Source organism: Hordeum vulgare, chromosome 5H (genome assembly GCF_904849725.1).
Source record: "Hordeum vulgare subsp. vulgare chromosome 5H, MorexV3_pseudomolecules_assembly, whole genome shotgun sequence".
NCBI lineage: Eukaryota > Viridiplantae > Streptophyta > Magnoliopsida > Poales > Poaceae > Hordeum > Hordeum vulgare.
The window spans coordinates 242,344,335-242,416,173 of NC_058522.1; the positions used below are offsets into that span (position 1 = coordinate 242,344,335).

A 71,839-nucleotide genomic window follows, 5' to 3' on the forward strand; every position below is an offset into this window, starting at 1 on the left:
GCTTTGATTTTTACCACAACAGAACTGCCACTAGTTTAAAACCCTTGCTGTGTTTATTTAAATTAGATCAAACCCCTCTCAGCCCCCTCCTCTATTTGACGCTAGTGGAGAGCAACCAGCGCGGCCCAGCCCACTCCTTCCTAGCTCACGCGCGCGGGCATCGTCCTCCTCCCTTTCCAGCGAGGCAGGCGGCCCCACATGTCGGCCTCTCACTCGCTCCTCTCTGCTTTCCATCGAAGCTCCACGCACGCACATGGCCGCGCCGCGTTCCTCACCTCTCCTTCCCTCTATTTAATCCCTCCTTGGCGTCCGTGCCAAGGCTAGGGTTCCTCTTCCCCGCTGCCACTTCCTCCCATCTCCCTCTCTTCTCTGTCGGCAGCCTCACGTAAGAGGAGAGCGAGTCCGCCATGGCTGGATCGTGAAGGTGCTCGTCGCTGTTGCTGCTGCGCCAATTCTTCCTCTACAAGGCGACGGCGCGCTCGCGGCAACTCGTGGGGATCCATTCCCGCAGCTAGATCGCGGCGTCCACCTCTTCTTCCCCTACTTCATCGACGTCTCCTTCCGCTCCAGCAAGCTCCTCCGATGCGGCTCCTTCCTTGACGTCCTCTACTTCCTCTCTGGTCCGCTCGCGTCCTTCGGCTGTGGGGTGAGCAGATCATCCTTCCCCCTTTCCTGTCTTCGATCTGGCCTAGGGATCACGTAGTTGGACGCCGAGATACTCTCTGTCGCCAGCGCCGCCGCTCGCCGTCGCTGCGTCGTAGTAGGGCCCCTCGGGTGCAGCTAGCACATGAAATGGACCCGTGCGTGTGTGGGCTTACTCCCCCCACGAGCCGTTGCTCGATTTGCACCACGTTGCCGGCGAGGGCCTTCCCCTCTTTCGGTCGACCGCCGGCAGTAGTTCAGCAAAGGTAGATCCTTCACTTGTTTGTTGCGTGTGCTAGATCAGACACCGTAGCGTAGCCCAGTGGTTTGTTTCCTGTTGTGCCTGATGCAGGTGATGGGTTCGATCCCCCCGCGGCACCTTTTTCTTTCTTTGTTTCTCGGCACAGTAACTGCAGGGGATGCCTTACCTAGCCCGAACTCTTTGTCCTGTCGACTAGTTGACAATAGCAGAGTGGTAAGGGGCAGAATTGTTGCACCAGTAGATCTGGGTTCGAACCCCAGGGCACCTCCTTTTTGTTTTTCACTGTGCTGCAATTTTATGTCACCTTTGCTAGTGTTGTTCCTGTTTCAATCATAGCTGGCCATGGCAGCTTGTTCCTACTTTATTTTTCTTGCTGTTATATCTATGTTAGGTGATGTAGTGTGTGTGGATGGCTTGTGAGAATTGCATGTATGTGTGAGGCCATATATATATGGAGTAGCTTTACATGTTGTGCGTGCATGGTGGTGTTTCCTAGTAGTTTATCCTAGGTGAAGCTAGCAAATGAAGAGTTGGCTTGTGTAGCTTCTTCCTTGTTGTAGGTACTATCATTTGTTGATGCACTAGGTTGTGTGTTTATATATGGAGTTCACCTTGTTCTAGTTGGTGGCTAAGAAATTATGTGCAAGTGTGTGGTGTTGACCTTGAGTATGTTGAGCTTGTGGGTGATGTGGACTAGGAGTGTGTGTGATAAGCCTCCCACCTTGACAAGCAAGCCTTGCACCTCCACATCCCATATGTGAGAGGGCATGGCATGATAATTATATGAGAAGCTTAGTAGTAAGATTTGTGAAGTTGATGTGCATGACACAAACATGAGGTTCAAACCCCCATGTCACTTTGTCATTGTGCACATGAGCTCAAACTTTGTAGTTGATGTTTTAGTGGGACCTACATGAAATGATGCCCATTCCCTAGGCATGATTTGGAGTAGTTCCCTCTCCCTTAAATTGTGGCCATTTGATCCAAGTATATGCCCACATTTTATATATGTTTTAGGATAGAAACTCCCAAGGAATCCAGTGGTGAAGTTAGTTTTGCCATTGGGATACTTTATGGAGTGGACATATTCAGATATGTTGCAAGTTTGATCTTGGTTTCCATGTAATAGCGGAGCCCAAGGGCATGTGTTTTTGTGTGATAGAAGTAGGGGTTTTGCTCTACACCATAGTGGTGTCACTTATCACTTGGTGCTATTTGCATGCAAACTATGCCTAGACAAAGTGGGCATGTGGCTGAAAAAGTCCAGCTTAGTGAAATCTGGAATTTCACCAAGTCTGGGAATTCTGGAAACATTTTCTTCTCCTATAGATGAGGATGTGCTGGTCATTGTATTGAGAACTAGCCTTAGCTCAGTGCTAGGATTTTGGACCTGATATGTTTGCGAAGATCCCTGTAAAACTTAATATCATTTGCAGTCCAGTAGTTTGTGTTCTGATTGCTGTCAAAAAGCTTCAGAATAAAGACAGAAATTCAGGTGCAGGAGTTTTCATCAAGTCCGTGAGATCTGTTGGTTTTGTGAAAGTTTGAGGCCTTGTATCTTCTAGAGTTTAATTCCTTTTGCTGTGATTCTTGCTGGTGCTTGTAGTGTTCTTGGTTGGCTACAGCCACATATATTATTTGTCATAATTGGAGGGCTGTAGCTATGTTGCATGTAGCTCCCAAAGAGCTAAGTTGCAGATTATGGCAGATTAGGTAGTATAGCCATTTTGTTCATTTTGTGAGCTTAGTTGATGTTGGGGTGTTCTTCCTTGCTCCAATCCATTCATGTTTGGTTGTTTTATGTCTTGGCAACCTGGGAATACCAGATTTGTGCCAATTGTGAGTGTGGTGTTGAATCTTCCACGTAGAGCTTCATATTTTGTTTCGTTGATTCCCGTTGATCCCTAGCTCCGTTTGCAATGTTATTTATACGGTTTTGCCTCGTTTTCACGAGACGCACCTGTTCATGCCATCCTCATGCATGTAAAAATAGCTTAGTGTACAGTTCTGTCCAGAAACTTGCAGTAGTTTATTTTGATTGTGCTAGTGATAGAAATAGCGATGCATGCTCATTTTTCCTCTCATGCATCATGTGATTGTTGCATATTGTGGTGCTGTTGTTCATTAGTTGTTATTCTTATGTTGGGTAGCACCGGGATCGGAGAACGAATACGTGGAGCCAGGAGAGTACGTGCAGGACGAACCAGAACCATTCCAAGCTGAGGATATCACAGGCAAGATGATATGACCTTGATTCCATCTCTAGACTTGTTATGCTAGTTTCGTTTCCATGTCATATCGCCCGATGCCTACCACTGAAATTAAATTGCCTCTTCATATGCCATGAGCCCAAACACTGATCCCTTCCCAGCATAACCTGTATGGCTAAGTTGGCTTTGCTCAGCCACTAATATTAGCGTTGCTAGATGCAGGTGCTTTGACTTATGTGATAACATGAGTTTGATATCATTATTTTAAATTCGTTTATTTAATTAATGCACCTATATACTTGGTAAATGACGGGAGGCCTAGCCTTTTGCCGGGTGCTTTGTTCCGTTATTGCTGCCTTAGTTACCGGTTACCGGTGTTTGATTCCATAATGATCGCTCCTAACACATTCGGGGTTGTTATGGGGACCCCCTTGATAGATCGCTTAGTGCTAAGGCTTGTCCGGCAGGACCCAACATTGGTGTTAATTTGCTAATCACTTAATAATAATCTGCATAGGGAATGATCACCCCGAGGATCTTTAATCAACAACCCGGGCCAGTGCTCCTCATGAGTGTTGGTCCAACATGGACAGACTGCGGGGGCCACCACGGGGAAACTTGGGGTTTGGCTCCTGTAGGCTTTTCCATCCGTCGTGTCCTGAGACTGAGATACGCGGCTCTTATCGGGGTCGTCGACACGACGGGAGGTCCTGCTAGCCTTGTCTTACCTTAGCGGTATATCTTGCGTATAGGAATTCTAGTGAAGCTTTGGTTTCCCCAGAGTTCAGGTTTTCCTCTAAGGAATCCGACGAGATCACGAGATTCGTGATAGAGGATGCCTTTGCGGCTTGTGTACGTTTGTGATGGACTAGTTGGAGCACCCCTGCAGGGTTTAATCTTTCCGAAAGCCGTGCCCGCGGTTATGTGACAACTTGGAATATTTTGCTAACATCCGGTATTAGATAACTCAAACAAAAGCTAATAAAAATTGCCAACTGTGTGCGTAACCGTGACTGTCCCCCTCGAAGATCTCTCTTCGATCGGGGACACGGTGGGGTTATGAATGCCGTAGGTAGGTGTTCAGGATCACTTAGTGATCACGTAAACCCGAGCGCTATTGTAGACCACATTCACAATTACTTTGCGTAAGTTAGCCTCTAAACAAGCTTAGGATGTTGCAGCCCCATACACTTCACCCTAACCCTGCCTAATAACATGACTAGTTCTGGTACCAAGGTCTTAGATTGATGAGTCCCCGTGGCTCACGGATTCCTCCGAAACTCCCAACAGGTACAGGTACCCCAGAGGCAGATGATCCCGACGGCACCCAGCTGGCGTGGCAGTACGACGAGGAGACAAACCGCCTCTACGTGAACTATCCAGAGGACTGAGGCGTGGTCGTGATCGTGGGCCTGCAGGCCGGGTAGCATAGCATTTCCATGTTTTGTAGTCCGTAGCGGAACTACCTTGATTGTATCTGTGATGTACTCTGAGTTATAAATGAGAAGACAGTTGAATCCCGAATTGTCTACTTGTATTATTATTTGTGCTATGTTACTCGCTTGCGAAACGCTTAGATGCGTTTCTTTCCTATTCGGGGGCCTCGACCCCCAGATCGGAAAGGACCGCATCTTGGTCGTTACATACTTCCACGACGACCACGACGACAACTACTTCCACGACGTCGAGCGAACGACTACCGTCGACGAGACCGTGTATGACTACTTCCATGACTTCCACGACGTCCGCTACGAACCGAACCCCTCCATTTGCACGCGACGAAGGTATACCGATGGAACGTGGTCGTGAACCGTGTACATGTGTTGTATGAGATTTATGTATGTTTGCACCGTATGTTTTCCCGTTGCACGTTGTCTTCTTTCGTCGTGCCCCTGACACATGGGAACCCGGTAGCGGGATCACCCCATTCTTTATTTAGCGTTCCCGCACACGCTTCCAGATAGTGGCACCGATATCTCGTTGAGTATCGGGATAGGAACGTTGCCGTGGCATCGTTTCTGTTTTGCCGCCATGATTTCCTCTCGCTCGCCGTGGCGACACATGCTTATTTTCCCTCCTTGTCGTGATGTGATGAACTCGCATGCATGACGCATTCATGGCATATACATCTTGTGTTGCATGTTCTTGTGCCGTAGCTCCGTTCTATGTTCCGTGAGTTAAACCGTCTAGGATGCCATGTAGGATCACCGCTTCACCCCTTGCCTTGATAACAACAATTTAATATTGCGTGTTAAATAATCGTGAGTGAATTAAATAATTAAACGTGGAGTTTCGTCGATATGCAACCCGTTGCATATCGAGCTTCACTTAATGTGTAGAGTTTGCGTGAGGTGAATTGCCATGCCATGCCTTGCATCTTTGAACTGATCATGCATCATAGTAGGTTATGCATCATGTTGTGCATCGTGTGGTGAATATTTGTGTTGATGTTTGTTTCCGGTTTGCCCGTCTCGATAGAGTTCCGCAAGCGTGTCGGAATGTGAGGACCCGTTCGACTACGTTGGTTTGCCGACTCCACCGAGTTGGTCTTCTTCTAAGCCGGATCTCAGGCAAGATGACCATTTCCCCAGATATCATTACTATCATTGCCATGCTAGTTTTATCGCTTCTATCGTTTATGTCTCGATGCCTACCACATGTTAAATATCAGCCTCTCAACGATGCCATGATTACCTTCAACCTGTTCGACCTAGCAAACCACTGATTGGCTATGTTACCGCTTGCTTATCCATGTTGTTAGCGTTGCTAGTTGCAGGTGTAGTTGCTACCATGTGATAACATGGGTTCCTTGTCTTATCACCATATTTAATGCTATTTAATTTAATGCACCTATATACTTGGTAAAAGGTGGAAGGCTCGGCCTTTCTAGCCTGGTGTTTTGTTCCACCTTTGCCCCCTTAGTTTTCAGCTACCGGTGTTATGTTCCACAAATGAGCGCTCCTAACACGATCGGAGTTGTTATGGGGACCCCCTTGATAATTCGTTTTAGATTAAAGCTGGTCTCGCAAGGCCCAACTTTGGTACTACATTTGCCTAATCACCTAATAAAATTGCATAGGAACTTTTCGGACCCCGAGGATAATTTAATCAACCCCCCGGGCCAGTGCTCCGCATGAGTGTTGGTCCACCCACCTAGCAGTTGGCGGTGCCACCTCGGGGCAACTCAAGGTTTGGCTACCGTCCACTATGCATAGACGGTGTGTCCTGAGAACGAGATACGCGGCTCCTATCGGGTTCGTCGACACACCGGGTGGCCTTGCTGGAGTAGTTTTATCTTTGACGAGATATCTTGTGCATCGGGATTCCGATGATGCTTTGGGTAATCTCAGAGTTGAGGTTTTCCACTAGGGAATCCGACGAGATCGCGAGCTTCGTGATTGAGGATTCCTATGTGGCTTGTGGTAATTTGTGATGGACTAGTTGGAGCACCCCTGCAAGGTTAAATATTTTTGGAAAGCCGTGCCCGCGGTTATGTGGCAACGTGGAAACTTTGTTTAACACTGGTTCTAGATAACTTGAAGTTAACTTAATTAAAATATGCCAACTGTGTGCGTAACCGTGACTGTCTTTTTCGTGAGTTCCTTCTCCGATCGAGGACACGGTGGGGTTATGTCTGACGTAGGTAGGTGTTCAGGATCATTCATTTGATCATTCGTAGTTCACGTCCGCTATGCGTAGATCTTCCCCCTCTTATTTCTTGTACTCGTAAGTTTAGCCACCAAATATATGCTTAGCCGCTGCTGCAACCTCACCACTTAACCATGCCTCACCCATTAAGCTTTGCTAGTCTTGATACCTTTGGAAATGAGATCGCTGAGTCCCCTGTGGCTCACAGATTACTACAACACCAGTTGCAGGTACAGGTAAAGGTTACTTGACGCAAGCGCGTTGATTGTTCATTTGGAGTTGCTTCTCCTTCTTCTTCTTCATTGATCTAGGATGGGTTCCAGGCCGGCAGCCTGGGATAGCAAGGATGGACGTCGTTCTTATTTTTCTCGTTTGTTTTCGTCCGTAGTCGGACCCTGCTCTTACTCTTGATGATAATGTAATGTACTGTTGTGACTCTGATGTAGCTTGTGGCGAGTGTAAGCCAATTCTATTATATACCTCATCTTTTCAGTACATGTACTTGTAACGATATCCATTCTTGCGACACGACGAGATGCGCTTCTATCCCTGACGAGGCCTTCGTGCCAAATTGAGGATAGGGTCGCATCTTGGGCGTGATAAAACCTTGACACACCCCTACCTGGCGCGCCAGCTGTCGGATTTCGGGCTCCGCAAAACCCTAAAGATTTGAACTCAGGGGCGTGTACGAAGATCTCTCGCGGGCTCGCTTCACCTAACTCGCTACTCGTCGGGGATGGCAAAGAACTCACTCGATGTTGAGGAAGACACAGAACACGATAGTTTACCCAGGTTCAGGCCGCTAGTAAGCGTAATACCCTACTCATAGTTTGGTGGATTGCCTCTCGTGGAGGTTGGTGGATGAACTAATACAATGTTCGAGGGCCTCTGGAGGCTGGATGACCTTTGTGTGTTACCGGTGGGCGAATGAATCAATCCCCTTCTCTACGAAGTAACCTACCCTCTATATATAGTGGCGGCACGGGTCCTCTTCCCTTATTGTTTCGGCGGGAAGGGATCCCACAACGGCCAAGTTTGAAGGGGAACAACGAAACATGCTCCCCTGCCCAAAGGTGGTCTTCGCTTGCAAAGAGGCTGCCAACGCTGCAGGGACGGATCCAGGGATGACGTATGTCCTGCTGGTGGGCGGCGACGGCCTTCCTGCACCAAAAAGGAAACCTTTGAAAGATGCCTTGGGAACCCCGATACGTCCTTGCCCCCTTTGCACTAAAGGGGAAACTGCTTCGCCCTGCTGTCTGCTGCTCCCCTATCGTTCCCCTGCGTCATCCTTGACTTCCGAGGTCGGGCCTTGCCTCAGAATATCCGCCGCTCCGGAGGGGTCCTGCTGAGGCCCCCTGCGGGTCTTGATGTTGTTCCTCCTCGCGAGGCTTGGCCCCTCGCGAGGACCTTGCCTTGAGTGGTGTCGCGTCCGGTAATGCTTGCTTGATAGAGTGAGTCAGCCATGGGCTACAGGCAGACAGGTCTGAGTATCACCATTTCCAAAACGCCGATAGGAGTGGAATGCACGGAGAAAAAAGGTTACATGCCGTAAAACACGCGATGTGACGATCGTGCGTGCATGCAGACGGAGGGTAGTTTCACCACACGGCGAAACTGCCAATCGCGTGTTGCGGGTCGTGCAAGTCCGTTCGGGGCGAGTGCTCTAACCCCACACAACACACTATGTCTAGGTGGCATGGAAACTCCGACAATTCCATGCAAGATTTGCACACTCCAGAATCAACAACGATTAGAGCGTCTCGACCAAGTGCTAAAATGTCACATGCATGGACGTTAAGTAATTATATATATACTAGTAAAAGGGCCCGTGCGGTGCAACGGGAGAAAAAAATACCACACACTTTTAATCTTTTTATAATCATTTTGATTTATTAAAATAATAAGCTAACTAACTAATGTAGCCAGTCCTATCCTATTTTGTTGAGAAATCAACCCGTCCATTGTTAATTCCATCGTGATGAGAAATTGAGCGGGACAAGCAAAGCAAAACAAAGAGGCTACGTGAATTGATCAATGGACTGTTATCTTATTTCACTCATGGGGTAGAGAATGTGGGATCAGATGACAAACTGAAGGTGGTGTTCCATTCTCTGTCTCTACAACAATACAATCTTACATTCAATACATTCATTCATCAGCAAACAAATCCCCACAAAACAAAATTTCTTGCCGGTGCTTGGCACACGGTTGGAGGCATGGGGAGGGCATCTCACCAGATGATGAGTTCCTGCCGGAGGAGGGGATACGATGAGGGGAGCAAGGGTTAGGCGCCTCTATCTGGCCATAAGGAGTCGTTGTTGCCGCGCCATAACCTCGGAGTTCCCCGTGTGAGCCATGGAGGCCCGCCTCCACCTGCAAGTACTTCGCGCTGTCGCGCTGCCGTCGTTCTGCATCGAGCAGACGCATCATCCCCAGTCACTGTAGTTGTCGCGTTGATTTGATCCAGAAGCTGTGCTTGAGCGCCGAAACGGGGGCAGCAAGCGGGCAGAGGTACGACCGCGGAGGCGGGTGGGTTGAGGTCGGCCGCGGCGTCGAGTGGTGTGGCAGCGGCCTGGGCACAGGCCAGGGTGGACCAGGGTCGACGCGATGCGCTCGAGCACCGCAACGGGGGCAGTGAGCGGGGAGAGGTACGGCCGCGGAGGCGGGTGGGTTGAGATCGGCAGCGGTGGCGATTGAGGTCGGCCGCGGCGGCGAGTGGTGTGGCGGCGGCCTGGGCACAGGCCAGGGTGGACCAGGGTCGACGGGAGGAGGCGATGCGTACGGGTATAATTTTTGCAGCGAATCGTTTTTTTCTTTTGCGTTGCAGATAAATGATGGAGCGTGGGTTGAATAACAAAAATTACATGGGCTTTTTTATAAAAATGCCACGGTGGGTTTTCCGACGGAAGCAATAGCCGCTTTATTATTACTAGCAAAAGGGCCCGTGCGTTGCAACGGGAGAAAAAAATACCACACGCTTTTAATCTTTTTATAATCATTTTGATTTATTAAAATAATAAGCTAAATAACTAATGTAGTCAGTCCTATCATATTTTGTTGAGAAATCAACCCGTCCATTGTTAATTCCACCATGATGAGAAAATTGAGCGGGACAAGCAAAGCAAAACAAAGAGGCTACGTGAATTGATCAATGGACTGTTATCTTATTTCACTCATGGGGTAGAGAATGTGGGATCAGATGACAAACTGAAGGTGGTGTTCCATTCTCTGTCTCTACAACAATATAATCTTACATTCAATACATTCATTCATCAGCAAACAAATTCCCACAAAACAAAATTTCTTGCCGGTGCTTGGCACACGGTTGGAGGCATGGGGAGGGGATCTCACCAGATGATGAGTTCATGCCGGAGGAGGGGATACGATGAGGGGAGCAAGGGTTAGGCGCCTCTATCTGGCCATAAAGAGTCGCCGTTGCCGCGTCATAACCTCGGAGTTCCCCATGTGAGCCATGGAGGCCCGCCTCCACCTGCAAGTACTTCGCTCTGCCGCGCCTTATCCGCGCGCCACCGCCGTTCTCCATCGAGCAGACGCATCATCCCCAGTCACTGTAGCTGTCACGTTGATTTGGTCCAGAAGCTGTGCTCGAGCGCCGAAACGGGGCATCAAGCGGGCAGAGGTACGGCCGCGGAGGCGGGTGGGTTGAGATCAACAACACTGGTGGTTGAGGTCGGTCGCGGCGGCGAGTGGTGTGGCAGCGGCCTGGGCACAGGCCAGGGTGGACCAGGATCGACGCGATGCGCTCGAGCACCGCAACGGGGGCAGTGAGCGGGGAGAGGTACGGCCGCGGAGGCGGGTGGGTTGAGATCGGCAGCGGTGGCGATTGAGGTCGGCCGCGGTGGCGAGTGGTGTGGCGGTGGCCTGAGCACAGGACAGGGTGGTCCACGGTCGACTGGAGGAGACGATGCGTACGGGTATAATTTTTGGAGCGAATCATTTTTTTCCTTTTGCGTTGCAGATAAATGATGGAGCGCGGGTTGAATAACAAAAATTACAGGGTTTTTTTATAAAAATGTCACGGTGAGTTTTCCGACGTAAGCAATAGCCGCTTTATTATTATTATTATTATATATATATATATTATAATATAATATATATATATATATATATATAGGTAGGTATAGATATAGATTTTGACAGGACCTTAATGATAAAATTCACTAGAATCTTTTTTTTTGAACGAAAATTCACTAGAATCTTCGGAGGACGGATGGTGCCGATCCGGCTATCCCAGATGATCAAACGAACAAAGCGATAATAACAAAACAGAGCGACCAACCGCTTTTTTAAACAAAAAACAAGAAACGCTACACATATATAAGCACGTCTCTCGTCTCTGCAGGCGGCCATCCTACAAAACCACCTCCGGTCCTCCAGCCTCCTCCTTCCCTCCATAGTACCGACCTAACTTGCTTGCTTGCACGTAATTCACCAGGGGTAGCTAGATTACATATATACCATGGTGGAGTCCAAGGCGGCGGCTGTGCAGGAGCTCCGGGCGAGGTTCGCGGCGGGGCGGACGAGGCCGGCGGAGTGGCGGGCGGCGCAGCTGCGAGGGGTTCTGCGGATGGCGACGGAGATGGAGGCGGAGATATGCGATGCCCTCCACGCCGACCTCGGCAAGCCCAAGACCGAAGCACACGTCCACGAAGTACGTCAAGCATCCTCTACGCGTCCTAATTTCTCCTGTACGATTACGATCGATCGTACGTTGGTAGTTTGTTAAGATCTTTGTGGGTTTCCCTCGAAACAAAAACACAAAAAGATCTTCGTGGGTTCTTTTTTTCTGAAAAAAAAAACTGAGATTCCTTCTTCCTGTATCTAAATAATTGTTATTAGAAAGAATTAGATTATTTTTTCCAACTATAATTGTTTAAGAAGGAAGGAAGTATTAATTAGGTCGACTAGATTGGTACACTGTTCTGAAATTTCTGGCTTCTTAAAGTCTCTGTCTGCTCTATTTGCAGGTTCGATTGACAACTCGCTTCATCATACTAACTCATAATTTCACAGCTCTGTTTTTCTTTCTTTAATTCAATCGGATGCTCTCATGTAACTATAGGCTATAGCACCCAGAAAAAAGGAAGAAAAATCAAACATGCACTTTCTTTCTTTAATAGTCTCTGCCATCCAATTATTTATCCAAATGATATGTGCCACAGATCTAATCAAATACTTCGTTTCTTTCCGATCACCTGAAACTGAATACCACACACAAAAAAGGCCATTCTGTATTATCAACTAAAAAAATCATTTATTCCCTCGGATCCATATTTATAGTCGATGATTTAGTACAAAGTAAATCAACATCAATTAATATACATCAGTATTATTTTGTGCTTTTGGTTCATTTATCTTTTTTTGCAATGGGCTTACTCTCGTAGCTAGTCAGAGCTTACTTACAGGTTAAATGTTCCCTCGTCAATTATGATTTTTTTATGAGGCAGATATCTCTGGTCAAGTCGTCATGCTTGTTTGCCTTGAAGAATCTGAAGAAATGGATGAAACCCCAGAAGGTATATCATCGTTGGCCACCACCTTCCATATGTAACACAATTTTGGACTTCGCATGAGATTCTTAATTATTATTTTTACCATACTTGGATCGTTGGCTTAGAATTAACTTGTGATTTTTAGGCCAAGTTTGTGAGACTCTCGATTCTGCCAAAGGATTGAAAGTTGAGATTCACTAATACCTTGGCCTTGATATGATACGAGATGTTGATAGCTTAATCAATAGTTCAGCTACAGCTATGAAGCCTACACTGTACACAAACCTATTGATAGAAAAACAATAATGCTCTTGTACCCACAGCAGCTAATCACTTACAGATATAAGTATATCATTATTTTTTCAAATAACAATATGACCCCGGTCTTTGCATACATCCATTTTATTAATCATACAACCAACATCTAAAGCCGAAGGCCCCAACCAAGATGGGTCGGTCTTGGCAACAAGTCGAGAATGATGTTTTCATCCGCATTCCCTCAACGGACCTCCATCTAGCATCGTGGACACGGATTGCCACCGATCCGAGCCACCGCACAACGAGCAGGCCATATTGGGCTAGATCAGATCTAACCGGGGGCAGACCACTCATGGCGCCGACCCATCCACCAGTCCTTCATGCCGTCGTCGCCGATCCAAGGTCGGATGGCCCGTCGCCTTAAATCTGATCGTTGCTGCTAAACGCGGTCAACACCCTTGTCTAGGACAAGGCTGACCGCCACACCCACAGCCATCGTCGCCCGAGGCAGAGCCGATCGTCGCGCAGCCGCCGGTCAAGGCAGGGATGCCCGTCGTGCCGCCAAGACCAGCTCGGCCTCTCCTCCTCATGTCGTGGGGCTCCGCACCCCATGGCGCAAGAGAGAGTGAGGCCCCTGCCACCGCCGCCGGCCCCTAGACTTTAGTCTGGCGGCGGCGTATGGCGACGACAAAGTGAGGGAGAGAAGGAAGAAAAGCCCTGGACGGCTAGGGTTTCGTCCCCGCCCGAACGGGGGTGACGCGGGGTCAAAGTCCGTTATCATGAGTTTAAATAATAACCAGAACTTAAAATGAGAGCAAGTATTCACATTATATTAAAGTATATTACATAATGGTCATTATACTACTTCCTCCGTTTCTAAATATAAGTTTTTTTAAAGATATCACTATAAAACTATATACGGATGTACATAGACATATTTTAAAGTATAGATTCATTTATTTTGCTCCGTATGCAGTCTACTAATGAAATTTTTAAAAAGACTTATATTTAGAAACAGAAGGAGCACTGATAGCGATGTGCTCTTGATTCAGGTTCCTGCAAAGCTCATGAATTTTCCCTCGACGGCGAGGATTACGCCGGAGCCCCTCGGGGTGGTGCTCGTCATCTCTGCCTGGAACTACCCTATCTGTAAGTTCATTTGAGCACTCCTAACTACATGCATGGAACACTAAGTTGACGAAAGAATGTTTAGCAATAAATTAAAATGTCATTCAACAAGCTTTCACGCGTGCGTTACTAATTTCATTGTGTATATAGGTAGGATACAAATTAAAGTTAAAATGAAACTGGATCATATAGTAATCAAAAGGGAATATAATCAGGGTCAACTAAAAAGTTACCCCAAAAAAATGGGAATAGATGCATGCATGCAACATGTGTGCACGAGGTGAGATGTCTAAGAATGGGAATGACTTGCTCAGCCACACATGCTCATGCGGCTGGCGTGTATTATTTTCTTTATTTTTTGCGGGCAAATGCTTCTGGCGTATACTACTGTGGTTGGTGTGCACGTAATGAAGTGGCACGTAGCCAACCCCCCACTTCACTGTTGTAAAAACGGAGGGTTGCGTGCGTGCATGATTGCCGTCCTGCGGGTTTGGGTCCATCGCTGTCGGCATTTATACATTGGTATCTTTCAGCTCTTCTATAAATCACTTCCATCTTCCTGCGCTGACACAGTAATGCATCTCGCTGAGATAGCTCAGTTTCAGATAGTTAGTTAATTGACAGACGGCCACAATCCCATCATTGAAATGTAGCTTCATTTATTTTCTTCTATGTCATGTATCTTTCGTGCATTAACCCTAGTTGGTACCGTGCGTCTTTCATGCACTACAATTTTTTGATAAGAAAAATGCTTTGATTAACTTAAAATGTAGCATCGTGCGGATACAAATCATTATGAACAGCATATGCTCTTTGCATATGTATAATGTACATAGCCATCAAACAAACTGTCTGACAAGAAATATAAAAATGATAAATTGGCAACAATGAAGTCATATATGAGACCAAAATAATGCTTGTGTTGACGAAGGAGGTGGACCGATCCGGAGATAATGTCATGTAGAGTAAAAACCTTCCAGAACCACTCGCTCCAACCATATACACACCGTCTTAAATAATGATTGATACTTCGTCTGGTGTAGTATAGATCACATATAAAATCAGTATGTATAACGGTAAATAACCTGTGTAGAATAAGAGATTTTGTCATTAAAAATACAATCATTTCTACATAGTCAGAGCGAGCATAGTAAGGTAGACACTCCCCCACCCATATTAGCGTGCCAGACATATTTTGTATTCCGTCAAGACATTGACTATATATATTGGCAACACTTATGGATAGATACAAATTAAATGATATTTGAATGACTGGACACGTAGAACGCGCAAACATGCATTGAAAGAAGAGGTGTTCGATTGTCCTCGCATTAAGTACAAAAGCTACATTTCTTGCTTCATTGCCAATTGTGTCGAGCGAGATTGTTTTTAGTTAACACAACTCCTCTCCGAGGATACCATATGAAAATCTTAATTTTTAGTGGCATCTTTGATTTCCAGGTTTATTTATTATTGCCTACTAAAATCTCTGAGTGCGTGAGTGCATGATATATAAAGTCAACTATTAAAAACTCAAAGGTAGTTAGATTTCTGCGAAACGCGTCCATCCCTTGTGTCAAGTTAATCGAATCAAAACATGGTAGAAACATTTCCACAACACAAGGCAGGGGTCGATCAAATCCCTCCTAAATGATACCTCCGGAGGGGCGGAGTTGAGCACACACGAAGAGTATCATTTTTATCACACACAATGAATACAAGGTTGGATACTATTCTCGTAGGGTGGTGTTTCCTAGCCACTTGTCCTTCCAAAATGTATTTCGGAGTTGTACTTTATCGTGAAAGATCCGAAGCAACAAATATGTTTGTTTATCGCCATCTTACCAGCCCAAAAGTACGAGTCATCGGGCTTTCACTATGACTAGGACACTACTTTTTGACCTTTATACTTGTTGTGCAAGCGAGTTTACCAAACACCATCCTCGGTAAGTAGGTTGAACAGTCATTTACTAAGTAAGATAGCATTCTTGACCTAAAGATCCTGAATGCCTAAACCTCCCTGGTCTTTTGATCGACAAAGCATGCTTCATCTGGTTAGCCCATACTTTTTCTTTTCATTGTCTTCTTGTCAAAAGAACCTGGATCTGAAGTAATTCAGTCCTCGCAAGACCCTTTTTCGAAGTTGGAAAAATAAAAGCATGTAGAAAATCATGTTTGTAAGAACATAATTGATCAAACCTAATCACCCTCCAACAAAGAGCCTAATCACCCTCAGAAGCAACTTCATTGTTGAGCTGTTTCTTTCTACTGTGAATTAGTGAGGTGTCGATAATGAGTCACAATTCCCAAATATTTGATTGGGAATTGCCCTTGTGCACAATTAAGCAATTCAGCAGAACAATTCATTTTTATGGAATTTAATTTTTAAACCTGATTTTACTATTGCTAAGATTCCTAGGAATGGCCCTTGTGCCCATGCTCTAGCTAGTTATGCTAGGAATAGTATGAGTAAGGGTAAGTTCGATTTAGTATTGGCCTGCGTGCTGCGACTGGTCGATGGTGAATGTAATGAATCTTTGTTGATCAATTAATATAATACACCTTTTCAAAACAAAACAAAAATTCCAAATGGTAACGTTCACATGTGTGACATGTTTGCATTTCGTCCACATACGTTGATTCACGTTGATTCTGTTTTGCACGAATCTTAAAAGAATTTGTTAAATTTTCAATGCCACGTAGGCATCATCGTGTTTGTGGGTGTTGGAGAGTTTTCTCACACGACCCGAAGCACGTGATTGCCAGCTCCGCCGTGTGGGCGAACCAGTTTTTGTCCATACAGTCATCACCTAATTCGCGCGTGTGTGGGCGAGCTGCTCTTCGCCCACACGACGCTCGTACGTTACTAGATAACATGGCAACTCTTATTAACCATGCATGGCAACTATGATTTTCCCACAAGTGACAACTAGGTAAATACACATGGCAATAAGTGTTTGACCATATGTGACAAGTAGTTAATTACACATGACAACTATAATTTAATTACACGCGACAACTACCATAAATTAGACATGATAATTATAGTTAAGCAAAACAGAGAGAATTGCCATGCTTTTACAAATACATTTGCTATCCCAGGTAACTAAAATTGTCATCCTTGGAGGTAACTAACGTAGTTGCGTCGGGGCGTGTGGACAGATTTGTTTCATGTCACACGTGCGGGGCGGGGATGATAATATTTGTTGGGCGTGTAATATTCGCCCACACATGATATGTGTGGGCTGCCTCCTGATATCTAATATGCCATACATGTGGAGAATATTGGAACCCGAAAAAATAAACCTGACAGTTGTTCAAAAGTTAAAAGTAAGAGTTTCAAATTTGTAGCCTTATATAGGCCATGTTTGATGAAGAAAATTATATCATCCGTATATTGTAAAACAGAGAGAGTCCCCGTTCACAAGATATGGCACTACTCCTGTAATTTAGGAATGTCTGTTTAATTTTTACAGGACAACTCTTTAACCAATAATATAATCATCATGTACGGTGCCTTTATTTTTACACATCATAAAAGGCCACGAGTCAATTATAGTACAACTAACCACATATCAATTCTTATCTATACCTCACTTTTCAACACCTTTGGACATTTTTTACCCCTTCAAAAGAATATAGCCATATTGTGATGCTATTAGCAGATTTGACATAGCGATCACAAATTGCCGCGCTATAAAGAGACTGCGACTGTTGTGCGCAAACATAGGGTCATCGTAATGCAGCCTTTTTTTCTTTTTTCTTTGTCAGTTTCCTCTATTCACGGGGACAATTTAGGATCACAGTAGACATATCAAACGTATCAGAGAAATAATTTAAACTAAACTATAGTAATTGTCGAAATGTGTTGCTTTACATATCATGAGCGAGTTACATTTCAAATAAGCAATGTCTCTATTTGAGCAGTAGTGCTACCTAGTACTACCTATGCTAGTCGGAGGTCGATGCCATCTAGTTTTTGTCGTCCTTCGACACTGACGACAAGAAATCCTCGAAGTGAACATAGGGCTGAGACTCACAAGCGACAGCCGCTACTACTCCACAGTGATGACTGTAGGAGTTCCAAGCTTCGAGGACGGAGAGACGAATTATGGCGTGGATTGTGTTCCTGGGCTCCGGTTGGGCCTCGACGGGGCGACCTCATTCATCGGGACAAGGGGGCGGTTGGGCCGACGAGGGTGGCGTCCTCCTCCTTCATCCAGATGAGGGGGGTGGATCCCTGGCAACAGCCATACCGCCGTCGACGATCCATCAGTTGTCGCTGCTAGGGCGTCGCAGGGAGAGTTCACGCTTGCATGGCGTTTGGAATGATATGTTCTGCTCCACCGCCAAGTTAAACTAGAATGTTGGGTTCTTGCGGGGCAGCATTGTCCGGGATGATAGTCCCTATTCGGCAATTCCGTAGACACAGCCGTCACAACAGCAGAACTAAGGGGTAAAGTGTGGATTCTTTTTTATGTGGGGAAGTTTTCACTAGGCCACAATTAGTAGGTAAATAATTGATTGTACTCAATTCCTTCCATCACTTTTTTTTCAAGGATAATCTCTTTCATCATTTGAACTTTGAGTTACTAAGCTTTATTAACAATACATGTCGTCTGTTTAGAAGTTATTATTTTATTTTACTTTCTTCATAAATCTAATAGAAGTTATTATTTTATTTTACTTTCTTCCTAAATCCGAGTCACGTTTATACACTTTCGGATTAACATCCAACCGTCTTATGAAAAGAGAAGTGTAGTACCATTTTATTAAAATTACATATTTGTTTTCAATACAAGAAATTTACTACTTCAGGCTCAGTAATACTCCCATGACACTTAGGCCCTGTTTGATAACAAAGTAGTAAAAAAACTAAAGTATTAAAAACTGCAATGATTTTACGTGTAGATAAAAAATACCATGGTTTTAATATAACAACATTTTTTACAGTATTCACAATGTAGAGAAACTGTTTGATTACGCCACATATTACTGCAGTTTAGATCGAGCAAGTACACGGGAAGAAGATAATGACGTCCCACCCCTTCTTTTCGTCTTCTCTGTTTTTTAAAAAGAGGTCTGGGGTTCTTTTTTTATGCAGAGAAAAAACCACAGTTTTTTCAATACTGCAGTTTTAAAATCACAATTCTTAGAGGCAACCAAACACCTCATTGTAAATAAAACTATGATAATCTCCAAAACTGCAGTATTCTAAAAATACTACGAAAATTCTTTGTTATCAAACAGGGACTTAGATGATAATGTGATTTACCAGTTGCAGCTGGACATATAAGAAAATTGACTCGAGATCCAGCTCTAATGATTAATTCTTGTTGGGATGCGGGAAAGCTTAAGTGATACTCCTTCCGTAAACTTTTATAAGACGTTTTAGACCATTACTTCAGTGATCGAAAACGTCTTATAAAAATATACAGATGGAGTAGTGTCTTTTATCTTCTTACTCTTCATAATGAGTCTCATTTCAAATGGAAAAAACCATGAAATTAATGCCGTTCCAAACGACATGTGTACCGATCATCTCAGTGCTGTCCCTGGACCCGATCATCGGTGCGATCGCCGCCGGCAACACCGTTGCCCTGAAGCCGTCTGAGGTTGCACCAGCCACGTCGTCGCTGCTGGCCGAGCTGCTGCCACGGTTCGTCGACGGCACCTGCATCAAGGTCATCGAGGGCGGCGTCGAGGAGACCACCGCGCTCCTAAACCACAAGTGGGACAAAATCTTCTACACGGGTAACTGGCAATCTCCATGACACTTATTTTCTCTTTTTCGTGCGTGGGCTCCATGTCAGTTCTTGACGACCGCCATCAATGAAGCTCTAAACCTTCTTCTCGCCATGTCGCATGGAAAATTGCAGGCAATAGTAGAGTCGGACGCATCGTGATGGCCTTGGCGGCGAAGCATCTGACGCCGGTCGCCTTGGAGCTGGGCGGCAAATGCCCGGTGGTTGTGGATTCAAACGTCGATCTCCACGTAAAACTAATCTGCCCATAATCTCCCCCAGTCTGAATGATCATTGCCAAAATCCTACGGGAGAAAACGGTCACCTTCCGCTGGATGTTCCATTCTTCCTAAATTGTGTTTCTTGACCCTTTTTTTTTCCTACAAAGATTGCTGCTAAGAGGATCGCTGCTGGCAAGTGGGGTTGCAACAATGGCCAGGCCTGCATTGCTCCTGATTTCATCATAACCACGCAGACTTTGGCCCCAAAGCTGGTACACGCATATACTATGTTTATTTACACACCTTCTTCTCCTTTTCTTCTTCTTTCCTTGACAAGGGTGTCGAATCCTAACTTTTCGTTGAACATAACTTGGAAGGTTGAGTCTTTGAAGAAAGTTTTGGACAAGTTCTACGGAAAGGATCCACTTCTATCGGCAGACTTGTCCCGCGTCGTGAATGTCGACCATTTCAACAGGCTCAAGGGCTTGATGGACGAAGAGATGGTCTCCGACAAGATCGTGTTTGGCGGTCAGAGGGATGAACAGCAGCTGTGAGTGGATTCAATCTTCACATTACCAATTCTAGCAAACTACCATCATGCTCATAATGCGTTTGGTTGATCTACCCACATATCGTTTCATCGTACCGCAGGAAGATTGCCCCTACAATATTCCTAGATGTCCCTCTCGATTCTGCCATCATGAAGGAGGAAATATTCGGGCCCTTGCTTCCGATCATCACGGTCAGAGCCAACTCTCTCTCAGATTCGGAGAATTTTACTTCATTTTTTACCCATAAAAAGCCCTTGCTTCCGATCATCACGGTCAGAGCCAACTCTCTCTCAGATTCGGAGAATTTTACTTCATTTTTTATCCATAAAAAGCACAGGGGATTCCCCTCGAAATAATAAGAAGCACAAGAGACTACTGGTGGTACATGATGCGCATCTGAGTCGAATGCTATCTTTTTCTTTCAGGTTGACAAGATCCATGAAAGCTTTGGTCTCATCAACTCAATGGCTAAGCCACTTGCAGCTTACCTCTTTACCAGGAACAATGAGCTCCAGGACCAGTTCGAGGGGGCCATTTCTGCAGGAGGAATGCTCTTCAACGACACCAGCATACATGTAATCAGCACAAGGCCACGTTTGGAACATACAGATTTTACAGGGAACTAAAGTAAGGATGCTGACATTTGGTTTGTGATGTTGCAGCTCACAAACCCATACCTGCCATTTGGAGGAGTTGGAGAGAGCGGCACAGGCGCCTACCATGGGAAGTTCAGCTTTGATGCTTTCAGCCACAGGAAGGCAGTCATGAACCGAGGCTTCATCGGGGAGGCCAGGGCTAGGTACCCGCCCTACTCGGCAACAAAGCTCGAGATCCTCAAAGGCGTGCTTGAAGGCAAGCTGGGAGATATGATTCAGGCTATCCTGGGGTTTCCAAGAGGGAAATGAGCTCACCTCTTCAGGATGGTATATTGTAGACCAAACAAAATATCCCCCAGTGTGTTTGCTATCGCTAAGGGGCAACAGCCTGATAGTATTATTTTATCACCTCTTCAGGATGGTATATTGTAGACCAAACAAAATATCCCAGTGTGTTTGCTATCGCAAAGGGGCAACAGCCTGATAGTATTATTTTATATTTGATCACATTTGAAGTGCCAAACAACATGTGTAAGTATCATAAATGAAACGGTTATTTAGTCCTAGAACCGTCCAATGTTGTTTTTATTTCTGGTAATGGAGCACACAACTCAAAACACGGCTTCGGTGGATCCGATTCGTTACACCTAGAAAATAGTTGCAAGAAACAGAGCCTTGTCATCTTCACTCACCAAAATGCAGTTCATCAGCAGCAAATATCTAGTGATACACCCTGCAACATTTCAATGAGTCAGCATGACCTTACGATATGGTTAATTATGTCCTGGATCTAATAAATACTCCCTCCGTCCAAAAATACTTGTCACACAAATGAATAAAAATGGATGTATCTAGAACTAAAATATGTCTAGGTACATCCATTTCCCCGACAAGTATTTCCGGACGGAGCGAGTAGTTCTCAAAATCCCATCTACCTTAGGAGGGTCAAACTTAGACCCAAGATTGCTCAATTTAGCATGAGCTTCAGCATAGTCTTCAAAAAATGTATCCTGATCCCCAGCATACTTTTCGGCATAAATCTGCAAACGTGATAGTGCACAAAATTATGTTCAAAGAATCAGAGCTACAGATGTTTTGCAATGGGAGAATCATGACTAACCTTGAATGATGGATCCTCAAAGAGCACAGCATCAGTAGGCAGAACTAGAAGGTCCTCGTCTCGTCGTTCTTTGACATCCTAAATTTTATGTGTTCTGTAACTGTAAGATAGTAATGATTGCAGGTATTACTATAGCATATTGCAAAGTAGGAATCTCACCTTGAAATAGCTGTTATCAAACTTGAGCCACTGTGATGTCCAAGATTGCCCCCCAGGTGCACCAGGTCCATTTTTCTGGCAAGTCAAGCATAACAACCAATCAGGCTAACAATATGATATAAGGTTCACAACATTCTTCAGTGAGAACATAATGATGCTGTACATGCTGGCACCAAGAAGAACAGCTTTGTATGAACATATAAGCTCTGTGCTAGAAAAGTTAATGATGGTGATAAGAATATAGCTCACTTTTTGTAGTTCATTCAAAAATCACAATTGAATTGATATGGCTAAATGACACTTTCAGTGTAGAACAATGACTTTCGGTCTTGTTAGCACCCAGCAAAGTAGCGATATGACATTGTCCTTTTGCAGGACGCCCCTATGCAAGGAAGTGTTGGCGATGTTTTATTGAATAATCTATTAAATATTTCTTTTTCTTTTTACTGTTTTGAGATTTCTGAGTTGCCTTGGCTGTTACTATATCTAAATCTATTTCGTAATGGATGGAAATAGTTACCCCCACATGATTGGATTTATATTTGTTACTTCTGTTACTGTGTAGCAGCGCATGGGTCATTCAGCTAGTACCATGAATATGTTTCAATAGAAACAATGAGCTCCGGCCAAGGGCGCACCCAAGATCAAATTTTAGAGGGGGCAAAGATGTAGTAAATGGATTGCTAAGTGGGGGCAAATCACTATTTAGCTTGACATATTAAAAGGACGCCAAAAATTTAGTGGGGGCAGCTGCCCCCATGGCTTATACACTGGATTTGCCACTGGCTCCGGCTGTAATTTACGCACAGTGTATTTCGTTTCAGGTTTACCCCAGCCGCTGCGCTCTGGTCTTGATCGTCCAAGTGTGTGTGCTCCTGACAATGCAACAATTTCCTACAGATCACAAAACAGATAAGACAAGCAACTCCAGAAGTATGTTGTATTGAAGAGTTAAAAGTAACACAGAAGTCTCCTAGTACCTTGTCATTCAGGCCCATTCTGTAGAATACTTCTCGCAAATGTTCAGCAGGTGAAGGAGGACCAGCAGCTGAAAGGGTGGCATAAAATATATGATAGCATCAGCATGCATCAAAAAGGTACAAGTTTAGTTCTTATTTTGGTTCCTAAATGTCAACCTAAAGTACATCACAAAGGAAACATGAATTAGCACTGGTAGAACTGAAAAAACCAAACATGAGAAAATGTGGCGTTACTTGAGAAGGGAACTGGTTGTAAAAAAAGTTGCTTTATTACAAAAAGACAGCACGATCATGATTCGATCTTGCACAGGCGATGCAACTTTTCACTATCATGCTACAGCACAGTCATAATTTGATCTTGCACAGTGTGATGCAACGTTGGAGATAATACAAGGAATTTAACAGTCTCTTGTAGGGATGACAAAGGGATATTGTAAGAAAACAAAATCATGATTGTTGAAAACTTGAAAGGCCCTACCATTAGAAGTTAGTTGGAAAAGCGTTATGTTGTAATCTACTCCCTCCGTCCCAAAATAAGTTACTCAACTTTGTACTAAAGTTAGTACAAAACTAAGTCATTTTTGAGTCACTTATAGGGGGTCAAATTAGCCCAGCCCAGCTGGAGAAGCTATTACTGAAGTTACTATGGTGCATCGAAGTACATTTTGCAGATAAAATAAATATACATTTAAATACAGGTGACATCCTAAGGAGGCATGTCGACCTGAAGCAGATAATGGCCAGAGATAACACTGTCGCATTGCATGTGGTAGCTCATAAATTAATACGTATTCAACAGTGTGGAGAAACAAAATCAAGTGTTCGGTTATTTTTTAATGAATGCATGTCTTAGTTAAACACAGCAGATAACTAAGCATTCAAATACATGTGATATCCTCAGGAGGCATGTTTGCGTGAAGCAGATTACGTCCATGAGACAGTTCTGTCCTTTGCATGTGGTAGCTTAGCTCATAAGTTTATGTCAAACAGGTAAATAAATAGAATCTAAAACTGAGTTGATTTTCAGTACGTGCATGTTTTAGTTAAATATACCTCCCTTTGCAAGAATTATGAAACTGTATATTCTACCGCTCTCATCAAAGTCCAGAATAGACAAGTAGCATGGGCAAACACACATAGGGGCTTCATTTGGTTTGTTGAAGTTTTGATGATTTAATCAGTAAACCGAAATATCTGCAGCAATCAACGGATAACCATTCAAGTTTACCAGATAACTGTTTATTGCTCCCATCACCGAGAAATTGTTGCTACATGATGTAGAGATCTATATCATGCAAAACTAAAGGTGCAGACAGAGACGGTAAGATCAGAAATAAGCTAAATCGGCATACATAGTAAGCTGGGCTATGGATACTAATTACTAACCAGGGAGTCTCCCCTCTGGTGGGCATTGTTCAGGGGCAGAAACATCAACCCTTCCATAGATCATGGGGATTTTGGGGCCACCAGCTTCCTGAAAAATGACAAAATCAAATCAGTCGCATCATTGCTAATCTAAGAGTATTTATAGGAATGATCATCATCGACAGGTTGAAGCGCCACGAAGTACCTCAACGGCTGTAGCACTGGCAAGCTGAAACAGATCCGCATATGTAACACCTGCATATTTGTCCTTGATGGCTTGAATAAGCTTCAAAGCATTCACAAGACCTGCAGCAGAACTAGTTTTAAAAAAAAACAGCCCTAGTTGTATGAAGCAAAAGAGAACCTGTGGAGGAGAAGCGCTACCAGCATTAGCCGCATGCTTTAACTCAATTTCAAACCTCAAGCTACCATTAGCTCCACCACACTTGGGCCACTCGCTAATGTTCTTGTCATAAGTACCAGCGTCATGCCAACCCAAGCGAACCTGAAACCAGAAGCAGTTCAGTAGACAAGTCACAAAGAGACATCTGTAGGCTGCGTCAGTTAATGTTGGACCAAGCAGATGCAAAACCAGGAACTGTGCGGTGTGCAGATACAACAAAGATGAGAAATAATTTTAGAAGTTGCGTGTGTGACAGGTTGCAGACAGGTGCATCTACTGTTAGACAATCTTGTAACGTTACTCCTAGCGTAAGTCTAGGATCTTGGATAGACCACGTCGGCCACTGCAGCCACTTGTATAGGACGTGCAGTTCTCTCCTATAAATACTATTGTACATGTAATCTGAGATTTATCAAGGAAATTCACATTCCAACTTGGTATCAGTTTTCCCAGGACCCCATGGCCGAGCACGACGCCGCCTCCTCCTCCTCTTCCGCTGCCCCGAGCTCCGGTTCCACGCCGGCCCCTGCGTCCTCCATGGCGTCCACCGCCGCCCACACGGCCTCAGCCTCCCCAGCGGCGCCCTCGCCGCCCTTCATCTTTCAGGGTTCTTCCCCCGCTCCCGGATCTCAGTTCGCCCCTCTCTTCACCACCCCTCCGCCGCCGTCGACGCCGGCTCCACCTACACCCCGCCACCCCATCTTCTCTGATCATATCACTAACCACATCAAGTTTCTTCTCAACCCCGCCGATCACAATTACCACAAGTGGAAATCATTCTTTCTCATGGTCCTGATCCGCTACGGTGTACTCTACCTCATCGAACACCCTCCGCCTCCCAACGTTGATGCCGCCTACCTTGAGCTCGACGCCCACGTCGCCCTCTGGCTCTATGCCACTCTTGCGGATCCCATGATCGACCACGTCGTCGGCGCCACCACCACCTACTCCATCTGGAAGAAAATCAAAGATTTCTTCCTCGCCAATGGCGCTGCCCGGTTCATGGTCCTCAACCGGCAGTACCCCAACCTAAAGCAGGGCGATCTCTCTGTCTCAGAGTACGCGCGCCGCATGAAGCTCCTCACCGACGGCCTCGCTGGCATCGACCACGCTGTCAGCGAAACCGACCACTCCATGGCCTTGACAAGCGCCTCGACACCATTCGCGTCGTCCTCGGCGACCGGGAGCTGCCCTTCGACACCGTCCTCTCCAGGGTCGTCCTCGCTGAGGAATCGCAGGCACAACGCGCCGCCGAGGAGAGTGCATCGGCCTTTGCCTTCCCCGGTGGTGACCGCGGCCAAGGCGGCAGCTCCGAGGCCGGTGCCCATGGATCGGGTGACCGCGACCCCAGCACCGGTCCCTTTGATCGCCCCACATCCAACCGCGCCCAGGGCCACCCGCACCCCCAAAAACAGCCCTCCGGACGTGGCCGCGGCGATCGCTCCCCCGATGGTGATCGTGGCCGTGGCCGTGGCCGCGGCCGCAGGCGCAACGACTCCTCCGGGCGCAACCAGTCTTCTAAGTCGGTGTTCTCCCCCTTCACCGGTTACTTCGCTCCATACGGCATGGCCTTGCCATCACCGTGCTCGGGCTGGATCCCTCCCAACGCTGCTGGCGTCTTGGGACCCCGCCCTGGTGCTCACGCCCACGCCTACGCCATGTACCCGCCCACATAGACGCCATCGCCCTACCAGCCCACGAACCCCTCGTGGGAGCATCTTGCCATGCTCAATGCCGCCTTCAGCAACTCCGGCATCAACCCGCCACATGCCCCCGAGTGGTACTTGGACAGTGGAGCCTCTTCGCACGTGATCGGCACCCAAGGTATCCTCACCTCGTCTAGTAATTCATTACAACATGTTCCTTCTAGCATTCTTGTTGGCAATGGACAACATCTCCCCGTCACGGCCACCGGCTCCACCACCCTTCACCCACACAACTTTCGACTCACGGACATACTTGTCTCTCCCACTGTTGTCACTAGCCTTATCTCCGTCCGCAAGTTTACCAAAGATAACTCATGCTCTGTTGAATTTTTTCCATGTGGTTTTCTTGTGAAGGATCTTCGCACTCGTCAAGTTCTCATGATCTCCGCTAGCACCGGCGATCTCTACCCCTTCATTGGCAATAAACCAGCCCCGGCGTCCGCTCTCCTCACCACCACCTCGGATTTATGGCACTGGCGTCTTGGACACCCCGGCCCTACTACCCTTTCTTCAATTTCTCGTGATTTTCTTAGTGCTTGTAATAAGGATCCTCATTCACCATGTAGTGCTTGCCAACTAGGGCGCCAGCCACGGCTACCATTTTCTTCTTCTCATAGCAAAACGTTTGCTCCATTTGATTTAATTCATTGTGATTTGTGGACATCACCCGTTGTAAGTTTCTCCGGTTATCAATACTATCTTGTTATCCTGGATGACTATACCCACTACTCATGGACGTTTCCTTTGCGCCAAAACTCCGAGACCTCTACCGTGCTCCATTGCGCCAAAACTCCGAGACCTCTACCGTGCTCCAACGCTTCTTCACCTTTGTTCACACACAATTTAATGTCATCATCAAAAGTATGCAATGTGATAATGGCGGTGAATTCATCAACACGTCTCTTCGTTCCTTCTTCTCGAACAATGGTATTGACTATCGTTTCTCTTGTCCTCACACATCCCCCCAAAACGGCAAAGCGGAACGCCTTATTCACACCACTAACGACATTGTCCGTACCCTCCTACTCCAAGCCACTTTAACCCCTCCATTTTGGGTGGAAGCTTTACACACCGCCACATACCTACTTAATCGACGCTAGCGCCATTACACCATACACACCTTACTATCTCCTACATGGCGTACAACCCGACTACTCCCACCTTCGCGTCTTCGGGTGCTTATGTTTCCCCAACTTATATGCCACAATGGACCACAAACTATCCCCCCGATCCTCCCCTTGCATATTTCTTGGATACCCACTGGAACACAAGGTGCTACGACCTCTCCACACGCCGTGTTATTGTTTCACGCCACGTCGTTTTCGACGAAGCGGTCTTTCCGTACCGCCCACACACACCAGACCACACCACTCTCACGTCCACACCGGATCGCCATGCAGATCCCATGCACCGGCCGGCCTCCTTGGATCCCGCCCAACAAACCTCGTACGGGCCCCACACCCCACCACCTCCTGATCCGCCTCGCGCCCCACCAACCCCCGTATCCGCAGCTGCCGCGTGCTCCTCCCCAGCTAGCCCGACCGATTCTCCCGCCCACTCCGCCTCAGCCTCGTCGCCTGGACCAGCGACACGTCACCTGCCTCTCTGCCGCCCGATTCTCCTGCCACGACTGGCTCACCTGCCTCCTCCTCGCATTCCTCACCGGATCCACCTGCCAACAGACCCGGCGGCCCCACCGAATCCCCCTTGCATTCCGCATCGTCCACTCCGCCTGCACCACCTCTCCCTCTCCATGCAATACCGGTTCGGCCACCCCAAAACGTACACAGCATGTCCACTCGTGCCGAAACCGGTTTTCTCATGCCCAAACGTTTGTTTGTTGCAGCTGCCACATCCCCACCTATTTCACCCATCCCACCCACCTACAAATCAGCTCTAAAAGACCCCCATTGGCACCAAGCTATGTTAGAAGAATATCATGCTCTAATGGATAACTTTACTTGGTCTTTGGTGCCTAAGCCTGCAGGTGTTAACATTGTCACGGGCAAGTGGATCTTTCGTCACAAGTTCCACCCTCATGGCTCATTGGCTCGCTACAAAGCTCGATCGGTTGTTCGTGGGTTCACTCAAAAAGAGGGCGTCGACTATGGTGAAACATTCAGTCCGGTCGTGAAACCGGCTACAATCCGCGTGGTGCTCAGTATTGCTACTTCTCAGTCATGGCCAATTCACCAGCTAGACGTCAAGAATGCATTCCTGCATGGTGACCTCAATGAGACGGCGTATTGCTCCCAACCAGCGGGCTTTGTGGATTCCTCTCGGCCAGATCATGTCTGTCTTCTTCGCAAGTCCTTATACGGCCTCAAACAGGCTCCACGCACAGGGTTCCTTCGGTTCCAAGCATTTCTCTTATCTCTGGGTTTAAAAGCTTCAAAGAGTGATTCCTCCCTGTTCATCATGCAACGCGGCACCTCTCTTGCTTATTTGCTAGTCTACGTAGATGACATTATTCTCACGGCTAGCTCACCCTCCATCCTCGCTTCCGTCATCACCTCCCTCAAATCAGAATTTTCCATGTCAGATCTTGGCCCTCTCCACCATTTCTTGGGCATCAACGTCACCACCAACAATTCGGGTCTCTTCCTATGCCAACAACAATACACACTAGAGATCCTAGAGCGTGCCAAGATGCTAAACTGTAAGCCTGTCTCCACACCCATCGACACTAGCTCCAAGGCCTCCTCCCAGGACGACCAACTCCTCTCTAATCCCACCAAATACCGCAGCCTCGCCGGAGCCCTACAGTACCTAACTCTCACACGACCTGATATAGCCTATGTCGTTCAACAAGTCTGCTTATTCATGCATGCTCCACGCGATAGTCACATGCAACTTGTCAAACGCATTCTACGGTACCTCCAGGGCACTTCACACTATGGTCTCCAACTATATAAGTCCTCCATGGATCTCATTGCTTACACCGATGCGGATTGGGCTGGTTGCCCGGATACCCGTAAGTCTACCTCTGGCTTTTGTGTGTTCCTTGGCTCGAACCTTGTCTCTTGGTCCTCAAAGAGACAGCCCACCATCTCTCGGTCCAGCGCCAAAGCAGAGTACCGTGGCGTGGCAAACTGTGTGGCTGAATCATGTTGGTTGCGCAACTTCTCCATGAGCTGCATCTCCCTCCCACGCGGGCCACTATCGTGTATTGTGACAACATCAGTGCCTCCTACCTTGCATGTAATCTGGTGCAACACCAGCGCACAAAGTACATTGAGATCGACCTACACTTCGTCCGCGATCGGGTGGCTCTTGGCGAAATTCGCGTCCTACACATGCCTTCGAGCTCTTAGTTTGCTGATGTCTTCACCAAGGGGCTGCCGTCTCAAGTTTTTACCGATTTTCGTTACAGCCTGAACATCCTTCCCCACGGTGTTCCGGCTGAGGGGGGGTGTTAGACAATCTTGTAACGTTACTCCTAGCGTAAGTCTAGGATCTTGGATAGACCACGTCGGCGACTGCAGCCACTTGTATAGGACGTGCAGTTCTTTCCTATAAATACTCTTGTACATGTAATCCGAGATCTATCAAGGAAATTCACATTCCAACTTCTACAGCACTCGTAACAACATAATAAAGCAGTGTCAGTCCCTTGACTACATAAGGATGACGTATTGTTAAATTCAGAATTCCTTGGCTGCCCAGAAGATAATCTAAAGCCCAATACGGGCATTCCTCTGTTCCAACTCGAAAACTCGGTATCCAAGGTCGTGTATACGATACCAGGATGGGATGGCAAGACTTCTCCTTCAGCAGCTGCTTGACGTCCTCTCGCGCCCCCCTCAGCTCAGCCACCGCGTCCCCCGCTGCCGCCGAGCTAGCCTGACGCCGCCCGAACTCCTTCGAGGAGGGAAGTCAGATAAGGGACCACCACGAAATCAGGAACCGACGCGTCGGCGTTGAGTAATGGAGGAGGGCGGGAGCTGTGCGTATACCTGCGATACGAGGAGACCGCGCAGAGGGTGGAGGGGAGACCCACTAGAGATCCCGCGGCGGAGGAGGTGGTGGACGGCCATGTCGGCTTCGGCGGCGTGGAGAGGAGGGTTTAGGGATGATTCCTTCTTCCGCGTGTTTGGGGAAAATGAACTACCACAAATAGAGTACTGAGCTCCCCCACAAACTCATATCTCTCCCAAATCTCTCCCTTAATACCTAATCTATATATACTACTCCCTCCGTCCCAAAATAAATGTCTCAAGCTTAATATAACTTTGTACTAGAGCTAATACAAAGTTAAGACAATTATTTTGGGACGGAGGGAGTAATAAACAAGCGAACATATTCTTTCCTAAACGCATCCGAAAACACATACACAGGACATTCTAGGTAAAATACCACCACACGATCCGGCCCACCTAATTAGATCTAACCGTTTACATGAAAAATAACCCTCACTATGTACGCTTAGCAATTTAAGTGAGCGGACGAAACTCTGCCATCCACGCATCTTTACCTACTAATAAAGCAAATAGTGCTTCTTCCGTACGTCATCCAAATTACCCTTAAAGTTGACTAAAATTACCCACCAATGCTACCTATAAGTCATAAAAAACGTTTCAAATAGAAAAATATCCGGACTGGACCAGCCCATGTAGGCACCTCCTATATTACGGTCTGGACGTTGAAAAAAGATGCAACACACCTGTTTGGGTCCGCCCATGCTTGGACGTCTGTTTTTTTAGTTTAGTTTTTTTATTTTTCTTTTCAGTTCCATTTTGTTTTTCTACTTTAAATAATTTAGAACTTCAAACAACTTTTCTCAATTTTAAGAAACTGAGAATTTTGAAATAAAATGTTAAAAAAACTTTTTTTTTTTTGAGAATTCAAAAACTACTCAAGAGTTTTGAAAAATGTTTGCATTAAAAAAAAGTTTAAACTTTGAGAAAATGTTCATAAAATAAAAAAGTCAACGATTTTAAACAAAAGTCCGTGTAAAAATCTTAAAAACAGTTCGTGCCTTTGTTTTTAGTCTCGTTTTTTATTTTCATTTTTCTGTTCCATTTTTTAGTTTAAATAATTTAGAACTTCGAAAAACTTTTGCAATTTATAAAACTGGAAATTTTGAAATAAAAGTTGGAAGAAAAAATAAAATGTTTGTGAATTCAAAAATGCTCAGGATTTTTGTAAAAATATTCGCATATTCAAAAATGTTCATAATTTTGAGAACAATGTTGGTGAAAACAATAAAAGTCCAGGATTTTGAAAAATAGTTTGTGTGTTATTTTCTGAGTGCAATTGAAAAAAATGTTTGCTAATTCAAAAAATGTTTATGCATTTCGAGAAATGTCCTAAGATTTTAAAGACATAATATGATCAGCACCATTGGAGATTATAATTGTTTTTTCTTTCGTTGCAACGCACGGGTCCTTTTGCTAGTATTAAAAAAAACCTCGCACGCACGACTCGAGCGTCTCCCACCCGTGCTCACGCGTCGCCCACTCGACCCCCGGCCACCGCCTCGACGTCGGCTGCCGGGCCCTCGCTCGGACGCCTGCCCCGCACCAGTCGCCGCCGCTCCTCGCGCTCTTCTTCGTCTCCATCCAGATGCTGCTCACCATCGCCGTCGCCTCCGTCGTCATCTTCGTGCGCCCCGTCGCGCTCTTCTTCGTCTCCTCCCCCGCCGGCTTCGGGCTCTACATCTTCCTCATCATCCTCCCGTTCATGGATACGTCCCCTTCCTTACGTTTATACGACGCGCGCGCGATCTCAAATCAATCCTTCGTTGCCATGCATGCTCTGTTTCCGTCGATGTGTGTGACTGAAGCTCACCGTGCCCGGCCGTGTGTTTGGAACGAAGTGTTGTGTCCTCTGTACTACTACTACTACCAGCGGCACCCGGTGAACCTGCTGCTGCTGGCGCTCTTCACGGTGGCCATCAGCTTCGCGGTGGGGCTCACATGCGCCTTCACGAAGGGGGAGGTGATCCTGGAGTCGGCCATCCTGACGACTGTGGTGGTGGTGAGCCTGACGGCGTACACCTTCTCGGCGGCGAGCCGTGGGCACGACTTCAACTTCCTGGGCCCGTTCCTGTTCGCGGCGGTGATGATCCTCATGGTGTTCGCGCTCATCCACGCATTCTTCCCGCTGGGCCGCATCTCGCTCATGGTGTACGGCGGGCTGGCGGCGCTCGTCTTCTGCGGCTACATCATCTACGACACCGACAACCTCATCAAGCGCTACTCCTACGACGAGTACATCTGGGCCGCCGTCGCGCTCTACCTCGACGTCATCAACCTCTTCCTCTCCCTGCTCACCCTCTTTAGGGCATCCGATTCCTGAAGTGCCTGCCTTGCCTGCATCAACCTCCTGCCGTAGCGTAGCGTAGGGCGTAGCCCCTCCTGTGTCCTAATCCTTCCCCTGCCATTACATCACGAATCTGCCTTGCTTGTGTGTGAAACAATTTGTTGTAAATTAATTTTGACCTTCAGTCTTCACGGACAGTGCAGTAGTTTGCATCTCGTGTTCCTTCTTAGTAGAGAATCATTTTTTGTATAGTACCGCATACTGGACTGATTGCGTATTGAGAAGACATCCAAACATATTTCGGCATGAACACACACAAAACATGATCCAGGCAAGGCCGAGTAAACAAGAATGAGCAATGAAAAAATACAACGCATCCAGCTGCAATATTTTCATATGTTTTTTGCGTAAAAAGGGCAAGGCTAAGAAGTGTCGGACAAAGGGATGTATACGCCATACATGAGACGGCACACGCATGATATCTCATTCAAAAATCACCCTCAGCAATATACAGTACCGAAGTCGCTATGAAGTTTAGCGCATCACAGACTCTAATTTGTTGCCTGCCATCCAATCATGACTGCTACTCAAAAAACAGAGATTGACTATGGCAATCAGAAGAAGTGTAGCAAAAAATCAAAACCAAAAGTTATAAACCAGATAGCAAACACAAGGGGCCTCAGAGATACATTAGCAAATGTGGATCATCAAAGATATCAGATGGTACGGACAAAATTTTCACATCACAGGCCCCCAAAAAAGAGTAGATTGATGCTCTAGAGGGAATTCATGAAAGAGAAGGATACACGAGCAGGAACTCATGATTGATACAGTTATTTCTGTGGGCGATTAAACTCCAGCCTTTTCTGGAGTAGCTTCAGCCTAAAATGTCTCGGATGTACATATCAAAGAAAAAATGACATATTTCACCTTTCTTTTTACGAGCAGTTTTGCTAAAACACATTTAAATGTGAGATAAGTATTGCACATGTAAGTCCTATATCATTGATCTTGTGTGAAGATTGATGTGGGTATTTTCTTTTTCTTTTTATGCTTGATTTAGTGATTTAGATGTGGTCCTCTAATTATAGTATAGGCCTACTTTTATGGTGATTATCTCACTATTCCAAATATTGCGTTTTAATGCAGATCTTGATACAACTGGACATATCTTTGCTTTTATATTTCTTTGTTTTTGTTGGACATGTGAGATCTACTTTCCTAAATAAGTTTTTTTTTTCAAACCGAGAAACATATAGAGAGACATTGAGATATGGATATACGTGCGTGCACGTACACATTTACTAGTAATAATAAAGCGCTGACAGCTTCTGTCGCGTCGTGGCTTCTTTGCAAAAAAGCCCCTGAGGTTTATCGAAATCAACCCGCAGTCCTCTCTGAAGCTGGGGCTCCTCTACCTTTGCGCGTGCAGACGCGGAGAGCTCGTAGGTCCTGGCCGGCGACGTGAGCTTCGCAGCAGGGCTCCGGCGTGGCCAGGAGGGCAAGGAAGGTCGGATCCACATCGGAGTTCCCCGGATCCGTCCATCCCCGGCGGCTGGCAGGCGGACAACAGGCGCAGGTCGCGGCGAGCAGGGCGGGGTGCTCGTGGGGCTCCTCCCCTCGATCCCAAAGGGGCTGGCTGGTGGCGGCGCGCCAAGTGGCTATGGCTGCGGGAGCGGCTGCCGTTGTGGGTGAAGCGCCCCGGCGAGGAGACGAGTGCGGGGTCGGGCGAGGAGCTCGGCGGGAAAAGGCTGCATAGGTTGCAGCTCTGGCCGAGCTAGGCCTTGGGGAGGGCAACCATCCGAGCCGAGGTGGGCTGGATCCGTGGCGAGAGGCGGGTTCTGGTGGTGGAGAGATGGATCTGGTCGATGGGGCGACCTGCACGCGAGCGACGACGGCGGCACCTTGGGACATCGTCAAAACTGCAACTCTGGCAGCGCAATGGCTCACCTGATGGAGAAAACAAGACAAAGGGAGAGGGGGTAAGGGAGGAGCAGCGGGAGGAGGGAAGCAACAGAAGGCAACTCTCGCTGCGCAATAGCTCCCCTGACGGAGAAAACAAGACAAAGGGGAGAGAGGGTGAGGAAGGAGCAGCACGAGGAGGGAAGCAAGAGAAGGCACGGAGGACGCGAGCGTCTCTTGAGAAGGGAAAGGGACGAGGTCGGCGACCATGGCGGACAGAGGAGAGACCCCACGGAGGACACAATTGGGACAGAGGGATGCGGCGGAACCTGTTGGATATTACCTGTTCGATCACATGCATCATGCAGCAGGGGGCCATGAATAGGCGATGCGCGAGAAGAAGGGGGGCTCGGGAGAGGTAGGAGACAACCACCTGCTCGAACCCCCTGCAGGTCCTGGACCTGATCTTCAGGTAGCAGATGCACGACAGCAGCATTGTGGTGGTGCCGCTCAGGCACGACCCCGTGAGCGCGACGGCGTAGGCAACACGAGGAGCGCCACGATGGTCGTGCTCACGACCAGCGAGGTCCTGACGGAGATAAAGATATATAGCCCCAATCGCAGCGATTCTTACTGTCATTATTCCCTTCGTATCTTCCCATTGGTCTCATGCATGTTCACGTTGACAGCCTCAACACCGCCAACTGCTTGTTCATGATCCCCTACGGCCTCGGCGCCACCATAAGGTAAGCATTCTTTAACTAAGCTGGGTATCTCACTGGTCACATTTACAGTAGCACTCATCTGTTTCTTGTATCCGCGCAGCACCCGGGTTTCGAACGAGCTCGGCGTCGGCCGGCCACATGCTGCCCGCCTTGCAGTGTGCGTCGTCATGTTCTTGGCCATCTTGGAAGGGTTGATCATGGGCGTCGTGCTGGTCTCTGTGCGCCGCGTCTGGGGCCATGCTTACAGCGACGAGGAGGAGGTGGTCACGTACGTCGCCAAAATGGTGCTGGTCATTGCAGTGTCCAACTTCCTTGACGGCATACAGAGCGTTCTCTCAGGTATACCATACCATACAACCATGCAAATGGCCACGAATTGACTCCTGGGAGCAGCTTATTTTAGACAACTAAGTAATCCTAACGAATTAATTGGTATGTATGTAGGTGTGGCTAGAGGTTGTGGGTGGCAGAAGATCTGTGCCTGCATCAACCTCGGTGCCTTCTACGCCGTGGGCATACCGGCCGCCTATCTGCTAGCCTTCGTGCTGCACGTCGGCGGGATGGTGCGCGCTTCTCCTCGATTTCTTTTACTTTCTCTGTATCTAGATAATTGTAATTGGAGAGTCAATTACAATTATTTAGGTACAGAGAAAGTACAAATTTATATATACCTCTTTGGGTTCGATAACATTGATAGTGCGAAAATTATTTGGATGGGCAAGAATTTTTTGAAGTTTGAGCAGCGAACCAAATAAAGATAATCCATAAAAGACAAGGAGGAAGTAGGATGTGCACAATGGGAATAACTAAGAAGTGATGATGGTGGAGATTTGGAGTCGAGATGGATGCAGGTGAGAGGTATGAAAACGAGATAAAGATGTATTCTTTTCTTCCGTTGCGTTAAACGGGCCCTTTTGCTAGTAATAAAACACTGAGTGCTTCTGTGGTCTGTCGTGACATTTTTGTAGAAAAGTCCCTGATGTTTTGTGTATTCAACCCACGGTCCTTCTTTTAAAGTGAGAAAATGTTTCATCCCGGGTTGGAAAAAAACATCAGCAGACACGAGCACAGACTTCTCCTCTCACGGGCTTCTCCTCTCTTGCTCACCTCGCGACCTAGCCGCGAGAGGCGGCGGCGTGCGCCGTGTGACGCTCGATCCGCTACCGCGCCGATCGTCGGCCCAGGCCGTAGATCGCGGCACCCTGCAACATCGTTCCACATCAGCTCCTCCTCTTCCCAGCGCGCCCGAGCTCCTCGCTATGCACCGCCACGCAGGGTTCACGCTCACCGCTCGACTAGAGCCACCGCCAGCCGGTCGTCGTTTGCAGTTGCTGACGACCTTGCCGGCCCTTCTGCATCGCCCTCCATCAACTTCAGATGCGCACGCGTGTGTGTGGATCTCGTCAGTTATGTTGTGCACACAAGGTGTTTGTATATTTGTCCGAGCAAAAAAAGTTCCTCGGAAAATCCTTACAATCCCCTACAGAACCGTCATTTTATTTGTAGGGAAGCAAATATTTTGGGTCGTATCATATCAAGGTGAGACGGAATGGATCAGTATGAGGTGTTAGAGCAGACTTGGAACGGGTCTTTGGCTCTAAAGTCTGAGGTGAGGTACAAGGTTAAGAAGAAGAGGTCAGTGTAATTCTAGCCATATTCATTGCTCTTTAGGATCTTCTAAAGTATGGCTTTGTTTCAGATTTGTCTCCAAGGTTGTAAAGGATATGACATTGCCTTTGTTGTGTTTCAGGAACAAGTGGTCATGAGAAATAAAGGCTTGTTCTTGGATTTTGTTCCATTGTATTTTGAAATAGCCAAAGAAGGTCTCTAATAACACTAAGTAGCAACATCAAGTTGGTCTTCATACCAATAGGCTATATGAGTACATGATGTCATTCCAGATCATAGAATAACCACTCCTCCCCCTTTTGTGCATATCTATAGAGAGATATACCTTTGGTTATCTATCAGATCTTCTTTAATATGTGTATTTGTTGATCCGCTGATTTTGCAAAAAGAAAAAATCCTACAAGAAAAATACTAGGAGCCAACTTATGTCATCAATAATCAACATTGCATCTCCATGATTCTGTGGGTTTGTAATAGTATGTTTAGCGTGCGAGCAACTTTGAAAAACATGATGTACAAACCATACTACGAGAATCAGAATATCAATGCGTACATGCCTTTTCAGTCCATATTTAATAGTGATACAATGTTGTATTCCTTTTGTTTCTGTTCAAAAGTAAAAAGATCAACTCAGAAATAGAAACAGACCTCATATATGATTTCGTTCTGCCCGTAGTCTGCACTAAAGAATGTCCATCTTTGCCCTGTCCTACCATAACAAAGCCAAATTTTCTGCATCCAATTGGTTCATAGACCCAGTTTATATATATCCAGAGTTGAGAGATGGGAACCTACCCATGAAACGCGTCATGGCGCACTTCAAATATCTATTGAATATAAGGAGAGACGGCTTCACCGGTTTTGCGATGGTGATCACATTGCGTAATAAGGAAATAAAAAGAACAACAGAACACACCTAGAGGCGATTGTTCATGATTGAGAAGTTTTAGATATTATAATGGAGTGAATATGAGATATATATTTTTCTCCCATTGCAACGCACTGACATATTTTCTAGTTACTCTTACATATGTATCAAGGTATACTAATGTTGATTTAAGTCAATGTTAAAAGCTACTGAGTTTTTTCTCGTTTGTCGTGTCAATTAATATGTATTTTCTTTTTTACGCATAACAAACCAACCTTCTCATTCCTTATTAGTTAATTAATGGATCCCATGTAAACCAGCCTTCTCACTCCCACACTCATGCAAACCCCATCAAAAAAATTTCCTTGATTTATGTTAGTGGTCTTAGGCTGCTCATAATGCTCCACTTTGGATAGGTGCTAAGCATGCCAACAAGGCAAAAAATTCTATGTGACAATCTAATTAAGAAGAGAGAGAGAAGTTTGGTGTCCTTGGAAGGAAACAGTGCTAGTCACGGGAACCTATGCAAAACATTAAAAATGAAGGGAACTAGCCTATGCATGCAAGACTTTAGTTGCTAAACAATTAAATGAGGCAACCTTAGCAACAACAAACTAAGCACCAATGCATTGAAGATTATAGTTGCTTAACATATTTAATGCTCTTAGCACCTCACTTAGCACCTTTGCATTGAAGGAAGCCTTATATAGCTATAACTTATAATTTTTTGTACACAAAATTGGAGGGAGTAAAATGCATGAACCGTCTCTAAAGTTGGTGGCAAAGTCTAAAATGGTCCAACACAGTCCCTAAACTCATGAATACGACGTCAATATGGTCTTCTTTTTTCTAACACAGTACATATGCAAAACACTCATATAAACGTGCATACATTCATTTCTATGAACTCACACACACGTTCTATCATATAAATATCTTCAAGAGACTGAGCTGCCATATCATCTTGACATTTACGAAGTTACGGTAGGTGTCTTGTCGTCGACGGGAACGTCTCCTTCCACTGAATGCGCATCGTCGAAAATCCTGAAATAAATTTAAAAATAACGTGAGTACTAGGACTTGAACCCTGGTGTTCACACGTCAATACGGTCCTCAAACTTGTGCAACCAGTCATGGGCTATGTATAAACATATGGCTCGGGTATGCTGCGTCGACCATTTCCACCACGTCACCATAAAGGCATGTGGTTAGAAAAGTTGGCCGTCTCCGTGGTCAAAATCGCCAAACACAACATGAATCCCTAACTTCCCAAATCGCTCTCCACCACACCACACTTCAAACAGTTTGGTCGATGGCGACAGTGACGGTGACAACCTCGGCACCTCTTCCCCTCCTATTGTCGGTGGCATCCGAGTCGAGCCTCCCTATAACAGCCCGAGACCGATTATTTCCATCATTATATTGTTCGCTTTATGTTATTCTTGCATTGCATCATTTCATCATGCCATTAATTTGTCCAACTGAACTAAATAAATGGTATGGATCTTTGATCCATTTAAATAACATAAATGCAAAAAATGGATAAATAGTTGTTAGGAAATGTACATGGTGTTTTCTCTTTATAACATACTAGATGATGCCCCGCGTGTTGCTGTGGAAATTGCTAAAAATGGATAAATAGTTGTTAGGAAAAATTAAAACTAATGAAAGCGAATGTAAACTTAAAACAATAAAATACAAAGCATATAAAAAGAGAGTATAAATTATAGTTAAAATGTAATTTCTAACAAAATATGGAGGATGAACTCTAATGCAAAAAAACTACTTATGACTAGTATGCATGAATTGATTATGTGGCACCATTGCATGCGTAAAGAAATGCAAAAAATGTTATTGATGTCTTGCATGCATACTTGCTTATGTGTCATGGTTGCATGGCTAGAAAAATTAGGTAGTGAGTTGTAGCTATTTAGGAATAGAGGATACCCTCCCAATAGTTTAGGGAGCAACTAAAAATCATTCCATTAATTTGGAATTAACCATAAAACACTTCCAATTTAAATCCCATGTCTTTTATACTTTAAGTTTGGTCTCAAAACCTTGACAATAATTCTTTCTCCTTTTATCCAAGCCCCACCAAAAATCTCAACATTTTTGGGACCTTTCAAACAACCACCTCCTATTCAAACCCATTTGAATTTAATTCAAATGAGTTCGAATTCAAACTTCACACGTGCCTCTTTTTATTTCCTCTATCAAGCTCATTTTTGTGAGTCCGGGGAAATTAATTCCATGCCCAACTTCTACCCTCAACCCTTCCTTTCTTTTCCTTTTCTTCCTTGATATTTTCTGTAATTGGAAAATAGAAGAGAGTTGAGAGATGAGAGAGAAGCCCAGTCGCAGGCTGAAGCCCAACCTAGCCAGCCCATTAGGCCCAACTGAAACCTTACCGAACCCTAGCCTGAGCTCTCCCGTTCCACCCCCTCACTCCCGCTCTCGTCTCCTCCCCTTGCACCGCCACACACACTCACATACACACAACACACACGCTCACACCTAGCGCTAACATGGGGGGCACTCGACCCCGACTCCGCCTCCGGCCATGGCGCCATGTTCGCCTGCGAGCCCAGACAGCCCTCATCCCCTCTAACTCCACCCGCGTGCCACCTCGTCCTCTTCTCCAACGCATACGCCTTCCTTACCCATGGCAATGTCGCACGCACTTTCCGCCGCGCCGGCCACCAAGTTCACCGGCGAGGCCATCTCCTCCTTCGCCATCGCCCGACCTCTCCTCTCCTCCCGCATCCCTGCTTACCTTGCGCTGCCCCATGCCCTGTTGAAAGCACAATTGCTGCATAGGGTGGTTTTGATAATTGATCACAACATATGCATCATTGGACTAATATGTTTTCCAAGTATATTTCAGAAAATTTCAAAAGATGCTATGGCTTAAGGTTATGTGGAGATACCCCTCGATGCAAGAAAGGAATAATATTGGCTCAAGCTTCAAGCTAGAAGACTCTTCATTTTATATTTGTGAGAAATCACTTTTGAGTCCATAGGAAAGCCAATATTATTAAAAGGGGGTGAGGTAGTAAAATAAACTGATTGCTCAAATGCTTAAAGTAGACACCAAAACACTCCTCATTTTTCCCACATTTCCACTCTGTCAAGTTCCACATTCACAAATTCGGTGTCACCAACACTGCCACATTGGACCCACCGAGTTTGAACCTCAGACAGAACCCTAGCCATTCCGACCAAATCGGTGCAACTGAAACTGCATCGGTGCTACCGAGTTTGGGTGACCAACATTCTGTTGCCAATATACACACAATTGGAATTTCCGAGTTTGAGTATCGGTGCCACCGAGTTTGGCCATTTGACCGTTAGTCACCTTTTCGGTTCCAACGAGTTTATATATCGATCTCACCGAGATTCAAAAGTTCACACCTTTAGTGTTAATCAGTACCACCGAGTTGTCCACTTCGGTGTCACCGAGTTTGCTCTTTTGGGTGTAACAGTTTGATTTTGGCCGCTGCCTATATATACCCCTTCATCCACCTCTCATTCGTGGGAGAAGCACTCAGAATGCGCACTTCATTTCCAGATCCATTTTCTGAGAGAGATCCACCTACTCATGAGTTGGGACCAAGATATTCCAATCCAATCATTTGAAACTTCATCTCTAGCCTCCCCAAACTGCTTTCGACCAAATCAACCTCTCCTACCCATGCATATTCTGTGAGAGAGTGATTTGTGTTGAGGATACTATCTTTAGAAGCACAAGAGCTAGGAGTTCATTGATCTACCCCATCTATTACCTTTTGGAGGGTGGTGCCTCCTAGATTGGTTAGGTGTCGCTTGGGAGCCCCTGAAAGCACAATTGCTCCCTAGGGTGGTTTTGATAATTGATCACAACATATGCATCATTGGACTAATATATTTTCCAAGTATATTTCAGAAAAGTTCAAAATATGCTATGGCTTAAGGTTTATGTGGAGATGCCCCTTGATGCAAGAAAGGAATAATATTGGCTCATGCTTCAAGCTAGAAGACTATTCATTTTATATTTGTGAGAAATCACCTTTGAGTCCATAAGAAAGGCAATGCTATTAAAAGGGTGTGAGGTAGTTAAATGAACTGATTGCTCAAATGCTCAAAGTTAGCCACCAAAACACTCAGTCATTTTCCCCACATATCCACTGTGTCAAGTTCCACATTGACAAATTCAATGTCACCAACATTACCACATGAGACCCACCGAGTTTGAACCTCACACAGAACCCTAGCCATTCCCACAAAATCAGTGCGACTGAAACTGCATCGGTGCTACCGAGTTTGCGTGACCATCATTCTGTTGCCAAGATACACAAAATCGGAATTTACGAGTTTGAGTACCGGTGCCACCGAGTTTGGACATGTGACCGTTAGTCACCTTTTCGGTGCCACCGAGTTTTATATATCGGTCTCACCGAGATTAAAAAGTTCACCACTTTAGTGCTAGTCGGTACCACCGAGTTGTCCACTTCGGTTTCACCGAGTTTGCTCTTTTGCGTGTAACGGTTGGATTTTGGCTGCTGCCTATATATACCCCTTCACCCACCTCTCATTCGTGGGAGAAGCACTCAGAACACACACTTCATTGCCAGATCCATTTTCTGAGAGAGAACTACCTACTCATGTGTTGAGACCAAGATATTCCAATCCAATCACTTGAAACTTGATCTCTAGCCTCCCCAAACTGCTTTCCACAAAATCAACCTCTCCTACCCATGCATATTATTTGAGAGAGTGATTTGTGTTGAGGAGACTATCTGTAGAAGCACAAGAGCAAGGAGTTCATTGATCTACCCCATCTATTACCTTTTGGAGGGTGGTGCCTCCTAGATTGGTTAGGTGTCGCTTGGGAGCCTCCTACTTCGTGTCGTGGAGTTGAACAAAGATGTTTGTAAGGACAAGGAGATCGCCTACTTCGTGAAGATCTACGGTAAGTAAGGCTAGTCCTCCGTGGACGGAAGCCGTGGTGGGATAGACAAGGCCGCTTTTTTGTGGACCCTTCGTGGGTGGAGCCCTCCGTGGACTCTCGCAGCCATTACCCTACGTGGGTTGAAGTCTCCACTAACATGGACGTACTATAGCACCACCTATCGGAACCATGCCAAAAATCCCCGTGTCAACCTCATGTGTTGATCTCCCTACCTTACTCCTCTATTTACACTTGCATGTTTACTTTCCACTACAATACTATTAGAACTCCATGTGTAGGGTGTACTTGACTTGTTATAACTGTCATAGCTGCCTCTCAAGTAAAATTGGGAAAAGGCAAAAAAAAAATAGCTTGTCAAGTAGTCTAATCACCCCTCCTCTAGACATACTTTCGATCCTACAAGTGGTATCAGAGCCTTGGTCTCCATTTCATCGGTTTAGCAACCTAGGAGAGTATGGCATCTAGTGAATGAAATTATCATCTTAGAGGTCCTTACTTCGATGGCACTAATTTTGCTAGTTGGAAGCATAAAATGAAAATGCACATACTCGGCTTTAATCCTCATGTTTGGGCTGTTATTCATGCTGGTGTGCAAGGTAACTTCTTTGGAGAAGGGCATGAACTAGATCGTGATGAGACAGCTGATGAACTGAATATGTTGCAACTTAATGCTCAAGCCTGCGATATCATCTTCAACTGCCTTTGTCCCGAAGAATTCAACAAAATCAGTCGTCTTGAGAAGGCAAAAGAGATTTGGGATACTTTGGTTGATATGCATGAAGGTACTGATTCTATCAGAGAATCTAAGTTGGATGTGCTTCAAAGTCAACTTAACAAGTTCAAGATGAAGGATGGTGAAGGAGTCGCTGAAATGTACTCTAGGCTAGCCCTCATCACCAATGAGATTGCCGGCTTAGGAAGTAAAGAGATGACCGACAAATTCATCATCAATAAGATACTTAGAGCTCTTGATGGCAAGTATGACAGAATGTGCACATTGATCCAAATGATGCCAAATTACAAAGATCTCAAGCCAACTGAAGTCATTGGTAGGATTGTTACTCATGAGATGTCACTCAAGGACAAAGATGAGCTGCACAACAAGTCAAGCAGTGCTTATAAAGCTTCATGTGATGCTCAGGCTACTTCAAAAGACATTCTTGTCACTGATGAAGAGATAAGCCTCATTGTCAGAAAATTCAACAAGTTCTACAAGAGTAGAGGCAAAGATAGAAGCTCATGTTCAAGACATGATGAGAAGCGTTCGTCCAGTCGTGACCGAAACTGCTACAATTGTGGGAAGCCCGGACACTACTCAAACGAGTGCTCAGCTCCTTACAAATTAAGAGAAGAGTCACCTCGAAGACGAATCTCAAGAGACGAGTCACCTCGTAGAGAGAGAAGGAGTAGAGAAGATCAATATGAACGAAGACACTCACAGAGAGGCAAAGAATCAAAGAAGAAGGACAAATACACCAAGATCAGTTCAAGAACAAGACATCAAGATCGTGTTGGTGAATGGGTTTCTAGCTCCGAATCTGATCACCACTCCAAGAGAAGCTACCACTCCAACTCCAACTATAGTCAAGATGAAGGTGTTGCCGGGATTGCGCTTGTTTCCACAAACTCCTAAAACTTATTTGATTCACCAAATGAGGGAGTCGGAAACTGCTTCATGGCTAAAGGCCCCAAGGTATCACATCCTGAGTATCTTGATTTCAATAGTGATGAGGATGACTTGTTAGGAGAAGATGACTTGCTTCTAGATAAAACTAGTGATTGCACTAAAAATGAACTTGTTATTTATCATGCTAGTCAAGAGAAATCGAATGATGATGATAAGAAAGAGATTGAACGACTAACTCAAGAATTAAAATCTCTTAAGTTGGCTCATGAGACTACTCTAGAAGATCATAGAGAGCTTGCAAGAACCCATGAGAAGCTATGCTTCGAGAAGCTCAACTTGGAGCAAGAGCATGAGTTCTTAAAAGAAATCAATGATGATATTTAAAAGAAGAGTTCTTCTTATCTATCCAAACGATTAGTTTTGTCTAATTTTGTTCCACAAGTTAAGCCTAGGAACATTGGTAACAAAGGCAAGAAGGTTTCTTCATCTAGTAACAACAATGCTAAAGGTAAACATAATGTTGTTGATAGTAACTCTATTGATTCCACTAACGATTCTCTTAGCCAAGTTACACTTGAGCAAGAAAATGATCTATTGAAAGGGATTATAGAGAGAGGTGTCTTCAAGATTCTTGCTAGAAGTAAGCAATTTGAGGAAATTGTGCGCAAGCAAGGAGGACATCGGAAGAAACAAGGTGTTAGATATTTCAATGTCAACGGAGATGTTTGGGAAGAAGGTCCATATCCCACTGCCAAGTTTGTTCCCCAAGAGGAGAAGTCCACTCCTTGTGAAGGAACAAGCTCACAAGATGACCTTCCACCACAAGACCACAAAGGCAAGGGAAAGCTTCAAGATGACATTGACCTATTTGAAGAAGAACCCCAAGCCAAGGTCAAGTGGGTTCCCAAGGATACTACTAGCTCTACCTCAACAAGTGCTACAGCAACTCCAAGGATTCTCATCAATTTGGTGTGGATTCACAAGAGGAAGAACTAGAAGTTCTTGAGGGGTGACACTATCAATGAAATTCACTCTTATTCATTTTGGCAAGAACTATATGCAATCAACCTCAACCTTATGCATTAGTTCAAGGAGTCACACATTCCCTCAAAGGTAAGCAAGGAACAAGGTAATCAATGCATCTTTGGACATTATCCCATGTGTGCTTCACTCCATGTCCATAGATATTCTTGCATATGTTCCCTTTTGCTTTGGGACTACCCCATGTAGGCGAGAAGAGTATGAAAACAACAAGGATTGCTCCCAACAGAAGATGATCTTCATCGACATTGAGCATGCACCACTACTTCACCTACTTGAAGTCTTCCACAAAAAACCCAAGGTTAGTTGATCCCTCTTTGTGGGGATATCATATCAAGGGGTAGCTTTACTCCAAGACTTGAGTATAAGCATCTACTAAGGATATGAACACATTAATGCTTATGTAAAAGTGGTAACCCCACTTGTTCTTAACTATGAGTATAACCTATGATCAAGTATTCTTACTTGGCTCCTAAGTCAATATACTCATATATAGATGACTTTGTCATTGCCCAAGTGCTTGATAGCTGCTAGGATGTTTGTGCATGTTCACCATGTTTGTATCATCATTCTTATTGTGTGAGCATGTTGGTCTGCATGTATTTAATCATTTAAGGACATCCAATTGTTTTTATTTGGCTTTTTTATCTTTTGCCAATTGGATGGACAAGAATGCCTAGGAACCTTCTCTAGCTATCTATGCTATTTGATCTCAAGTTCTATTCATGCTTCATCACAAAACTTGAACAAACACCTGTCGATCCCTCAGTACGAAGGTGCACTCGGAGTTCCGTATCGTCAAAGGCTACCTTCCAAAACCTCTTTGAAAAACTCGGTGTGACCAACTCCACAAACTTGGAGCCACCAATTTTTCAAAGTTGATCAGGTTTTCTCATCTCGATACCACCAAAATCGCCAACTCGGTTACACCGAGTTTCCCTCTCTACTAACAGTTGAGGAACTCGATGCCACCGATTTTTCCATCTCGGTGACACCGACATCGCACGGGTATATATATACCTGCATACCGGACCTTTTGATTTCACATCTTCAAAATGGTTCGTTCCTCAAGCCCTCGCCGCCCCCTGAGACTCCAAGACATCGCCTTGACTCCCCGAGCGCCGCCATCGCTTGGAATCGTCGTCGTCAACGAAATCTGCTCCATCGTTGCCATCATAGCTGAACCGCCATCGAGCTAGGGTACGGTTCGATCCCCTTTGCGTCCCCCATCTGATTCTCACTCACTTGATTTTGTATTCTTCTTTCTGTTGGGGAACGTTGCATGGGAAACAAGCCTACGCACACGAAGACCTATCATGGTGATGTCCATCTATGAGAGGAGATTTGGATCTACGTACCCTTGTAGATCACACAGCAGGAAACGTTAAGAAACGCGGTTGATGTAGTGGAACGTCCTCACGTCCCTCGATCCGCCCCGCGAACCGTCCCACGATCCGCTCTGATCTAGTGTCGAACAGACGGCACCTCCGCGTTCAACACAAGTACAGCTCGATGATGATCTCGGCCTTCTTGATCCAGCAAGCAAGATGGAGAAGTAGATGAGTTCTCCAGCAGTGTGATGGTGCTCCGGTGGTGGTGAAGGATCTACTCGTGCAGGGCTCTGCCCGAGCTCCGCAGAAATACGATCTAGAGGAAAAACCGTGGTGTTTGTGGTCGGGCTGCCGTGGAAAAAGTTGTCTCAAATCAGCCCTAAATCACCAGTATATATAGGAGGAGAGGTGGGGAGACTTTCCTTGAGGGCCAAGACCCTCTAGGTGCGGCGGCCAAGGAGGTGGAGGAGTCCTCCTCCAATCCTAGTCTAACTAGGATTGGAAAGTGGAGTCCTTCTCCACCTTCCCACCTTTTTTTCTCTTTGTTTTTCTCCTTGTGGTGCCTAGCCTCTCTTGGGCTGTACCACCAGCCACTAAGGGCTGGTGTGCCACCATCAAGGCCTTGGGCCACTTTTGGGTGGGTTGCCCGCCTCCCGGTAAATACCCGGAACCCATTCGTCAATCCCGGCACGATGCCTGTAATGCCCGAAAACCTTCCGGTAACCAAATGAGACAAACCTATATATCAATCTTCGTCTCCGGACCATTCCAAAAACCCTCGTGACGTCCGTGATCTCATCCGGGACTCCGAACAACATTCGGTAACCACGCATATAACTCAACTATACTAAAACATCGTCGAACCTTAAGTATGCAGACCCTGCGGGTTCGAGAACTATGTAGACATGCCCCGAGGTACTCCTCGGTCAATATCCAATAGCGGGACCTGGATGCCCATATTGGATCTTACATATTCTCTGAAGATCTTATCGGTTGAACCTCAGTGTCAAGGATTCATATAATCCCGTATGTCATTCCCTTTGTCCTTCGGTATGTTACTTGCCCGAGATTCGATCGTCGGTATCCGCATACCTATTTCAATCTCGTTACCGACAAGGATCTTTACTCGTTCCGTAATACAAGATCCCCTGACTTACACTTAGTCACATTGCTTGGAAGGCTTGTGTGTGATGTGGTATTACCGAGTGGGCCTCGAGATACCTCTCCGTCACACGGAGTGACAAATCCCAGTCTTGATCCATACTAACTCAACGAACACCTTCAGAGATACCTGTAGAGCACCTTTATAGTCACCCACCTATGTTGTGACGTTTGACGCACACAAGGTATTCCTTCGGTGCGAGTGAGTTATATGATCTCATGGTTATAGGAACAAATACTTGACACGCAGAAAACAATAGCAATAAAACGACACAATCAATATGCTACGTTCATAGTTTGGGTCTTGTCCATCACATGATTCTCCTAATGATGTGATCCCGTTATCAAGTGACAACACTTGTCTATGGTTAGGAAACCTTGACCATCTTTGATCAACGAGCTAGTCAACTAGAGGCTTACTAGGGACAGTGTGTTGTCTATGTATCCACACATGTATGAGTTTCCAATCAATACAATTCTAGCATGGATAATAAACGATTATTATGAACAAGGAAATATAATAATAACTAATTTATTATTACCTCTAGGGCATATTTCCAACAGTCTCCCACTTTCACTAGAGTCAATAATCTAGTTCACATCACCATGTGATTTCAACGAATCCAACACCCATATAGTTCTGGAGTCTGATCTCGTCCTGCTCGCGAGAGAGGTTTTAGTCAACGGTTCTGAAACTTTCAGATCCGTGTGTGCTTTACAAATCTTTATGCCATCTAATAGATGCTGCTACTACGTGCTATTCGGAAATACTCCAAATATCTACTCTACTATACGAATCCGTTTTACTACTCATAGTCATTCGGATTAGTGTCAAAGCTTGCATCGACGTAACCCTTTACGACGAACTCTTTAACCACCTCCATAATCGAGAAAAATTCCTTAGTCCATTAGTTACTAAGGATAACTTTGACCGTTGTTCAGTGATTCAATCCTGGATCAATCTCTGTACCTCTTAACAGACTTGTGGCAAGGCACACATCATCGCATACTGTAGAGTCTATGGCTAAGTCATAGGGGACGACCTTCGTCCTTTCTCTTTCTTCTATCGTGGTCAGGCTTTTGAGTCTTACTCATATTCACACCTTACAACACAGCCAAGAACTCGTTCTTTGCTGATCTATTTTAAACTTCTTCAAAAACTTGTCAAGGCATGCATTTCATTTGAAAGTTCTGTTTAGCATTTTGATCTATCTCCATAGATCTTGATGCTCAATGTTCAAGTAGCTCTATCCAGGTCTTCCTTTGAAAAAAACCCTTTCAAACAACCTTTATCTTTACAAAAATTCTACATTACTTCTGATCAACAATATGTCAACCACATATACTTTATCAGAAATACTATAGTGCTCCCACTCACTTCTTTGGAAGTACAACTTTCTCATAAACCTTGTACAAACCCAAAATCTTTGATCATCTCATCAAAGTGTATAGTCCAACTCCGAGATGCTTGCACCAGTCCATTGAAGGATTGCTGGAGCTTGCATACTTGTTAGTATCTTTAGGATCGACAAAACCTTCTGGTTGTATCACATACAATCTTTCCTCAAGGAAACCGTCGAGGAAACAATGTTTTGACATCCTATGTGCAATATTTCATAAATAATGCAGCATCTACTAACATAATTCTAACCGACTTTTAGCATCGCTACGAGTGAGAAAGTCTCATCATAGTCAACTATTTGATCTTGTTGGAAACATCTTTGCGACAAGTCGAGCTTTTCTTAATAGTGACTTATCACCATCATCGCCTGCCTTCCTTTTGAAGATCCATCTTTACTCAATAGTCTTATGACCATCAAGTAGTTCTTCCAAAGTCTACATGGATTCTCTCTCGGATTTCATGGCCTCCAGCCTTCTGTTGAAATCCAGGCCCACCATCGCTTCTCCATAGCTCGTAGGTTCATTGTTGTTCAACAACATGACCTCCAAGACAGGGTTACAGTACCACTCTGCAGCAGTACGCGACCTTGTCGACCTACGAGTTTTGTAGTAACTTGATCCGAAGTTCAATGATCACCATCATTAGTTTCTACTTCAATTGGTGTAGGCGCCACAGGAATATCTTCCTGCGCCCTGCTACACACTGGTTGAAGTGACGGTTCACTAACCTCATCAAGTTCCACCACCCTCCCACTCAATTCTTTCAAGAGAAACCTTTCCTCGAGAAAGTACCCGTTTCTAGAAACAAACACATTGCTTCTGGATCTGTGATAGGAGATGTATCCAGTTGTTTTGGATATCCTATGAAGATGCTTTTATCCGCTTTTGGGTTCGAGCTTATCAGACTAAAACTTTTTCACATAAGCGTTGCAGCCCTAAACTTTTAAGAAATGACAGCTTAGGTTTCTCCAAACCATAGTCTATACCGTGTCATCTCAACGGAAATACGCGGTGCCCTATTTAAAGTGAATGTGGTTGTCTCTAATGCATAACCCATAAACGATAGTGGTAATTCGATAAGAGACATCATAGTATGCACCATATCAAATAGGGTGTGGCTATGACGTTCAGACACATCATCACACTATGGTGTTCCAGGTGGCATGAACTCGAAACAATTTTCACATTGTCTTAACTGCGTACCAAAAACCTCGTAACTCGGATATTCATCTCTATGATCATATCGTAGACAGTTTATCCTCTTGTCACGATGATCTTCACTCTGAAATAGCTTTGAACTTTTCAATATTTCAGACTTGTGATTCATCAAGTAAATACTCCTCTATCTACTCAAATCGTCAGTCAAGTAAGAACATAACAATATCCACTGCGTGCCTCAACACTTTATTGGACTGGACACATAAAAAATGTATTACTACCAACAAGTTACTCTCTTGTTTCATGTGGCATGATTTGCATGTCTTAAGTGATTCAAAATCAAGTGAATCCAAACGATCCATCCGCATGGAGTTTCTTCATGCGTTTATACCAACACATATGGTTTGCATGTCTCAAACGTTTCAAAAATGAGTGAGTACAAAGATCCATCAGCATGGAGCTTCTTCATGCATTTTACACCAACTTGACTCAAGTGGCAGTGCCGCAATTAAGTGGTACTATCATTATTACTTTGTATCTTTTGGCACCAATATTATGAACATGTGTAACTCTACGGTCGAGATTCAATAAACCATTGAAGGTAATTATTCAAGCAAATAGAACAACTATTATTCCTTTTAAATGAATAATCGTATTGCAACAAACATGATCCAATCATGTTCATGCTCAACGTAAACACCAAATAACAATTATTTAGGTTCAACGCCAATCCCGATGGTAGAGGGATCGTGCGATGTTTGATCACATCAACCTTGGAAACACTTCCAACACTTATCGCCACCTCGCCTTTAGCTAGTCTCCGTTTATTCTGTAGCTATAATTTCGAGTTACTAATGACTTAGCAACCGAACCGGTATCCAATACCCTCATGCCACTAGGAGTACTAGTAAAGTACACATCAATATCATGTATATCAAATATACTTCTGTCGACTTTGCCAACCTTCTTATCTACCAAGTATCTAGGGTAGCTCCGCCTCAGTGACCGTTCCCCTCATAACAGAAGCACTTAGTCTCGGGTTTGGGTTCAATTTTGGGTTTCTTCATTAGAGCAGCAACTGGTTTGCCATTTCATGAAGTATCCCTTCTAGCCCTTGCCCTTCTTGAAACTAGTGGTTTTACTAACCATCAACAATTGATGCTCCTTCTTGATTTCTACTTTCGCAGTGTCAAACATTGCGAATCACCCAAGGATCACCATATGTACCCTTGATTTGTTTATAGTTCATCACGAAGCTCTAGCAGCTTAGTGGCAGTGACTTTGGAGAACCATCACTATCTCATCTGGAAGATTAACTCCCACTTGATTCAAGCGATTGTTGTACTCAGACCATTTGAGAACATGCTCAACGATTTGAGCTTGTCTCCTTTACTTTGTAGGCAAAGAATCTTGTCGGAGGTCTTATACCTCTCAACAAGGGCACGAGCATGAAATCTCAATTTCATCTCTTTGAACATCACTTATGTTCTGCGACGTTTTCAAAACGTCTTCGGCGCCATGCTTCTAAGCCATTAAGTATTGTGCACTGAACTATCATGTAGTCATCAAAGACGTGTATGTCAAATGTTCGCAACATCCACAGACGACGCCCGAGGTGCAGCACACCAAGTGGTGCATTAACACCGAGTGGTGCATTAAGGACATAAGCCTTCTACGCAGTAATGAGGACAACCCTCAGTTTTACGGACTCAGTCCGCAAAGTTGCTACTATTAACTTTCAACTAAATTTTCTCTAGCAACGTATAAAAACAGTAGAGCTATAGTGCAAGATACATCGTAATTCGCAAAGACCATTAGACTATGTTTGTGATAATTAGTTCAATTAATCATATTACTTAAGAACTCCCACTCAAAAAGTACATCTCTCTAGTCATTTGAGTGGTACATGATCCAAATCCATAATCTCAAGTCCGATCATCACGTGAGTCGAGAATAGTTTCAGTGGTAAGCATCTCTATGCTAATCATATCAACTATACGATTCATGCTCGACCTTTCGGTCTCTTGTGTTCCAAGGCCATGTGTGCACATGCTAGGCTTGTCAAGTTTAACCCGAGTGTTCCGCGTGTGCAACTGTTTTGCACCCATTGTATGTGAACGTTGAGTCTATCACACCCGATCATCACGTGGTGTCTCGAAACGACGAACTGTAGCAATGGTGCACAGTCGGGGAGAACACAATTTCGTCTTGAAATTTTAGTGAGAGATCACCTCATAATGCTACCATCGTTCTAAGCAAAATAAGGCGCATAAAAGGATTAACATCACATGCAATTCATAAGTGACATGATATGGCCATCATCATGTGCTTCTTGATCTCCATCACCAAAGCACCGGCACGATCTTCTTGTCACCGGCGCCACACCATGATCTCCATCATCATGAGCTCCATCAACATGTCGCTGCTACCTCTTGAAATTGCCTTGGTTTTTCCCTTGAAGAGAAAAGGATGATGCAACAAAGTAGCGATAAGTATTTCCCTCAGTTTAAGAACCAAGGTATCAATCCAGTAGGAGTATCAAGATGAGGCACCAATGTACCTGCGCAAAAACAAAAAAACTTGCACCCAACGCTATAAAGGGGTTGTCAATCCCTTCACAATTATTTGCAAGGTGAGATCTGAAGGTGAAAAGTGCAACAAAGTAATTTTGTAGATCTGAATAAATGATGCAAGTAGACCCTGGGGCCATAGTGTTCACTAGAGGCTTCTCTCATGATAGCAAGTATTACGGTGGGTGAACGAATTACTATCGAGCAATTGATAGAATCGTGCAAAGTCATGACAATATCTAAGGCAATGATCATACATATAGGCATCATGTCCGAGACAAGTAGACCGATACTTTCTGCATCTACTACTACTACTCCACACATCGACCGCTATCCAGCATGCATCTAGTGTATTGAGTTCATAACAAACAGAGTAACGCCTTAAACAAGATGACATGATGTAGAGGGATAAATTCATGCAATATGATATAAAACCCATCTTTTTTACCCTTGATGGCAACAACAAGATGCGTGCCTCGCTACCCCTTTTGTCACTAGGTGAGGACACCGCACGGTATGAACCCAAAACCAAGCACTTCTCCCATTGCAAGAATTATAGATCAAGTTGGCCAAACGAAACCCATAACTAGAAGAGAATTACAAGGATACGAAATCATGCATATAAGAGATCAGGGGAGACTCAAATAATATTCATAGATAATCTGATCATAAATCCACAATTCATCAGTTCTCGACAAACACACCGCAAAAGAAAGTTACATCAGATAGATCTCCATGAAGATCATGGAGAACTTTGTATTGAAGATCCAAGAGAAAGAAGAAGCCATCTAGCTACTAGCTATGGACCCGAAGGTCTGTGGTGAACTACTCACGCATCATCGGAGAGGCAATGGTGTTGATGAAGAATCCCTCCATGTCCGAATCCCCCTCCGGCAGGGCACCAAAACGGTCCCTGGATGGGATCTTACAGAGACAGAAGCTTGCGACAGCGCAAAAGTATTTTCATGGCTCTCTTCTTTGGTTTCCGGATTTTAGAGAATTTATAGGCGAAAGAGGTAGGGCGAAGGAGCCACGTGGGGCCCACAAGCCTACCAGGCGCGCCCCCTAGGCCACGTCTAGGGGGCTTGTGATCTCCCTTGAGGTCTCTTGCCTTGGTTCTCAAGTCCCCTATGTATCTTCTATTATGGAAAAAAATCATGCCGTCGATTTTATTCCGTTTGGGTTCCGTTTAATATTCTTCTCTCGAAAAGGTCAAAAACACGGAAAAAACAGAAACTGGCACTTGACACTGAGTTAATAGGTTAGTCCCAGAAAGATATAAAATAGCATATTTATGCATATGAAACATCCAAAGTTGACAAGATAATATCATGGAACCATCAAAAATTATAGATACGTTGGAGACGTATCAAGCATCCCCAAGCTTAATTCCTGCTCGTCCTCGAGTAGGGAAGTGATAAAGACCGAATTTTTGATGTGGAATACTACCTAACATATTTGTTCTTTGTAACTTCTTTCTTGTGGCATTAATGTTCAGATCCGTAAGATTCAAAACAATAGTTTACTATTGACATGAAAACAGTAATACTTCAAGCATACTAGCAAAGTAATCATGAACTTTTGAAATAACAAGGCCAAAGAAAGTTATCCCTACAAAATCATATAGTCTGGCTATGCTCCATCATCCCCACACAACGAATTTAAATCATGCACAACCCCGGTATTGTCCAAGTAATTGTTTTCGCACTCTTACTTTCTCAAACTTTTTCAACTCTCACGCAATACATGAGCGTGAGCCATGGATATAGCATTATAGGTGGCATAGAGTGTGGTGGAGGTTGTGAGGCAAAAAGGAGGAGATGGTCACATTGACTCGCCATATCAATAGGCTATGGAGATGCCCATCAATAGATATCAATGTGAATGAGTAGGGATTGCCATGCAACGGATGCACTAGAGCTATAAGTGTGTGGAAGCTCAAAAAGAAAACTAGTGGGTGTGCACCCAACTTGCTTGCTCACGAAGACCTAGGGCCATTTTGAGGAAGCCCATCATTGTAATATACAAGCCAAGTTATATAATGAAAATTCCCACTAGTATATGGAAGTGACAAAACAAGAGACTCTCTATCATGAAGAGCATTGTGCTATTTTGAAGCACAAGTGTGGAAAAAGATAGTAGCATTGTCCCTTCTCTCTTTTTCTCTCATTTTTTTGTTTGGGCTCTTTGGCCTCTTTTTTTCATTATTTTGGTGGGCATCTTTGGCCTTTTTTTTTTATTTCCTCACATGGGACAATGCTCTAATAATGATGATCATCACACTTTTATTTACTTACAACTCAATACTTAGAACAATGATGACTCTATAGGAAATGCCTCCGGCAGTGTACCGGGATGTGCAACGATCTAGCTTAGCGTATGACGTTGAAGCATCTCGCTAGCTATCTTACGATCATGCAATGGCAATATGAAAGTGACGACACATGTCATGAGACAAAATGGTGGGAGTTACATGCCAATATATCTCGAAATGGCTATGACAATGCCATATTAGGTAGGTATGGTGGCTGTTTTGAGGAAGGTATATGGTGGGTTTGTGCACCGGCGAAAGTTACACGGTACTAGAGAGGCTAGCAATGGTGGAAGGGTGAGAGTGCGTATAATCCATGGACTCACATTAGTCATGAAGAACTCATATACTTATTGCAAAAGTTTTATTAGTAATCAAAACAAAGTGCTAAACGCATACTCCTAGGGGAAGGGTTGGTAGGTGTTAACCATCGCATGATCCCGACCGCCACAGAAAGGATGACAATCAATAAATCAATTATGCTCTGATTTCCTAACATAGCGGTTCACCATACGTGCATGCTATGAGAATCACTAACCTCAACACAAGTATTTCTAGATTCACAACACCCTACTAACATAACTCTAATATTACCATAACCATATCTCAAAACTAATTGTGAGGAATCAAACTTCTCTTACTAATCAATGCACTTGAATATGGAAGTTTTTATTATATCCTCTTTGGATGCCTATCATATTTAGGACTAATTTCATAGCACACGCCAATTATCAAGTTACTTAGAGAGAACACTCTCAAAAAGATATAAGTGAAAATCGAGAGTTTTTATTTCTTCAAAATATGACACCACCGTTGATGGGGTTATAGTCCTAGGGTAGGGTCATAGGCCTGCCCTGTAGGTCCTACCCAAGGACTACCCCTCACAAAGGACAAGGCCCTTAGTCAGCTCCGATTGAATTAAGGAGTCCCCCATCATCCAGTCGGTAACAGGTCCTCGATCATCCAGTCAGAGACTAGCATTCGGAGGATATCAAGCTAACCGACTGGATACCACTCGGTACATCATAACCCCCCTGGAGGGAAACGGTCGTACGTTTCCAGGTGCATTTATTAGCATTTAGGACGTACGTTACCTGTAACGTACACATTCAATCGCCACTACTCCACCCCTGTACCGGAACCGTTGTGGAGGGCAGCGCACTCTATATAAGCCACCCTCCCCCGCTGGTAGAGGGTGAGCAACTCATTGTATTCCATATTCCACTCGACAACAAGCTCCCAGAGCACTGAGACGTAGGGCTATTACCTCCACCGTAGAGGGGCCTGAACTCATACAACCTCGTCGTAGCTAGGACTCTGCCCATCCTTTTCGTACCCTACACATCTACTGTCACGCTTATACCCACGACAGTTGGCACCCACCGTGGGGCAGGCGTCTAAGCGACTTCCGGCGAGTTTGCGACTACTTCCTTTCGCCATGTCGTCCAGTGGAGGTTCGAGCATGGGGCACCAGGTCTTCTTTGGCGCTCTCTCCTTCATCATCGACGATTCGGCGTGGCTTCAGGATGCTCCTCTCGACGTCGAGGCGCTTCCCCGTCGTGGGGCTACGCACTTCCGTGCCGGCGCCCGCGGCATTCTTATTCTCCAACAGTCGATTCCGGTGTCGACCTGCACCGCCGTCACGCGCCGCAGCAAGTGGTCTCGCCGTCCGCGGCTCCAACGTTGGGTGCAACACGCCCAGGCGCGCGAGAACGCGTCTTCACAAGTGGCAGTTCTAGAGTCCGTTGTGGTTGCCCCGCGGTCCCAGCACTCGGACTCGGTTCCGACTGAGTTTCCTTCCGAGTATGCGGGTCGCGGGCCTGCAGCAGAAGTACACATGGCCAACTCCCATGAAGATCCCCGTCCAGCTGGCCGGAACGAGCACGAGATCGGCGAAACGTTCGGCGCGCGTCGTCCGCCTTGCCGTTCTGCCAGTCGACCCACTCGGTGGAGCAACATGGAGTTGTTCCGCACACCCCTCCTCAACTTGGCTGCAGCTGCCAAGATAGTCGATTCCCTCCAGCCGACTGATTCAGAGGCTGGTAGGGGAATCGAGCAGATCCGAGCCCTGTTGCACACGGCGCAACAGCAGAATTCGGCAGTCTCCCAGTCGCATAACAGGATCCATAATAGTTCTGTTCATGCGAATACGCATCGGTCGGTTCACAGCCCTGGTTCCCATCAGCGGCATAGAGGAGGCAGTCGTTCCATAAATCACGAAGATCGCCGCCGTTCACGCACCCCTCCACGGGGTGGGCCCTACGGGCCCCGACATCATGATGATCGGCGTTCAGTCGGTGACACTTACGACCCAAGGCCTGACGCAAGAGGGCGTATCGCCCAGCGAAGGGTCGACAGAGGCCGAGCCCACCGCGATGGTCACGATATGGACCGTCCAAGTGGAAGCAGGACCATCGTGTCTGGTCCCGAGTGTTTTAGTCGAGCCATCCGCTCGGCTGACATCCCGCCCAACTTCCGATTGGCGACGGGAATCAGCAAGTTTACTGGAGAATCCAAGCTAGAAACATGGCTAGATGACTACCGAGTGGCGGTCCAGATCGGAGGAGGGGACAACCATGTCGCCATGAAGCACCTCCCTTTGATGCTCGACGGCTCGACGCGAGCGTGGCTGAATCAGTTGGCCCCCTCAAGCATCTACAGCTGGGCATATCTTGCCCGAGTGTTCATCAAGACCTTCGAGGGGACGTGCAAACGCCCTGCTGGCCTCGTGGAGCTCCAGCACTGCATCCTGAAGCAGAATGAGCCCCTGCGCGACTTCATCCAGCGTTGGACGACTCTCTACCACATGGTGGAGAACGTCACCGAGCATCAAGCAGTCTGCGCCTTCAAGACAGGCGTGCGGTACAGGGATCTGTACCTAAAGTTTGCCCGAACAGGAGACATCTCCATGAGCAAGATGATGGAAATAACGACGCGCTATGCTAATGGCGACGAAGAGGACCACATCCGAAGCGGCAAGCACAAAGCAGTCGCTGATGGAGATGGGGGCAACACTCGGAAGCAGAAGCAGAAAGCTCCGACTGCTCCGCAAGCAGAAGCTGCAGCCGTAACCAATGCCAAGTTCAAGGGCAAAGGGAAGGCTCAGTTCACCCCCAAGAAGAAGCAGTTCAATAACCCCATCCTGGACCAGCCATGTCCGGTTCATACAAAGATGGATGAAGAGGGCAACCCCATATATGCGAAGCATACCACTCGACAGTGTCGCCTCCTGATCCAGGGGTTTGGCGAAGGGCAACCGAGTGAGAAGGACCATGAACAGGATGAGGAGGATAATGAGGATCCGTTCCCCCAAGTCCATGCAACCCTGATGATTTTTGCTGACATCAAGAGCAAGAGTCGACTGAAGCTGGTCAACAGAGAGGTGAACATGGCCACCCCTACCAACCCCAAGTTCCTCAAATGGTCTCAGACTGCGATCACCTTCGACCAGTCGGATCATCCGGCGCATGTACCCACCCCGGGGAGAAAGGCTCTGGTCATCGACCCGGTGGTAGAAGGAGTCCGACTGCGGAAAGTCCTCATGGACGGAGGCAGCGGCTTGAACATCATGTACGCCGACACTCTCAAGGGGATGGGCATTCCGATGTACAAACTCAGCGAGAGCAGCATGCAGTTCCATGGAGTTGTCCCTAGATGGAAGGCCAAGTCACTTGGCCAGATCGCGTTGGACATCATTTTCGGCTCCGACAAGAACTTCCGCAAGGAAAAGCTGACGTTCGAAGTGGTGGACTTTCAGAGTGCTTACCATGCAATTCTGGGCCGCTCGGCGTACGCACGTTTCATGGCCCGTCCATGTTACGTATACCTGAAGCTGAAGATGCCAGGCCCAAAAGGCGTGATCACCATCACGGGCAATCGACAGCGAGCCGAAGAGTGCCTGCAGCAGGGATCAAGAATCGTCGACCAGCAGATGGCCGTCCTCGAGCTCGACGAATACAAGAAAACAGTCGACCATGCCGACCTGATGCGCTCAAAGAAGTCAGCTTCTGAATCCGCATTCCAGTCGGCGGGAGAGACGAAAAAGGTCAGCATTCACCCGACGGACGACACTGCTGCCCCGACGAACATCTCCACCACCCTCGATCCTAAATAGGAAGCCGAGCTCACCCAATTCCTCCGTGAGAACTGGGACATCTTCGCATGGAAACCCTCTGACATGCCAGGTGTACCCAGGGAGTTGGCTGAGCACCGACTGCACGTGGATTCCACTGCTCGGCCTGTCCGAGAGCGCCTGTGCCGGTCCGCCGCACACAAGAGGAAGGCAATCGGGGAAGAGGTGGCCAAGCTGTTGGCGGCCAACTTCATTCGCGAGGTTCACCACTCCGAGTGGCTCGCCAATGTTGTCATGGTGCCCAAGAAGGACAAGTCGATCCGAATGTGCATCGACTTCAAGCATCTCAATAAGGTCTGCCCGAAAGACCATTTTCCGCTCCCCCGCATAGATCAAATTGTCGATTCGACTGCGGGTTGCGAGCGTCTGTCATTTCTTGATGCCTACTCGGGCTATGATCAGATCCGTCTGTATGGTCCCGATGAGTTAAAAACAGCCTTCATCACCCCATTCGGGTGCTTCTGCTACATCACTATGCCATTCGGTTTGAAGAATGCAGGAGCTACCTTTATGCGCATGATCCAAAAATGTCTCCTCGACCAGATCGGTCGGAATGTGGAGGCGTATATGGATGATATCGTAGTCAAGTCACGCAAAGGTTCCGACCTGCTGACTGACTTGGCAGAAACATTCGCCAACCTTCGTAGGTACGATATCAAGCTCAACCCCGCCAAATGTTCATTCGGCGTTCCCAGCGGAAAGTTACTCGGTTTCTTCGTTTCCGAACGAGGAATCGATGTCAACCCCGAAAATATCGGGACCATCGTCCGAATGGAGAGGTCGGTCAGAATACACGATGTTCAACGGCTCACAGGTTGCCTAGCGGCTTTGAGCAGGTTCATCAGTCGACTCGGCGAGAAAGCACTTCCTCTGTACCGACTCATGAAGAAATCAGATACCTTCGAGTGGACAGACGAAGCCCAAGTCGCATTCGACGACCTCAGAGTCCTACTTTCCACCGAGCCGGTTCTTACTGCTCCGCTTAGTAAAGAGCCCCTTCTTCTGTACATTGCGGCTACAAATCAAGTCGTCAGTACTGTTCTTACAGTCGAACGAGAAGAAGAAGGCAAAGCATACAAAGTTCAGCGGCCAGTGTACTACATCTCCGAAGTCCTGACTCCTTCCAAGCAGAGGTATCCCCACTATCAAAAACTCATCTACGGGATTTTCTTGACTGCGAAGAAGGTGGCCCATTATTTCCAAGACCACTCGGTGTCTGTCGTTTCTGATGCTCTGTTGTCGGAAATCCTCCACAATCGGGACGCGTCAGGCCGAGTGGCGAAGTGGGAATGGAGATGCTGTACTGCGATATCAAGTTCGAGGCCAAGAAAGCTATTAAGTCTCAAGCTCTGGCTGACTTCATAGCAGAATCGGTAGAACAACAGCAACCGACCCACATCTACTCGGCCCATTGGACAATGTTCTTTGATGGGTCCAAGATGTTGAATGGCTCCGGCGCTGTCGTTGTGATCATATCGCCAAAGGGCGAGAAGCTCAAGTACGTGCTACAGATACACTTCGATTCCTCCAACAACGAGGCAGAGTATGAAGCTCTCCTCTACGGGTTGCATATGGCCATCTCACTCGGCGTCCGTCGCGTGATGGTCTACGGTGATTCGGATTTGGTGGTCAATCAAGTGATGAAAGAGTGGAATGTCAGGAACCCCACCATGACCACATACTGCAATGCAGTGAGGAAGATTGAGAAGAAGTTTGAAGGTCTAGAACTTCACCATGTTCCGAGACTAAAGAACCAAGCAGCGGATGAGTTGGCAAAACTCGGATCCACTCGGAGACTAGTCCCGAGTGACGTCTGCCTCGAGCACCTCCACCTTCCCTTAGTCAAAGAAGATCCTTTCACAGAGGAACCAGTACAACCAAAGAGTTCAACAGATCTGAGTGAAGTCGATGTAACCGCTGTGGTTGATCTGGTCATGGAGATTCTTGCTGTCATCCCTGATTGAACTGTGCGGATCATTGCATATATCCTGAGGCAGGAACTACCAGAAGACGAAGTCCAGGCCAGGCAGATAGTCCGCATGTCGAAGTCATTCACTGTCATTGATGGCCAATTGTACAAGGAGAGCGTTTCAGGCGTTCTCCAACGATGCATCTCCCCAGAGGAGGGACAGCTGATCCTGGAAGATATTCACTCGGGAACCTGCGGTCATCACGCCTCTTCAAGAGAAATCGTCGCCAAGGCATTCAGGGCTGGTTTTTTCTGGCTGCAGGAAAACGAGATGGCTAAAGATATGGTCGACCGATGTGAGGGCTGTCAGTTCTACTCCAACAAGTCCCACAAGCCGACCTCTGCGTTGAAGACAATCCCTCTCGTGTGGCCGTTTGCAGTTTGGGGATTAGATACAGTCGGACCATTCAAGACAGGCCAAGGGGGATACACACATCTGTTGGTGGCAGTCGACAAGTTCACGAAATGGATCGAAGCCAAGCCCATCAAGAAACTCGACGCCTCAACAGCCATCAAGTTTATCAGGGACATCATCTCCAGATTCGGTGTACCTCACAGCATAATCACGGGCAATGGGACAAACTTTGACTCGGACAGATTCAAAGGTTTCTGTGCAAGCCAAGGTATCCGAGTGGATTTTGCTTCCGTTGCACATCCTCAATCCAATGGACAAGCAGAGCGGGCGAATGGGCTTATTCTTCAAGGTTTGAAGCCCCGACTCCTGCGAGAGGTGGGACACGCCGCTGGCGCATGGGTCACCGAGTTACCTTCAATACTTTGGGGTCTCCGCACAACCCCGAACAGATCTACAGGGCGATCACCGTTCTTCCTCGTTTATGGAGCAGAAGCAGTCCTTCCGAGTGACTTGCTTCACAATGCGCCACGAGTCGAACTCTTCTCCGAAGCTGAAGCAGAACAAGCAAGGCAAGATGGAGTGGACCTTCTGGAGGAGGAGCGCGAGATGGCACTGACTCGCTCAACCATTTATCAACAAAATCTGCGGCGTTTTCATGCACGCCACGTCAGAAGTCGCATGTTCCAAGCAGGCGACCTGGTGCTCCGAGTGGATCAGCAAAGACCTCATAAGTTGGCTCCGGCCTGGGAAGGACCCTTCATCATCTCCAAGGTGCTGAACAACGGAGCATACAGACTCTACAACATCGAGAGGGAGACAGACGAGCCGCGTGCATGGAACGGAGACCTCCTGAAGCGCTTCTACACGTGATCGTCGACTGAAGCAGTGTAAAGAACAAGTATTGATGAAATAATATAAAGCAGATTCAGTTTTTGAGAGTCAGAATTCTTCCACGGTCGCAGACTCCGGTCACACAAAAAAAAAACTTAGTCGCGACCCAGAATCGCCTAAGTTCTAACTTCTTCCGAGTGTGCACTAAACGTCGCACTCGGGGACTTAGCTATGATCAAGAATCACCTAAGTAATACATTTCTCCGAGTGTGCACTAAACGTCGCACTCGGGGACTTAGCTGCGATCCAGAATCGCCTAAGTTCTAACTTCCTCCGAGTGTGCACTAAACGTCGCACTCGGGGACTTAGCTGTGATCAAGAATCACCTAAGTAATACATTCCTCCGAGTGTGCACTAAACGTCGCACTCGGGGACTTAGCTGTGATCAAGAATCACCTAAGTAATACATTTCTCTGAGTGTGCACTAAACGTCGCACTCGGGGACTTAGCTGTGATCAAGAATCACCTAAGTAATAACCTTCTCCGAGTGTGCACTAAAAGTTGCACTCGAAGACTTTGCTGTGATCAAGAATGACCTAAGTATTAACTTTCTCCGAGTGTGTACTAAACGTCGCACTCGGGGACTTAGCTGTGATCAAGAATCACCTAAGTAATACATTTCTCCGAGTGTGCACTAAACGTCGCACTCGGCGACTTAGCTGTGATCAAGAATCACCTAAGTAATAACCTTCTCCGAGTGTGCACTAAAAGTCGCACTCGGAGACTTAGCTGTGATCAAGAATCACCTAAGTATTAACTTTCTCCGAGTGTGCACTTAACGTCACACTCGGGGGCTTAGCTGCGATCCAGAATCGCCTAAGTATTAGCTTTCTCCGAGTGGGCACTTAACGTCGCACCCGGGGGCTTAGCTGCGATCCAGAATCGCCTAAGTATTACCTTTCTCCGAGTGTGCACTTAACGTCGCACCCGGGGGCTTAGCTGCGATCCAGAATTGCCTAAGTATTAACTTTCTTCGAGTGTGCACTTAACGCCACACCCGGGGACTCAGATGCGATGCAAAATCGCCTAAGCACCCACATGCCTTCGACGATCCTACCGATCCACTCGGTGATCATACAGATCCAATCGGCAATTCTACGGACCCTCAGTGAGGCTCATGCAGATGTCAAGACAACTGACATGTTCCGAATGTTTGCCTTTGGTTTCACCAAGAAACGCCAAACAAAAACTTGAATCAAAATTGCAACAGAAGAGCAAAAGATATGATTCAAAGTCCAACCAAAGATAGTGCCCCGGTGTGGATCAAGCTTACCCACACCGAAACGAGAATGTAACGGCCAACAACAGTGGCCAAAGTTTCTTACAAAGCAACACTCGGCATACCGAGGATAATGTTTTCCTACGCGTCGTTTGGATCGGTGCCAGGACTAGAGGGCTCTAGGAACGTGTCCAGATCAATACCATTGGCGATGCGGGTAGCACTCTCAAGGAAAGTTTCCATGAAGTCTTCGAATCGAAGTTTCTTCGTGTTGGCCACCTTCAATGTCTTCAGCTTCTCCTCGCGCACCTCCTTGCAATGGACTCGGACCAGGGACAGAGCAACATCTGCACCACAACGAGCTGCAGATTTTTTCCACGACTGCACTCGGTTCGGAATCTCCTCCAGTCGAGCCATCAGGTTCTCCATCTCCTGCCGCGACTCATCTTCTGGCCAAAGCTCCTTGTTGATTCGGCCGACGACTTCTCGCAGTCGACCGATGAAAGGGCCAACTTTGCCCACGTGGATGTGCGCCCGGAGCAGATCCCGATTGGCGTCCTCGCCGAGTGGAATGTTCTCAAGAATCGACCGCTCCACATCAGCTGCTTTAGCTTCAGCGTCAAAGCAAAAATCTGTGACAACAGGACAAGCAAACAATAAGCGCCGAGTGTGACGCGCATAACACAAGCACTCGGAAAAAGCAGGACTTACCAGCCAGACGCGTCATCATCTGCCGAGCCCAGTCGCTCACATATTTCTCCTGTGCTCTGCACTGTTTGTTCAGCACGTCCATTTGTCCCATCAGAGCAGTCCTTTGTTTCCCCATCTTTCCAACTTCCTCAGTCAGCATTTTGTTCGCTTCACGAACCTGCTCCAGCGACTTCTCTCGCTCCGCCAGAACCACCTTCATGCCATCCATTGCAAGCAGTGCCGCATCCCGCTCACCAGCAAACTGAATCTTCTCCGCCCTTAGAGTCTCATATGCGGTCCCCATCTCACAAGTTTTCTGCCAGCCAGTACCAAGAGACAATCAGATAATTCAACAATAAAAGGCTAAGTTCTTTAGACCCCAGCCGACGCAAGCAGTCGACAGCGGTCTCGGGGACTACACCCAGTGGGTTCACTGAGAGTGACCCCACTGGCATGCAACTCAAGCAGGCCCGCCCTATTGACATGCATGTTACCACCTACGCCTACGAGGCCAATACTACCCGACCTGAGTACAAATTACTCTCGGGGACTCTTACAGTAAGTGCACTCCGAGTGCCACAACTGCTCGCAGTCGGTCATATTATTTACAGACCTGACCAAAGCAAAGACAATATGTATAAAGACAACTGCCGGTGCAAGCACTCGGCAGAAGTCTTGGGGACTACACCCACTGGGTTCACTCAGAGTGAACCCATTGCAAACAACAGATGCTATCCAAGAACACCCAGTGGGTTACAAGAGAAAAGTAAATACTTACTAGCCCACTTACTCGGATATCATCCCGCAGCTCCAAGCTCCGCTGGTACAAGGATGCGACAGAGTCGTAGGCCCTCTTGGCTTCTCCAGCCATCAGCTCCGCCTGCACCATAGCTCCCTTGGCCGCTCCCACCCGCTCCTCCAGGAGACGCTGGATGTTGAACTCGACATTCGACGAGCCTGGCATCGTCGGAAGTTCCTGAGGCATCCCAAGGTCCGCTCCAGTCGGCTCTTCAACCACCAGCGCCGGTTCAATCGGCGGCAGTGCCTCAGTCGGCAGCACGTCGGCGGCGAGAGCAGCAACTGGCGGGACGACCTCAAGGATAGGCTCTGCGGCTGGCTCAGGCCCCTCCTGGCCACCCTCGCCCACATAAATCGCCCCTGCCAGACCGAATGTCACGAGATCTTAGAAAAAGAGAAGGGCAAGACCGAAGATAGAATTTGAGACGCGATGGTATAAAACACTCGGAGTCACTACAACGCACCTGGCTGGGACAAGACGACGTTGTCCGTGTCCATGGGGTCATCCTCCTGGCGCGCCGGAGAGGTGGCAGAAGTAGCGACTCCGTCGAGTGAAATCCATTCGACCAATAAGCAGGAGTTCACTCGGATATCAGAAGAAAGTAGAAGATCGATGCACTTACGTGGAGGTGACGGGGACAGCAACCCTCATCCGCGGCAGAGCCTTCCGAGGTTTGGACCCACTCGGTTTGGCCGCCTTGGAAGACTGACCCGCAGGCTCAGCGGCAGCATCCCTGGCCCTCTTGGTGCCCCGAGCACTCGGGACCACTGGGGTAGTGGGCGGAGCACTCGAAGATGCCGGAGGGACCGAGGGAACGGTAGGCTCGTGTCGGCGCTTGGTCCGATGCTCTAATTACAGGGGCGGCGAGTCCTGCTCCTCGTCTTCCTCCTCGTCTTCCTCCTCTTCCTTGCTAGTCTCTTCCTCCGACTCCCCGCTGTCGGAGACATACTCAGCGCTCTCCATGCTGCCCTCTTGGCTACCTTCTTCCTCCTCCTCGTCCGGGTTCCCGTTCGAGACAGGGGAAAACCAGTTGGTCCACTTCTGCGTGAAAAACAGTCGGCGACATCAAGCGACAGGCAGAGATTCAAGAAAGCAATGAAACTAAAACAGATACGTGTACTCGGCACATGGTACTCACCCGATTCGGAGGAGGATTGTCCGCGCTGAAAGCCCTCACTCGCCGAGACCCCTGGGGTTCTCGCAGGCGCCTGTGATCTGGAGCACCCACGACGCCACCTTCTCCTCGGTGACACTCAAGACGTTAGTCCGAGTGGAGTCCTCGGTCCCCGAGTAGTGCCACATGGCATGGTCGCGAGCCTGCAGTGGTTGAATGCGCCGGCCAAGGAAAGTCTCCAGCAAATCCATGCCGGCGACTCCCCTCCTGACGACGTCTACGAGTGCGTCGACCAGGGGCTGGATGTCGAGCTTCTCCGCCTTCGTGAGCGCAAGCTGCTTGGGTGGAGCGGGACGATCTAGGTTAAAAGGGGGCAACCCAGAAGAGGCATTCGGACATGCAACGTCTTGGCAGTAGAACCACGTCGACTGCCAGTTCCTGACCGACTCGCTCAGCTGAAGAGCAGGATAACTACTCCGACTCTTTTTCTGGAAACCTAAGCCTCCACAGAGTTGGAGAAGATGTGTTTTATCGTCCGACTGGCTGAGTCGTTTGATAGTCTGAGATCTAGCAGAGAACAACCCCCAATGGGGGGGGGGCAGCCGAGGAAACACTCGCACATAACGATGAAAGCAGAGAGATGGGCAATAGCATTGGGAGGAAAGTGGTGAAGCTGTGCCCCGAAGTGGTTCAGGATGCCCTTAAAGAAAGGATGCGGGGGCAGGGAGAAACCTCGGTAGACATGGCTGAGCAGCAAGACGCGCTCCCCCTCCCGGGGTGCCGGCTCGACCTCGTTCTCGGCCGGCAGCCTCCAAGACTTGTGGACGATCATCCCGTCCTCCACCAACTGCAGCAGATCCCCCTCCGTCACCGTGGAGGGCAGGAAGTCGCCTTGAATCCACCCCGCTGGCAATGGCCGCTGCCGCCGCTGAGCAGGAGCCGCCGCCTTCCCTTTCTTCTTCCTCACCTCCATCTTGCTAAATTGACCCTTGGTCATGGCGGAAGTGGCGAGTTCGCGGAGAGAGAGGAGGAGTGGGGAGGTTAGGTTTGCTGGAGGACGCGAGGAGGACGAAGCAATGGCAAAAGACCCGGCGGGCGTAACGAAAAACCCTTGCCGCCGGGATTTAAGTAAGGTTCCGACTGGGTCGCTGGTAGGTGGCCCCGAAACCTTATCCCCCGACCGGCCGCGGCGATATCAGTGGCGGAGTTGAAGGCGCGAGAATCGAGGCGTCAGGCGCTAATCAAGTGCGCTGGCGTCATCCACGCTGAGCGCGCGGAAACCAAAATTTGAAGATCCCGGAAAATCTGCTACTGTCAGTTGACGGGTCGCGTCAAGAGATAGCCTGAATACACTCGGTTTCCGACAGTTTGTTCCACGGAGATTTCCACTTGGATCGTTGGTCAGAAAAGATAAAATGGATCGAGGCAAGCAACGCCCAAGCCAAGTCCGTTCCAATCGGATCCAAACTTCAAGCATCGCTTCGTCGTTCCAACCCCAATCCATTGGGGGACTAATGATGGGGTTATAGTCCTAGGGTAGGGTCATAGGCCTGCCCTGTAGGTCCTACCCAAGGACTACCCCTCACAAAGGACAAGGCCCTTAGTCAGCTCCGACTGAATTAAGGAGTCCCCCATCATCCAGTCGGTAACAGGTCCTCGATCATCCAGTCAGAGACTAGCATTCGGAGGATATCAAGCTAACCGACTGGATACCACTCGGTACATCCTAACCCCCCTGGAGGGAAACGGTCGTACGTTTCCAGGTGCATTTATTACCATTTAGGACGTACGTTACCTGTAACGTACACATTCAATCGCCACTACTCCACCCCTGTACCGGAACCGTTATGGAGGGCAGCGCACTCTATATAAACCACCCTCCCCCGCTGGTAGAGGGGTGAGCAACTCATTGTATTCCATATTCCACTCGACAACAAGCTCCCAGAGCACTGAGACGTAGGGCTATTATCTCCACCGTAGAGGGGCCTGAACTCATACAACCTCGCCGTAGCTAGGACTCTGCCCATCCTTTTCGTACCCTACACATCTACTGTCAGGCTTATACCCACGACAACCGTGCTCTACAAAGATTTAAGTGAAGCACTAGAGCAAAGTTTTCTAGCTCAAAAGATATAAGTGAAGCACATGCGAGCTAAATTGCCTAACTCAAAAGATATAAGTGAAGCTCATTGAGTATTCTAGCAAATTCACGATGAATGCATGTCCCTCTAAAAAAGGTGTGCAGCAAGGATGATTGTGACAAAACAAAAAGCAAAGACTCCTATAATACACGACGCTCCAAGCAAAACACATATCATGTGGTGAATAAAAATATAGCTCCAAGTAACGTTACCGATGGATTGAAGACGAAAGAGGGGATGCCTTCCCAGGGCATCCCCAAGCTTAGGCTTTTTGGTGTCCATGAATTTGGCTTGGGATGTCTTGCGAATCCGCAAGCTTAAGCTCTTTCCACTCTTTATTCCATTGTCCATGAGAACATCACCCAAAACTTGAAAACTTCACAACACAAAACTTAAATAGAAACTCGTGATATCATTAGCATAAGAAAATAAACCACCAACTCTTTAGGTACTGTAGTAAACTTGATTTCCATTTAGATTGATGTTATATTACTATATTCTCACTTTTCCATGGCTATTACCCCCGATACTAACCATAGTTTCATCAAAATAAGCAATCAACACAACAAAAACATAATCTGTCAAAAACAGACTAGTCTGTAGCAATCTGTATATTTTGTATACCTCTGCTATCCCACAAATTCTGAAAAATTATGAAAATTAGGGAAATTATCATATCAATCAGAAGCAAAAAGAATCAACTCAAAAGCTCTTTCTGGATAGGAATTAAAAATAAATTAGTGAGCACAAAGTTTCTATCTTTTTCAGCATGATCAAACAACTATCACCAAAACTAATCATAAAGGTTCTACTTGGCACAAACACTAAAAAAACATAAAAAACAAAATAATAACAAAATTATGATGGCGTGGACACAACAAAACATAAAGTGAAAAGCAAAAATAAATTTATTCATTGGGTTGCCTCCCAACAAGCGCTTTTCTTTAAAGCCTTTTAGCTAGGCATTGATAATTCAATGATGCTCACATAAAAGATAGCAATTGGACACGAAGAGAGCATCATGAAACATGTGACAAACATATCTAAGTCTAACATACTTCCTATGCATAGGCATTTTATAGGAAAACAAATTATCAAGACAAGCAATAATTACCATATGCAAGGAAGAAGAAAGAGACAATAACAATCTCAACATAACGAGAGGTGATTTAGTGATATGAAAATTTCTACAACCATATTTTCCTATATCATAATAATTACATGTGGGATCATATTCAAATTCAATAATATAACTATCACATAGGATATTCTTTTCATGATCCACATGCATGCAAAGTTGGTGCTCTTCAAAAATAGTGGGATTATCATCAACTAAAGTCATGACTTCTCCAAACCCACTTTCAATATTATTGCAAATATCATATTCATCATGAGGCTTAAACAAATTTTCAAGATCATAAGAAAAATCATCACCACAATCATGATCATTGCAACAAGTAGTGGATATAGCAAAACTAGCATCCCCAAGCTTAGGGTTTTGCATATTTTTAGCATGATTGACATTAATAGAATTCATAGTGAAACCATTGCAATCATGCTTTTCATTCAAGGAGCCCTCGTGAATCACTTCATAAATTGCTTCGTCACAATTTTCAGATTCACGCATCTCAAGCAAAACTTCATAAAGATAATCTAGTGCACAAAATTCACTAGCAATTGGTTCAACATAATTGGATCTCTTAAAGAGATTAGCAAGTGGGTCAGGATCCATATCAATAGATTTTCAGCAAGCGAAGATGCAAGCATATTGAAGGCACATAGCACACAAGCAAAGGAAATGCAAACAAAAAAGGCAAATATTTTTGTAAATTTTGTTTTTTAGAAGTGGGGGAGAGGAAAACGAGAGGCAAAAGGAAAATAATGTAAATGGAAGAGATGAGTTTGCGATAGTTAATAGGATATGCTTCACTTTGAATACTCCCCGGCAACGGTGCCAGAAATCCTTCTTGCTACCTCTTGAGCTTGCGTTGGTTTTTTCCTTGAAGAGGAAACGGTGATGCAGCAAAGTAGCGATAAGTATTTCCCTCAGTTTGAGAACCAAGGTATCAATCCAGTAGGAGTATCAAGATGAGGCACCAATGTACCTGCGCAAAAACAAACAAACTTGCACCCAACGCTATAAAGGGGTTGTCAATCCCTTCACGATTATTTGCAAGGTGAGATCCGAAGGTGAAAAGTGAAACAAAGTAATTTTGTAGATCTGAATAAATGATGTGAAGTAGACCCAGGGGCCATAGTGTTCACTAGAGGCTTCTCTCATGATAGCATGTATTACGGTGGGTGAACGAATGACTGTCGAGCAATTGATAGAATCGCGCAAAGTCATGACAATATCTAAGGCAATGATCATACATATAGGCATCACGTCCGAGACAAGTAGACCGATACTTTCTGCATCTACTACTATTACTCCACACATCGACCGCTATCCAGCATGCATCTAGTGTATTGAGTTCATAACAAACAGAGTAATGCCTTAAGCAAGATGGCATGATGTAGAGGGCTAAATTCATGCAATATGATATAAACCCAATCTTTTTACCCTTGATGGTAACAACACGATGCGTGCCTCGCTACCCCTTCTGTCACTAGGTGAGGACATCGCACGGTATGAACCCAAAACCAAGCACTTCTCCCATTGCAAGAATTATAGATCAAGTTGGCCAAACGAAACCCATAACTCGAAGAGAATTACAAGGATACGAAATCATGCATATAAGAGATTAGAGGAGACTCAAATAATATTCATAGATAATATGATCATAAATCCACAATTCGTCGAATCTCGACAAACACACCGCAAAAGAAAGTTACACCGAAGGTCTTTGGTGAACTACTCACGCATCATCGGAGAGGCAATGGTGTTGATGAAGAAGCCCTCCGTGTCCGAATCCCCCTCCGACGGGATCTTGCGGAGACAGGAGCTTGCGGCGGAGGAAAAGTATTTTCGTGGCTCTCTTCTTTGGTTTCGGGATTTTAGACAATTTATAGGCGAAAGAGGTAGGGCAAAGGAGCCACGTGGGGCCCACAAGCCTGCCAGGGCCCGCCCAGGCCGCGGCTAGG

General features: G+C 46.2%; 3 protein-coding genes and 1 non-coding gene across 5 annotated transcripts; 2 read left to right on the forward strand and 2 right to left on the reverse strand.

The window, feature by feature from the left end:
- Window positions 1-11,114: 11,114 nt before the first annotated feature.
- Window positions 11,115-21,339, forward strand: LOC123452913 (aldehyde dehydrogenase family 3 member H1-like). 2 transcript variants are annotated; one of them, XM_045129651.1, is made up of 10 exons: window positions 11,115-11,434; window positions 12,231-12,299; window positions 13,586-13,682; window positions 19,209-19,415; window positions 19,541-19,656; window positions 19,794-19,898; window positions 20,004-20,176; window positions 20,278-20,449; window positions 20,603-20,752; window positions 20,840-21,339. In XM_045129651.1, the coding sequence occupies exons 1-10, from the start codon at window positions 11,243-11,245 to the stop codon at window positions 21,080-21,082; spliced, it is 1,524 nt and encodes a 507-aa protein (XP_044985586.1). In that variant the 5' UTR covers window positions 11,115-11,242; the 3' UTR covers window positions 21,083-21,339. The 2 variants fall into 2 exon arrangements, with proteins under 2 accessions (XP_044985586.1, XP_044985587.1); XM_045129652.1 differs by having other exon boundaries at window positions 11,118-11,434; window positions 20,278-20,368.
- Window positions 21,234-30,655, reverse strand: LOC123452914 (probable L-ascorbate peroxidase 6, chloroplastic/mitochondrial). The gene is made up of 11 exons (XM_045129653.1): window positions 30,463-30,655; window positions 30,251-30,367; window positions 24,782-24,902; window positions 24,603-24,703; window positions 24,419-24,506; window positions 23,033-23,100; window positions 22,860-22,946; window positions 22,053-22,127; window positions 21,894-21,971; window positions 21,709-21,813; window positions 21,234-21,506 (listed from the first exon to the last, which is right to left on the reverse strand). Exons 1-11 carry the CDS (start codon window positions 30,541-30,543, stop codon window positions 21,480-21,482), a joined length of 948 nt encoding a protein of 315 aa, XP_044985588.1. The 5' UTR covers window positions 30,544-30,655; the 3' UTR covers window positions 21,234-21,479.
- On the forward strand, window positions 30,542-32,825 carry LOC123396552 (protein LIFEGUARD 2-like). The gene is made up of 3 exons (XM_045091459.1): window positions 30,542-30,627; window positions 31,936-32,188; window positions 32,321-32,825. Exons 1-3 carry the CDS (start codon window positions 30,542-30,544, stop codon window positions 32,804-32,806), a joined length of 825 nt encoding a protein of 274 aa, XP_044947394.1. The 3' UTR covers window positions 32,807-32,825.
- A 619-nt stretch (window positions 32,826-33,444) lies between these two features.
- LOC123400613 lies at window positions 33,445-33,522 on the reverse strand. Its single transcript, XR_006610833.1, has one exon. It is a non-coding gene; the product is annotated as a small nucleolar RNA snoR117 (small nucleolar RNA).
- Between the last annotated feature and the right edge of the window lie 38,317 nt (window positions 33,523-71,839).

What these genes read in the sequence shown, in the direction of transcription:
- LOC123452913 (XM_045129651.1), top strand. Translation starts at nt 11,243, where the DNA reads ATGGTGGAGTCCAAGGCGGCGGCTGTGCAGGAGCTCCGGGCGAGGTTC. An exon ending in AATGGATGAAACCCCAGAAG is followed by an intron (nt 12,300 to 13,585) that starts GTATATCATCGT and finishes CTCTTGATTCAG; the next exon opens with GTTCCTGCAAAGCTCATGAA. An exon ending in CAGAGGGATGAACAGCAGCT is followed by an intron (nt 20,177 to 20,277) that starts GTGAGTGGATTC and finishes ATCGTACCGCAG; the next exon opens with GAAGATTGCCCCTACAATAT.
- LOC123396552 (XM_045091459.1), top strand. Translation starts at nt 30,542, where the DNA reads ATGTCGGCTTCGGCGGCGTGGAGAGGAGGGTTTAGGGATGATTCCTTC. An exon ending in AATGAACTACCACAAATAGA is followed by an intron (nt 30,628 to 31,935) that starts GTACTGAGCTCC and finishes GCACGACTCGAG; the next exon opens with CGTCTCCCACCCGTGCTCAC. An exon ending in TCCTCATCATCCTCCCGTTC is followed by an intron (nt 32,189 to 32,320) that starts ATGGATACGTCC and finishes TGTGTTTGGAAC; the next exon opens with GAAGTGTTGTGTCCTCTGTA.
- LOC123452914 (XM_045129653.1), bottom strand. Translation starts at nt 30,543, where the DNA reads ATGGCCGTCCACCACCTCCTCCGCCGCGGGATCTCTAGTGGGTCTCCC. An exon ending in AAAGCATGCGGCTAATGCTG is followed by an intron (nt 24,704 to 24,781) that starts GTAGCGCTTCTC and finishes GTTCTGCTGCAG; the next exon opens with GTCTTGTGAATGCTTTGAAG. An exon ending in GAATGGGCCTGAATGACAAG is followed by an intron (nt 22,947 to 23,032) that starts GTACTAGGAGAC and finishes TGTGATCTGTAG; the next exon opens with GAAATTGTTGCATTGTCAGG.